Source organism: Siniperca chuatsi, linkage group LG23 (genome assembly GCF_020085105.1).
Source record: "Siniperca chuatsi isolate FFG_IHB_CAS linkage group LG23, ASM2008510v1, whole genome shotgun sequence".
Classification (NCBI taxonomy): Eukaryota; Metazoa; Chordata; class Actinopteri; order Centrarchiformes; family Sinipercidae; genus Siniperca; species Siniperca chuatsi.
Window position 1 is genome coordinate 2,842,398 of NC_058064.1, and position 60,948 is coordinate 2,903,345.

A 60,948-nucleotide genomic window follows, 5' to 3' on the forward strand; every position below is an offset into this window, starting at 1 on the left:
CACTTTGGCTTCATTTTTCAGCCCTGGAGGTTGCCACTTGCTTCATTGGCTGTTCCAGGGAAATAAAACTGCCTGCTGGTAATCTGGAAAAATTCTGACTTTGTGAGTTAATGAAGAGTTCATGAACGCACCATTAGTTTTGGTCTTTGTGAGGCTAGCCGCAGGAACGCATGATGACTGTGTAAAGGATTCAAAAGCTCCCTTAGAGCCATTTTAACCCAATCAGGCAGCTTGGTTTTAAATAAGCTGGGTTGGCTAAATTGGAATTTCTTTGCATTGGCTTGGTTTGACTCATGTTTTTACTCTCTCCACCTATACATTTCTGCTGGTGAAAGGTAAAGAACGAAGAAGAGGAGAAGAAACTAAAAAGTAGAGAAGAAAGGAAATGAGAGGAGGGAGAAAAGGAGGAGAGTTTTTCCTCCAGACAAGAGAAATCAATCAACCCAACACACCTGTCTGTCTGTCTAAAGAAAAGAAATAAGGGAAACAACTGAACTGAATTATTTAAATGTGGCTGTTGCTGAAAAGTAAGCTTGAATAACACACACACACACACACACACACACACACAGAGCAGTCTATCAGCTGTGTTTGTTGCTCTAAGCATCTGAGCATCTTTCCTCTCTTTTTTTATCCCCTCCATCCTTCCTCTCTAATCACAGCCTGGCAGACTGCTTACTGAGTGTGTGTGTGTGTGTGTGTGTGTGTGTGTGTGTGTGTGTGTGTGTGTGTGTGTGTGTGTGGAGGCGTGAAGCGTTGAGAAAAACCTGAGGAAATAAATTCAAACCAGAAAGGGAGGGAAAAAAACAAATTCAGAGAGAATGAGGAGTGCGACAGAAGAAAAGAAAGATGGAAGGATGGAAAAGAGAGAAACAGAGGAAGAGAGAGATTTCAGTGGCCTGAAGACAGAAAAACAGCTGCTGCAGATGGGAAAAACACACACATCAAAGGCTGGACGAGGACAATCCGCATGTGTGTTTATTTGAGCGCAGATGTTCCTAATTTGATCTAATTATCATTCTTCAGTTTGTTTATTCTCTAACACAGAAAGAAGACTCACTCTACCTCAGATGGCCGTATGATGGTGTGTTCAGAAATTCAGAGATGGCACTAAAGCAAACAAACACCATTTTACCATTGTGTTAATTTGTTTGAGCTCAGACCAGAATTTTATTGAAACTCCAAACTCCTTTACAAATAAAAGTCCTGCATTCAAAATCTTACACAAGTAAAAGTACAGAAGCCTTTTCAGCAAAAGGTACTTAAAGTATCAAAAGTGAAAGTACTTGTTATGCAGGAAAATGGCCCTGTGACTGATATGTTAACATTAGTTTCATTCTTAGATTGTTAAGACTCATCAATCATCAATGTGTAAGCAGCATTTTACTGTTGTAGCTGCTCGAGCTGGAGATATACAGTTAGCTAGTTTGAACTACTTTCTATACAGTTTAGTAGTTTAGTCCAGTGGGTCCAAACCTAGGGGTCGGGCCGCTCCAAAGGGTCACCAGATAAATCTGAAGGGTCGAAAGAAAAAGTCCTCCAAATTAAACAACAAAATATACTGTTTGCCCTCCAGAACGACATACATACATAAGCATTTTCTGAGTTAACACCCCTATCAACGGGGTGACATTATTTTTCTGCGCTTTCCAACATGGTTACAAGTCACTGCCTCCAGTCATTATGCTAGGCTAAGCTAACCGGCTACTGGCTGTAGCTTCAAAGGTTCACCATACAAATCTGAAGGGTTGTGATTAAGAAAGAAGAAGAAGCTTGCCTGTAGACTCTTAACACTGTCCCAAATCCATACTACATACTAATGTTATACAGCATACTATCTATATGTATATATATATATATATATATATAAATTAGTATACTGTTTTTACAGTTAGTATACAAAATATCAACATACTTTACCATTTTATACCAGAAGGGAATGATACAGTATGTTTAACGTTGAATGTCAATTAAACTGCGACTTTGAAATGTCACTGCCAATTAAACTTTACAAATAGACATGCAAATATTAATTCTAAAGTTTAATACTTATTTTTTTGTTTTCTTTGGAACAGTTTGACCTCTATCCAGCTGTGACCAGCCCCTCCATTTCCTTTGTGCACTGCATTGTGGGAGAACAGTACAGTAATGTCCATCAACAGCCTCTCAAAAATTTGACTGTATTTAGTATGCATACTGTGTGGTTTGAGTATACTTCATTTTGTCATTTTATCAGTGTGAACACATTACTTACTTGTCAGCTCCTCCCCACTGGAGTCTCTCCACCAATCATTCACTTTCTCCCCTTTCAGTAATTACACATGACATACATGTTAAATGACTAATTTCAGCTAAAAAGAGGCATCACTGATTGGCTGCTCAGGTCTTATGAAATCAAAACATGTTAATTACTATTGAATCAGACACACACACAGTCATGTGTCCAGAATCCAGTCATGTAAGGTGGAATATTAAACAAAAAGAATCACTGCAGAATTACATTTCAGGGTTGTGGTTAGATTTTTGTGTGTCTGCACTCATCATGATGGGATAATAACACAATGCCACAGCTGAACAATCATAAACACATTCTACTTTATAAATTTATAAACACACTTTAAAATGCTACACTTTGTGTTGTTAGCATGCTAACAGACACACACACTTCTTAGTAACAGACAATAATTAACATGTTTCTTTAATGGCAAAACATATTAAATGCTGCTTCTCTCTCCCGTCAAACTCCACTTGTCCACCAATTATCTTCAGCTCGTTCAGATAACTGCTGCTCCATATTCACAAGAAGACGCAAAGAACAGAGGAGGAAGAAGAAGAGACACTTTGAATGTTAAAATGCTTTAAGAGTCATTGAGCAGCCAGAGACAGAGAGAAAGAGAAACGTAAACCACACACGTATCTAACATGTTCACACCTGTATACCTTACAATACAAATGAACAACAGGCTGATGATTTAGCTATTGTTAAAGGATAATGAAACATTGCTCCTGCCTACTAAACACATTTGATAAGAGTGTGTGGGAAGTGAAAACGTCTTTACTGAGAGAAACAAGTCATTAACAATAACATAAACCAGGAAGATGTCCCTACGTAAAAATATCTAAAAAAGAGTCCATAGCAATCATTTAAACAGCCTTATTATTTAAAGAGGAATTGTGTCAAAGGAGTTTGATTTAATCAATGAGTAACAAGAACTAGGGTTTTGAGTTTGTATATTTAGATTTGTGGATATGATATATTGCCATTAATATAGTTGAATTAATTAAATACATTTTTTCCTATTTATTATTATGATTGTTAAACCACACAGTACGTTCTCCAAACATATCTTAAAGCAAGAGACTATGTTCTGAGTTATTAAACTCTTTCCATGAAGATTCTGCGTGAGAACAAAATGAGTGTAACTGCAGTCAACACACATTCATCATTCTTGATTCATCATGGATCGATCAGGGGTTCATCCTGAATGCACTCAGTAAATTTCATAACAATCTGACGCTGCTACAAAAAAGTGGTGAGTAAGTTTTAACTCAAGCAATGGAAATACAAGTAATACCACTGATCATGTCTTAAATTTACTGTCTGTTTGCTTGTTACCTTATGTCATGTTGAGTAGGCTGTTACCTGGCCACCCCTAACAAACACAAACAGAACCAGTCAATCATTCAAGCTGCATACTATAGCATAGCTCATTTAAAGAGAAATAAAAGTCAGAGTGAAGGAGGTCTGATGGAGGAGGGAGGGAGGTGAAGTCTCACCCTGACAGATCTGATCAGTGTGCGTTTCCTGACAGACTTGGACACACTCTTACACACTTGTACAAACACAGACAGTGTTGCAAACTGAGGTGACAGTAAAGATGTTGAGCTGTCACTTCTGATTAAATCTCTCTTATTTCTCCATCCGTTTTATTTATCTGCTCATTTTAGTTTTTCCTCAATCTTCACTTCTTTCTGCCATCGCCTCGTCTTAATTTCTGTCTTGTTTGTCTATTTCTCTGCCCTCCTTCTGTTCATTCATCTTTTAATTGTATCGTACAAATCACTTTTTCACTCTGCCATCTGTTGCTCTCTGTTTGTTTCCATCTCACGCTGACTGCACAGCTGATCAGAGAGTAACTGACCTGCTAATATCAGCCGCTCTCATAATAACAACAACACAATAACAATTTAATATTGCTAGTAATAAATATAATGAATAATGTAACAGAGGGAGATACTGTATATTGTACAATGTATATTTCCTCCTTATCACTCCCTCATTTATTTAAGATAAATAAAATAGATAGTTGTTAATCTACGGAATAAAAAAGACTTTTTACTGTTGCGTCAGTGTTTGTGGGTCAAAAAAACATTGACACGAGGGGAAGAGAGCGAGGTAAGTTGTATAGAAAAGTTAAATCTGCCCGATACAGTGCGATGCAGCCGTCTCACTGAAAGACATTGTTGAGTTTCCCTAGTCCCTGTGTGAGTCAGCAGGGAGCTTTAGCTTAACGAGAGGCTAACCCAGCTAAGCTAGCTGTCTGTTAGCTCAGCACTTCTGAAGGAGGGACGCTGCGACTCGATGACGAGAAGGGGGGGTCGAGCAAAGTCAGCGGCGTGTCTCGTTGATGCTGTTGGCTATATCTGCTTCTTAACTGAATAGACTTAAGTCTGGACTGTGTACTTGGACAAAATATTGGAGCTGTGTTGTTTGGAGAAAAAATTTCAAGTTAATTTAGAGAAAATAATTTGTGTTACTAAGTGTTGTTTTGTTCTTTTCTTGCCATGATGTTATTGCCTGTGAATGTTAAAGCAGAGATACAGAGTTAGGGAGGCAGTCGAGAGGCTCTGTTGCTCAATACTCAACAATAAAAATGACACCATTTGTTTTAAACACTTTAATCTGAGTTGTTTGGAGAAACATACTCAACCTCGCAGTCACAATAACACTCAGATGGCTGAATATTGGATTTACATACATCATGTGGACATGAAGACAACTCCAAATAAATGATAATGTTGCTCTGTGTCGGCTGAATGTTAGCCCCAACAACTTTAGAAAGTGATAATATGTCAAGGCTGTGTATTTTCTGTTTATTTTGGGCGCCCAAATGGCCAAAAATAACTTATTGCAGCTTTAAATGTAGTCAGCCCCGGTCTCCCCTGCTATAGTAATGTAAATCCCCAGCTGTGAGGACAGACAGTGGAGGAGTTGAGGAAATCTGATGCAACCCTGCTTACTTTCCATATCTGGGTCATCGTCCTCGGGAAATCACTCACTTGTAATAAATTAAATTCTGCCTGAAAACAGCTCTTCAGCCTCGTGGCTAAAATGAAAAGTCAATAAAATGTCTTGTAGGAGCTCTGTTCCCCTCCAGATGACTTTTATTCCTCACCTCCAAACACGATATTGAGTGCCTTCATATTCACACATTTACCATTTTGTTTATCATCTACTTGATTAAAGTCACATGATATTCCACTCAATGATCATCACTTCAGGCGTTTAATGTCAGTCCAGAGCCATTAGAAAAGCCAGAAGAACCTGGAAGGGAATAAAAATTGCATATAAATGTCAGATGTTTAAAGACTAATGAGAAGCTTTGACTTGAGGTGAATTCTGACAAATGAATGTGGACAGGAGGGAGGTGGCACACACACAATATGGAGTCACAGTGATCATATTAGTTTGTTTGGGAGTGAAGAGGAAGAAAAGAGGTGCATTGTTGTCACAGAGATAATTGCCTCTGCCAGGATGAAGGTGTAAAACAAAAACAATTATGTAACAGAGAGAAGAAGAAGAAGAATGAGGAGGGCATGGAGATGAAAGCAGGTGGTGGTGACACGACTCATTAAGTTTAACAAGAAGGAAGGAAGTAAGGGGTAAACACCCAGTATGGTCAGAGAGCAGTGTTTGCCTCAGCTAATATCTGAGAGAAAAGCAGTAAAACCAGACAACAAACACACCAATGCTATGAAAAAAACATTAACTATTGAATGAACTGAGATCTCTTCTTCCCTAAGCTCTCCTTTTCTTAGTTCTCTTCCCTAGATCCTCCTTTTCTTGTTTCCTCTTCCTCTAGTCTCCAGTCTTTGCTTCCTCATCTCATTTTCTCTTTCCTTCCCTCATATTTGCTCCTACCTCCTCCTCGCCACCTTTCCTTCCCTGCTCCCTCTAGCCTCCTTCTTCGTTTTCTTCCCTTACTCCTCCTCTGCTATTTATCATGCTTACTCCTTTCCCTCCTTCCTCTAGTCTTCCACCTTCTTCTTTTTCTTCCCTTCTGTCTCCTTCACTTGTTTCTCTTCCTTACCTCCTTCTTTCCTTGCTCCACAGTGACCTGACATCAGTTTCAGACAGAGTGACAGAATTGAGTTTATATATTTTAAAGCTACAGAAAGAAAGAAGTGAAATCAGCAGCAGAAACACACACACTTACTGCCCCTCCACTGAATACACAACTGTTATCTTCTTTCTCCGTACCTTTCTTCCTTTTTCTTGTCATTTTTCCCCTCTCTCGGAGGATTTGCTTTCATCCGCTCCGTCAGTGGCTGAGTGTGTGTGTGTGTGTGTGTGTGTGTGTGTGTGTGTGCGTGTCTGCAATAGTTTTGGGAATTACGACACAATTTACAAGTTCACCTTGACTTCAGCAAAACTGAATTATTCTGCTCTCTGCTTTCCTCTGTGACAGAGACTCCACAGCTCCATTTCATTTCGTACCATTCTCTTTATTTTCTATTCTCCTTCCTCCTCTCCTTTCTCCTCTCTTCTTCCCTCCTTTCCTCTTATTTTTTCTCCTACAGCCTTCTTTCTTTCCCTTCCCTTCCCCTCTTTATTTTTTCTCTTTCTTTCCAAATTCCTCCTCCTCTTTCCTCTCCTCTCTTCTTTCCTCTTGTCGCTTCTCCTCTTCACTTGCCTCATTTCTTCCTCTTTCCTCCCTTCTCCTCGCCTCCATTTTCTCCCATCTCTTTTTCGTTCCCTACTTCCTCTGTTTGTCTTTCCTTCCCACTTCCCCTCCTCATTCTTCCCCTCTCTTCTCCATTTCTTTCCTTCCCTCTTGACTTTTCCTTCTTCCTTTCTTCTCCTCTACTCTCCTCTCACGTGCTCTTGTCTTTTTGCCTCTTCCTCTAATCATTTTTCACTATCTCCTTCTCTCCTTCCCTTCTTCGTCCTTTTCTCTTTTTCTTTTCTACCTCATCCTCTTCCTTCCTGTCTTCTTTTTACAATTTTTTTTCTCTCCTGACATCCTCGCCTCCTTTACTCCATCTCTCATCCTTTTTTCCTACTTCCTCCTTTCTCCTCTCCTCCTAGTTTCCTTTCCTTAGCTCATCTTCTTCAGTCTCCTCTCTTTTCCCATTTTCCACTCCTCTCCTAGTTTTTTCTCCTCTTCTCCTGTCCTCTCCTCACCTGTTCTCTCCTTTCTCCTCCTCATTGTTTTTTGTCCTCTCTCCTTCTTTCCTTCCTTACATCCTCTCTCTCTCTCTCTCTCTCTCTCTCTCTCTCTCTCTCTTTCTTACCCACCTCTCTCTCTCCTCCTCCTCTCCTCTCCCCTCTCTTGTTATCTCTCATCATGTCTGTCAAATCTCTCGTTGCTTTTTTCCGCTCTTGTACGCCTCCTTTTGATGATGCATGAGGTGATGGATGCTCTGTTGCCACGGTAATTTGATGGATGGTTGACGAGCTGATACAAGGGGCAGCAACGCACGTCAACACACAGATCAACCTGATCTCAGAAACACTCTGTTGCTTTGAAAATCACAATATTGGTCAGATTCTATTTGTTCATTTGACTGCAGGGTCACAGGTTCAAATCCGGCCAGACTAAACCTTCATCGCATGTTGAATCTCTGGACTTTTGATTAAATGGTTAAGGCTAAAATAACATACATTTCATTTTAAATCAAGTTAAATCAATAAAAACACATGAAATGTAATGGATAAAATTGTGGTTTAAATAGGAAGGCCTCATCCCAACAGATAACGTCCCTCGGCATTGGTTGCCCAGACAACGGGCAACTTCTATGCTAATATTACTACACACACACTGTCACAGAAACACACACACACACACACACACACACACACACACACACACAGTGTCTGAAACTGGTGATTGTTATGAATGACCCAGATATGAATCATAATTAAGGAGTATTTCGCCAAATTAACTTTTTGTAACAAGGAGAAATGGGCGGAGTGTGTGTGTGTGTGTGTGTGTTTGTGTGTCGTCCTTGAGTTCTGGCAGAAAAGATGGATGAGCTGTAATTACGCTGATCCAGAGATAATCGCAGGAGGAAAAGAAGAAGAAGGAGAGCCAAGGTCAACCACCAGAGGAGGAGAGCAGCTTATGAAAAATTCACCTGTGAAAACTTAAAACTTCAGGGGTCAAAAAATGAGTTTTCAATCAAGGAGTTTCAACAGGGGGGCAAAATTTAACATGTTAGGATCCAAAAATGATTGGATGTAATTATAACTTCATATCTGAATATATATATTTCCTTTTCTACATTACAGCCACACATGATAAAGCTATCTCGTTTGAATCTATTATCTATTATTTTTTCCGTATTTGATTCATCTTTGTGGTTTTTTGAGATGAGGCGGAAGCACAAATATGAATGTGCTGAAGGACTTGAATTTGTACTTGTTTTTGTCTTTTTTTAATGTCTGTTTATCTGTTCTTATTGTGTACACCATCACACTGAAGGAACGCAATTTCGATCTTCTTTGTACTGTGTACTATATACTGTGTGTATATGGAGAGAATTACAATGGATTCTACCTTGAACCTTGTTAAATTTGGTTCGTAGTTCCTGAGTTTAGAGCCATGAGTTTAGTTCTGGGGTTTTGTTCCCAAGCTTAGTCAGTTCTTGAGTGCTTTGTCTTTGTGACGAGTTCCTAACTTTAGTAGCTGAACAATAGAGTATATTATGAGTTTAGCTTTTGAATTTAGTTCCCAGGTTTAGTTAGTTAAGTCCCTGTTTATTGTTTTAAGTCCCTGAGTTATTCCTAAAGTTTAGTCACTGAGTTTAGTTCTTGAGTTTACTTAGTTTAGTCTGTTAGTTTAGTTCCCAAGTTAAGTTCTCTGCTTTAGCCCCATAGTTTAGCCATGCGTTTAGTCACTGAGTTTAGTTCTTGAGTTTAGTTCTTGAATTTAGTTAGTTTAGGGCTTTAGTTTAGTTCCCAAGTTATCTGCTTTAGCCCCATAGTTTAGCCATGCGTTTAATCACTGAGTTTAGTTCCTGCATTTATTTATTTTTCTTGATTTAATCAGGCAGTCTCACTGAGATTAAGATCTTTTTCCAAGAGAGACCTGAGAACAAGAACATTCAAAAGAACAAAAAACAAAAACAGAATCAACACAACTGCACAATAAACAAGGTAATTAATTAAAACGGTTACAAGAATCATTGAAAACTTTAGATAATAAAGCTTTAAATTCTACAAGGGGAATGTAAGACTGTAGTGTGAGGGCAGTTCATTCCATTTAAAAAGTGAATAGTACCTGAAACCAGTTCTGCCAACATTAGTGCATACATGAGGGATATCTAAGATTAGGTAGTTACTGGATCGTGTACTGAAGTTATTAGATTTAGAGAGAAGAGATGTGAGGTAGTTTGGAAGCTTCAACAGTAGAGCTTTATAGACGAATAACATGAGATGGCTCTTTCTTCTTTACCGTAAGGAGGTCCATCCAACTGTGTGATACAGAGAACAGTGATGAGTACAATGACGATAAAGTGTAAAGCACTGCGATAGACAGGATTTAACTGCTGAAGTGTTGATGGGGTAGCATGACAATAAAGAATATCTCCATAGTCAAGGACAGACATGAAGATTGATTGCACAATAGTTTTATAGTTGGAAGAAGACAGACATCTTTTAATTCTATACAAGAAACCTAGTTTGATTTTTAAGTGATTTTTGACTCAAATGTTGAATGTGAATCTTGAATGATAGTCTGCTGTCAAGCCAAATTCCTAAATATTTGTAGGACTCAGCAAGAGTAATACGGGTGCCATTTAAAGTTGCAATAGCAGGATAGTCAGAGTCACTGGTGGAGGTGGAGAATACCATGAACTTGGTCTTTTCTGCATTTAAAACTAGTGGTGATTAAACAGTGATACTTGGAAGGCATCAAAGGCAGACTGAAGATGAGTGAGAGCCTTGGCTGGTTGGCTGGGTTGGCGCCTGGGGCATGTGAAAAAGTATCATTGGCAAAAAAATGGACATTGAAGTATTTATTTGGAAGTATTATGTTATGTATAACGTTACCGGAAGTGGACCAAGGATAGACCCCTGTGGCAAACCATTTCTGATTGTAAGATGGCTTGACTGAGTACCATCAGCAACACCAGTCTGTGTTCTCTCAGTAAGGTAAGAATGGAACCACTTAAGCGCGGTTTCATCTAAATCTACAGATTGTAATTTGTGGAATTTAGTTCCAGAGTTTAGTTAGTTTAATTCCTGAGTTTAGTTCCCGAGGTTATCCCTAAGTTTAGTATCCGATTTAGTTCCCAAGTTTAGTACCCAGCTCTAGTTCCAGAGTGTAGGATCTCAGTTTATTCCCAAGATTAGTAACTGAGTATAGTCTTGAGTTTCCTAAGTTTATTCCTTGAGTTTAGCCCTTATTTTAGCCCCTGGCTTTAGTTCTTAAGTTTGTTTGGTCTTGGTCAAACGGCTAATTTGAAAAATAACATATCTCCATATAAATTGACATTTTGACTTTTTCAGCGAGACTCACTCAGTCAACGGGATGGTGGCAATTGAGGTTGCTCTGACTGGCCTGTGGTGTAAGCTTAGTGTGGCTCATCAGTGATCAACCAGAGGATGTTGCATCACTGTGGGGCCTTTTCAGTGTGTTCATCACTGCCCTCAGCAGGACAGACAGACTGAGATTGTGATAAAATACAGGGAAAAAATGAATCATCCAATCTGGCTGACTCAGAGGAGGATCAAAGGGATGCTGCTGCTGTGGTTTCTATCGACTGAACTCAACAATACACCTCCTGCTGGGTAGAAGAGAAGAAGAATGGGAGGTTGGAGGGAACTGACCTGCAGGCAGCCGTGACAGAGGATAGATTATACTGCTGCACAGAGAGAGAGAGAGAGAGAGAGAGAGAGAGAGACTGCCACTGAACACCAGCACCCTATAATTTATATTAGATAGTTTTTATAATCTTGCAGGAAAGGCGAAACAGACACCCTGACCATCATCAGTCACAAAAATATATTCCACGTTACGTCTAAAATCCAGGTCTTTCACTGTCAAGACCCAGTTAAATAAATAAATAGTTCTGTTCTGTGTCTCTGCGCAAATTGTTCTCTTATCTCTTGGTATATGTCAAAATATGTTTGAGTATTTATATATATCAAAATATTTCCCTTATTTGTTAATTTTAAAATTATTTTGTACTTTGATGACATATCCTGCACATGGAAGCATATACATAGATGTATCAAATCATTATTAGCTCTTTGTAGGTTGTAGTAGCTAGCGAAGTAATACATGGGAAGAAGTCTGTGGTTGGATATCAGTTGGCAAATCTCTGTGATTCTCCATGTTCTCGAAGACATTTCCACTTTTCAATGATCAAATCAAATCCTTTTCGAAGTCATAACACAGCCGATAATCAATTTTACAGAGAAGTATGTCATTTCCCTTTAACTTTAACGTCCGTGAAAACTGGTTGTCTTAATCTGATTCGTACTATATGTCATGAGGTCCTACACAAACACACTGAACACACTATTATTTAAGTTAAAACCATGCTGATTATTTCATCTTTCATATGACAGAATTTTGTGTATTTCCACGCAAGACCCATCAGGACATAAAAAAAAAAATCTGAATAACAGATTCTGATGACAGAATGTTGTTTGCTTATGTTACCAGAAAGATGTCACTCCCATTCAAATCTTGTTTAACTACACCCACGCAGTCCTGATGAAGTAGCCTGATAATCAGACTGAATTGCCATGTTGGTTAGGTTTAAGGGATTTCATGCTAACCTGTCCCTTAACTTAACCTGTTTCAAGTGCTCTAACACACTTATATACATCTATTCAATTGTATTTTTATCAATACTGTTTTAATCATATCAGTTTCATGAGTTCCACCTCTCACAGTATCTATTCACACTGTATATACCATCAGTTATGAATGAATCTCTCTGCTGCTCCTCTGGGGATTGACTCTGGATCTGTTGCGCTATGAGTCTTTTTCTTTAATTTAATGTGTTTTTAGGCCCTCATGGTTGTAATGTTGCTGTGGGGGTTTTGAAGCAGTCCTGTGATATTTGAAATATATGAAAGGATTATTTATTTTTCTTTCTCTTTGAGGGAACAGACTCAGTCAGGCACATTAACTGATGCTGTTTTAGCAGCTCTGCAGATAATTCAACTGATTTGATTTGAATCTGCAAGAACAGACGGCTGATTAATAATCATCTTAACAAATCAATCTCTGAGATCAATGTACGAGCATCAGAGACATCAACAAGGTGGTTTCCATGTGAGAGGAAATCAAGGCTGCATGTTTTATAAGTAGCCTTCAGGGAGAATCTAAATTACATGTTTGGTGTGCAGTGGTGGAAGTAGTAATCAGATTTTTTTACTAGAAATACCACAATGTAAAAACACTCCATTACAAGTAAAAGTTCTGCACTGAAGTATTATCAGTGAAATGTACCAGTAGTAAGAATCAAATGTAAATATACTCACTATGCACAATGTTCAGACAGAGCACTTAAGTTGTGCTTGCATTAGTTAATTGGCATCAGCTGATTCATTCATGCTTACAAATCACTGACTAATTAACAGCTGTGTGGCCATCAACTGACTAGTAACATCCAATCATATTCATGCAGGTGTACAGTGCAGCTATTATGACCTGACACTTCTGCCAACCTTGTTTGCTGCTGCAGCTCCCTCCACCAGCCCAACCTCCTCCTGGTGTCCTAAGCTTAGGTGTTTATTGTTAGTTTACCTAAGATTTAATGTTCGTGTATGTGTTTATACAAGAGAGATGAGTTTTTCAGAAGAATCTTTGTTGCTGCTCAGATTCTTTAAAGAGCACAACCTTTTCTGCCCAATCTGACCATATAAACATTTGCTTTAAAATGTCAGTTCCTTGCTGTAAGTGTCTCTGACTGAACTAAAGTAGAATCCAAACACCTAAATATTTCAGTATTACAATACTTATAGTTACCTTCCACATCTGTTGATATGTGCATGTCTTTGTTTGCTGTTGTCTTCCAGTTTTAATGTCTGACAGCACTGATTCAACCTCCTCTTACTTCGGTCTGTCTTCATACAGACCGCAAGGCAAATGTGAGAGGCGGCACGATTGCATGCAAAGTCAATGGAAAGATCCGAATGACATGGAGACGTATCCACGCCAGCTGAAAATGTTTCAGCTTGAGTAGAAAATTTGCACCTATCCCGCGGCTTTATGAGTCTTCGTCTTTATAAACCTTCAGAGAGGAGAGGAAAAAGGAAAGAGACTGAAGGGAAGAAGCAGAAAGAACCAGTTTGTGGTGAGTTCTGAGTCACACAGTTGGTGCATCTGTTGCTAGCTAGCTTACAGCTAATGTCTGCACAGTTGGCATATTGGTTGTTTGGAAGTGTTGACTGCAGTACTTTTGCAGCAATTTGTCCACCTTTAAAAGTACGCAGATACTTTATGTGCAGAGAAATAAGGTGGCTTTCTGTTATGTTTTTTCTTGTTTCTAAGTTTACAGAAAATATAAACTACATGTTTTAGATGCATGTAAATGTAGGTGTCATGTTTCATAAGCAGCTTCATGTTGTTTGATGTGAAATTGTATGTTTTCTTCAGCATATGTTTTTTTTTTCATTCAGACTGAGCTGAAGAAGCAACAGTCCTCCATTCATGTTAACATATGAGGTCATCTATCTATCTATCTATCTATCTATCTATCTATCTATCTATCTATCTATAGATATATATATATATATATATATATATATATATATATATAAATAAATAAATAAATAAAAAAAACTTCATCCTTCACCCTCCGCGGGTGGTCTCATCCTTCAAGCTCGGGTCCTCTACCAGAGGCCTGGGAGCTTGAGGGTTCTGCGCAGTATCTTTGCTGTTCCCAGTACTGCACTCTTCTGGACCGATATATATATCTATATCTATATAGATATAGATATATATATATATACTGTATAGTATAATTATATATGTTAAAGTTTATCAGACTACTGTTCACAACCTAGTGGTAAAAACAGTAAAGTAGTTTTAGTAAGTAAACAGTGTTTTAAATGTACCCACATTAGTATTATATGAATTCAGTGTAGTTGTGTTATTGTAATTATCATTAATCATTATTATTGACTGTGCGGGTGGTCACTGTGTTATTTAGGCATCTGGATGATTGACAGCTGGCTGAGACAGACATGGTCACAGTGAAGAGTTTTAGCTTAGCTATGAACGTGTGTGTCTCAGCTGAAATGCTGAATCTACACCTGGATGATTAATACACCTGGAGAAAGAAACACACACACACACACAAAGAAACAGGTGTGTGTGTGTGTGTGTGTGTGTGTGTGTGTGTGTGTGTGTGTGTGTTGAACTCTCTCACGTAGAACCTAATGTGAATTGACACATAAAAATACCACAATCCCCTAGGACAGGTCTCTGAGCTCTGTGCTGAGCCGATTACTTGCTGCACACACACACACACACACACACACACACACACAGACACACACACACCTTGTACCTTACCTCCTCCTTTGCTAAGAAAAGGAAGTAGAGACATAAAAACGGTTTCCGGTTGGTGTGTCTGTCTATCTGTTGGAATCTAAAATTACTTTCTGATCAATTAAGGCTGAATTTCTGATTATAGATTTTTCAGTAATCCTAATACTGATGTGCATTTACATAATAGCTCTTATTTATGTAAGAGATAATACAAGTATAATCAGTAGTTTTTCAGGTAAATTCATAGTGCATCAATAAAACAGTGAGACATGTATGAGTCGGTTTGTTCAGGCTTCATAACAGGTTTTCAACCTCACTGAGAAAATACTATAAAGGGGTTTGTGTGAAAATTGGTATGACTACTGCATGTCTATAAAGAGCATCGGTGACATTTATTTCATCAAAGGTTCTTCATATTTACCAAAAGTTATTTGGTTTCCAGAGATCAAATACAACTCTCAAGTTGTATTGAGTTTTGTGATTATGGCATTTAAGGATACTTGTGGGTACAAAGGAGTACTTCTGAAGTTGCATGGAGGTACACAAAAAGATTGTTGAGTAGCTCAACTAATTTGAAAAATAGAAATTACGATTTAAAAAGAACAACATAAAAAAAATCTGAAAAACCAAACTTGGAATATTCCAGGATCACTATGTTTCATACAAAAACAAGACTAAATTGTTTAGAGTCATGCTAGCAGCTCTGTGAGGCTGTACTAAGGCACAGTGGTGGCTTGAGCTGAATGCTAATTACAGCATACTAACATGCTCGTAATGACAAAGTTAACATGTTGATGTTTAGAGGTTATAATGTTTACCATGCTCACCATCTTAGTTTAGTGTGTTAGCATGCTAACATTTGCTAACACTAAACACTAAGTACAGCTGAGGCTGATGGGAATGTCATTAGTTTTGCAGGTATTTGGTCATAAAGTATTAGACAAATTAAAATTTTGACCTGAAAATCAGCATGCATCCTGATGGGGACATGCATGTGCTGTGTTGATGGATATTAGTTTTGGACAGAAAGACATTGCCATTCATAGAGCCATGCTGCTAGCATGGCTACAAAATCAGCATGCACTGACGTACAGTGTGCTGTTGATGGATATTATTTTTCCACAATGCATTGCACAAAAGAAGTGGAAGAGCTAGTCACAGATGGAAAATATTAAAACAATTTACATCAATTTACATTTTCTGGATCTCAGAAAACACAAAATAGTATTAATTCTCTTTGTGAAGTTTAAGTGGCAATCCAAAGTCAGTTTGATGCCTGTTAGTACAAAAACAGTATACTGTGACAAATAATAGCACATACTTTATATCAATTAGTATGTAGTATGGAACACAGCAGACTTCTAGCAGTATACAAACCTGATTCACCTGAAATGGAAAAGTTAGATACTGAATATCACTAGATTTTCTGGCTGTGACATCACACTGAAGAGTTCAGAGTAACTTCTTTGAATAATCCAATTTCATCATGTCAAAAAGTTGCTGAAGCAGTGAGGAGTGCAAGCTTCATGCTTCAACAGCACTTAAATGACATCTGCCACTGCAAAATTCACCCAAGTCAAGACAATTCCTGTTTTCCATAATGTTCCTTTAAAGTATCTACCACAAAGAAAACCTGCAACAGAGATTCAGAGTACTTTACTGAGTCTGTATCTCCTCCTGCTCATTGTGTTTTACAGAGACTGATGAATGGATGATGGGTTATTGATAGAGGGACAGAGGGATCGATAGAAGGAGGAGAGAGGATGAAACTAGGCCACCCATCTGTTCAGACCCATCCATTTATCTGCTGGAAGTCCGAGTTTTAATCTGGACAGAAAGAGTGGAGCAAGGGAGGAGGAGGAGTGTCTGAGAAACGACAGAGCAAAAAATCTGTTCCTGGGTCATAAAGAAGAGGATGAGGCAGGGAAGGAAAGAAATTAGGGAATGAGGTAAGGCAGGAAAGGGGAAAAGGAGGAGGTAAGGCAGAAGGAAAGGAGGACATACTAAAGGAAAGAGGAAGTGGGGAAGCAAAGGAGGAAAAGGGGAGGCATGAGAGATTATGAGGATTGGTGGAGGTAGAAAGGGAAATAATGAAGTAGAAAAGGAAACAAAGTGGTAGGTAAGGAAAGGAGGAAAAGATGAGGTAAGGAAGAAAATTAAAGTAGGGAAGGAAATTAGGAAGCAAGGATGTTAGTGAGGAAAGGAGGAGGTAAGAAAAATGAGGAAAGCAGGACATAGGGAAGGAAAGGAGGAAAAGAGGAGGTAAGAGAATTTGCAGATAGGAGGAGATACAGAAGGAAACAAGGACTCAAGGAAGTAAGTAGATATGCAAGAATGGAAGTAGATAAGGAAAGGAGGAGGAAGAAAAATATGAGAAAGCAGCAAGTGAGAAACGAAAGGAGGATGTAGGGAAGGAGACAAGGAGGTAAGCCAGGAGGAAGGAAATACTTCTGTCTGAGCTGACAAATAACAATCTGGACAGAAAGCTGTTTGTGTTGATGGAGAGACATACAGCGCCCCCCAGTGGCTGCTGGGAAAGCTACATACATGTTCCTCAGACTGACTCCGCCCTCGCTGTCTTCACAGATGGACGACGCACACACACAGCCATTTCATCATAAACTTTACATAAAATCTCCACATCATTACACTGATGGAGTTAATACGCAATATCCTGTTTCTCTCTCACTCTCTTGATGAGAATAAATGAGTCACTCGCCTCAAACAAGAAGGTAATGGAATATTGAATAAATGATGTTTCCTCTCCACAGGCTCAGCCTCTAACCTGTGTGTGTATGAGTTTAAAGTTAAAGTTTAAAGGATTCCTCTGCACATTCGAAGTTTGTTTTATTCTTCTTTTTGGAATCCTTTCACACCAGGCAGGTGTATTTGTTTGGATAATTTATACGTCTTTAAAGAAATTAATTTCATGATGCATAATGAAAATGTCTACACCAGTGTGGGACATGTGTGGCAGACAAAAATAGAGAAAGAAGGGTTTAACAAATAAAAAACCCTTCAGATACTAGATGTATCAACAATCTTGGCGAAAAGCATCTTGGAGAAAGCACAGTGGAGAATTGTTAAAACATTTGACTGTATTGAAAGTCTGTCTTCTCTTATAACATCAATGGATCAGCTGTCAACCTGACAGTGTTTTTTTACTTTTTTGTACTTTGTATAAAATGGAATGACAGTCTATAAGCCATTTCTTGCCTTTTATTGACATGTTGAAAGTGAAGATTCAGACAGGAAGCATGGGGGAGGGGGTTGACATGCAACAAAAGGTCTCCGGCTGGAACTGAACTAGGGACGTTGCGGTTATATGATATATGCCTAAACCATTAGGTTATATGATGCCCTAGGAGTAGGAAACTATAGACTAGAATTAGGGACTATTTTTAGCGGCAGACTAATCCACATTTGGTGCTCTAGTGAGTATTTGGGGCAGCAGGACGGTGTATGTGGGACTGAGTCAAAATTAACTACTGTGTGTGTTGATGGTAATGAAGGAACATGTGTGGCTCATTGATGTGTTTTTAATGGTTTTGGACAACAATGGAGCTCTATGGCACAGAGGAAGAAGATATATCAGGCTTTGGATACACACACAAAACTTGTCAGTAGGATGGTATCCTTTAAAATTTGATCTGATGTGGGTTCTTTTGGTCACAATTTGATTCAAAACAGCATTTCAGCACGAGACTGCTGTGAAATGGCTCTTAATAACTTTAACATTTTATCTGCCATGTTTCTTTTGGCTGTATCTGTGCTAAAAGCATAATCATGTAAAATAAATTAAGTAAAGTCTGACAGAAAGCAGGATTGTGACCCTTTGGATCAGAAGCTAAATGTTGTTGTAAAATGTAAAATGTTGTTAATGGCTTAACAACATTTTACAGTGTAGACTCTAGTTTTGACATATAACCGCTGATGTCACAGCCAAGAGGAACAAAAGGGTTTACACAGAGGATTAATACTAAAATGGAAAAAAATGATAAGCAGAATTTTTTGCAGTTAGTTTAGTGTTTGAACAAACTTGAAATTTTAGCAGACCTCAGTTTGCTGACCATGCATGTTTCTGTGTGTGTGTGTGTGTGTGTGTTGTCCTGGTAGTTTTAAATGTGATATATGAACTGAAGCTGCAGTGGAAATATGAAAGAAAAGCAACCAATCACATCCATGAAATGACACACACCCTCTCACACACACCCAGCTATGTACATTACATTGATATATCTACTCTGTGATTGGTGGCAACATTCTAATGTGAGGAGAGACCAAGTCAGTCAGAGGATCTGATTGGCTGAGAGACAAACATTTAAACCCTGATGGATGGATTAGAAGAGGAATCTGTTTTTCTCTCTTATGTTATTCACAGCTCCTTGTCACAGTCTGACCTCCCTAATTAGATTGATGTTACCACCATTAACGACTTCTTGCTGGAACAATCACATGACCCAGATAACAAGATGGGCAGGGCTAACTGATATTTAAATACTTGACAAACAGGGCGACAAGCTAATGACGCAGAAAACGTTATCCTCTGGCTCAAATGTGCTTTTTTAGACTTTAATTAGGAGGAGTCTATCTGTCTGTCTCTGTGTCACCTGTCTCTCTTTGTAAGGAGCCTCGTAGTAGAAAATAAAACATGCTGATTGGTGGAAACCTCCAGCGGCCATGTGATTCGTCTGTGTCTGTTGCTGCGCAAAGATTTCTGCAAAGTTGTGAATTTTGCAGAAAGACAACTAAGTATTTTTACATCCCTGTTCAGTCCCTCCTTCCAGCCACATTCCGACTTCCTTAAACACATTCATTGCCATTCTCGTCCTATCCACCGGATGTCCTCTGAGTTTTTCTCCTGTCCCAATCTTGTCGCTTCCACATCCAGCCACTCCCTCCTGCCCTGCAACAACCTCTTTCCCTCCAGTCCCAGTCATCTGACTTTCCCCGCCCACCTGCTCACCTGTTTCCACTTTCCCATATCTGCCCTGCAATCACCTCATCCCCCTCATCTGAGCTTCCCCGCCCACCTCCACACCTGCACTTCATTCCCTCATTAGCCACTCATGTATATACCAGCCCAGGTCATTTGTTCCTCTGTCAGTTCATCCCAGTTACATATTGGTTTTTTGCTTTTGCATTCAAGTTTTTGTTACTTGGACCGGTATCTATCTGCCTGCCTGCCTGCCTGCCTGCCTGCCTGCCTGCCTGCCTGCCTGCCTGCCTGCCTGCCCGCCCGCCCGTCCGTCCGTCCGTCCGTCCGTCCGTCCGCCTGCCTGTCTGTCTGTCTGCCTACTTCTACTTGCCAGTAAGCAATCTATAAATCATTGTACTGCACCAGTCTGCCTGTACTATTTGCATTTGGGTCCTTTGCCTGTTTCCTGCTTGCCACTTTGTGACAACTTTAATATTTCACGAAATCTGTGCAAAAGATGTGCTTTTGGAGTATCATCATGTGCACTTTTTACAAGTTAGGAGATGTAGAGGCAATCAGCTCAGTCAGTCACAATCAAGTTTCAGAGTTTCAGCATGGCTGGTGAAAAGATGAGTTAGCTGTTGGTAGCACATTCCCATTGAAGTATATTGCTGGTTAGGTTTGAAACCCGCCACAGGGTGTCCGGTAAGAGACAGGCAAAGATGGTTGAAATATGGGAGTAACCTGTTTATTTGTCACCACAACAACTCAGTTATTAGTAGAAAGTTGAAAAGTTTACTTAGTTGGGTGTTTTCAGTATGTGTGTGTGGTGTTTCTATAAAACAGAAAATACAGAGTAAAAATAAATATACATAATATTAACATTGACTGTTAAACAAAAATACACAATGTATATTTAGCAAAATACAAAATTAAAAGGATTAATAGTTGCAAGAAAACAAATTGGGTATGTCATGCACATTAAGTTAAACAACAAAACAGCTTAATCTGTTCTATATAGCGGTGCTTGGTCTGGACATGTTCTGCGCACGTGCGCATTAAGTTGTTTACAACATAGAATCTCTCGAAAACTAGCACTTAGACAAGTAAACTGCACTGAAATACAAACAAAATATACAAACACAACATCAGTATAAGCAAGTATGAATAAAGGTAACATATATACAGCGTAACATCGTGCTAAAGACAATAATCTCTTATCATTAGCCATAGTGATGCACTTTATAAAAGCAAATAGAATACCATAACACACAAGCGATCCTACAAAGATCACATATAATGCATTTACTTTCAATAGACGCACAACACCCGAACGATGAATAAAACTATATAAGATATAAAACAGAAAAGTTCAGCATCTGTGTCAGTGCTCTGCTGGACTCGCTTTCAACTTTGCACTAAGCACTATGGGAGTGATGATCGCCTGCACGTCAATCCGTGAACGTTGATCGGCTGCTGTGCTGGATGCTGTGTGTCAATCATTCAATCTCGGCAAACAGAGAGAGAGATTTATATCAGAAGGCATATTATTCTGATGAATATAATGGCCTTTTTAACAGCTGGTATTTTCACCTTGTGAGTCTGTGTGTGTGTGTGTGTGTGTAATAATGGCAAAATGTGGTCCTGGAGACACCTACTGTAGCAGGAACTACCACAGAAGTGGTTTTGAGTACTTTGCCAGGTGTCTGTCTATCTCTGTACAGATTTTGTCAACGCGACAGCATCACAACCGTGCAAGATGCAGTCACGAAACTTTACAGGTGTGTAGCTGAGATCAAAATGAAGGTCGAGCTTCAAGGTGGGTGTGGTCCGAGCAAGGGCGCCAGAAGTAGGGGGGTAGGGAAGGAGCCATTGCCCCTCTCCACACACACAGACTTTATGTCTGTGACCTCTTGCCAATAATGACATATTGAACATTCACAACTAACCATGTGTAATGTTGTACATTTCTTGTATCAAACCAGGGGATATTTCAGCAGAGCACATATGTCATAACTAACACAGGTTAAAAGTTGACCCTGTGAGGGCGGTTAGGCATATTGAGTAAATCTACCTCAATCTAAATCTGTAAGTAATATTACAATAGCTTTAATTATTTTATTTTATTTTTTAACATACCTGGTTTATCAGAAATACTTCATTGATCCCAGAGGGGAAACTCTTTACATGGTTGAACTAAACTCTTGGATGGGCTGTCACGGATTTACAAAGGTCGGAATTACACTGACATCTCTTAAGCATTATCAAAAGCTTGAAATTGGAAAAATAAAAATGGGTCGGATTTGGAAATAGTCTTTAAGGATGTACAAGAGAAATGTTTTAATTCAATTATTTGTATTTTATAGGGCTTATATGATATCTATGTACATAGCCAAGTCTTCATTTGATAAAAACTTACGTGTACTTAAGTACAAGCATGAATGAGGCACATTTATTTTAGAAAATCAGTACAAAGGACAAGTCCAGTGATGGCAAAAAATATCTGGCTTGATATATTAAGATTTAATCAAGCATGTTATGGCAACTCTATGGCAAGCGCTGTGAACTGTCCATCACATCTGCCGAAAATGCCAACAATCATCACTTTGTATATCCAGTGCATGAGAATTGATGACGCTGGATGGTGTTGAATGCGGAACTGAAGTCGATGACGAACATTCTGACAAAGCTTGTAGGCAAACTGCTGCTGGCCCAGCTGTAGATTGACAGCTGGTATCATGGTGTTCAGCACCAGCTTTTTCAGGCACTTCATGATTATTGAGGTAAATACAACTGGCCGATAGCGCTTAATGGAGGTTGCTGATGTCGACGTTCTTTGTCCTTTCTTGATTTGATCCGCGCCCCTTGGCTTAATCGGCAAAGGTCCATTTCGCCTGGAAAAGCAGGGGGCGTGCAGCGGAGGTAGTTGTGGCCGAGTGGTCAAGGCGATGGACTTGAAATCTATTGGGGTTACCCCGCGCATGTTTGAATCCTGCCAATTACGCAAGTTTCAACTCTTAATTGTCGGGTCGGTGGATGTATGTTGTTGAGTCATGTTCAAGCATGAATGAGACGTTTGTTTTAGAAAATGTGTAACAATCTGGCTTGATGTATTCACATTTAGTCAAGCATGTTATGGCAACTTTACGACAAGTGCTGTGAACTGTCCATCACGTGTGCTGAGAATGTCATGTCCTCAATGCATTGGTGCTATAATGAAGAGCATGGCTGCTTCCCAAGCAGTTGATTCGATTCCCGGCCAATGCATGATCTGTAAAAAAAATCTTCTGTTGAGTCAGGTACTGAATCGTGCTGTGGGAGAATGGCAGAGAAACACTCTTGGGAGGTCACAAGCACATCACAGTTCTAAAGCCAAATTCCCTGACAGTGATTTGCACCCAAGGCACTAGACCATCAGCGAACCATGGCAATGGGGGGGGGGGGAGGAGAATTACACAAATGTAAATCAAACAATCATCCCCCTGTTCCAAAAATGGCATTTGTATGGAAACAGCCAGCTCGTGCCATGACACCTCAGGATTCCCTGACCGGGAATCGAAACCGGGCATTGGGCGGTGAGAGCGCGAATCCTAGCCACTAGACCATCAGGGATCCACAGGTAAACAAAAAGTATTGTCATGGTCTTTCTGTCAAACTATCAACGACACTGGACTTGATAATTCCCTGATTTTATACAACTTGGCAAACCCACGATGTGTCTTGACTTCCTGCAGTTTGACTTGATCCGCACTCATCGGCTTAATCGGCAAAGGTCCATTTCTCCTCGAAAAGCAGGCACTCCCCAGGAGAGGTAGTTGTGGCCGAGTGGTCAAGGCGATGGACTAGAAATCCATTGGGGTTTCCCCGCGCATGTTCGAATCCTGCCAACTACGCAAGTCTAAACTCTTAATTCATGTGCTGGGTGGGTGTATGTTGTTGAAGTGAGGAGTTTCGTACAAGCTTGAATAAGGCACGTTTGTTTCAGAAAGTCGGTGAAAAGGACAAGTCCAGTCATGGCAAAAAACTATCTGGCTTGATGGGCTCAGGTTTAATCAAGCATGTTATGGACCATGGCAAGCGCTGTGAATTGTCCATCACGTGTGAATGCCAACAATCATCCCCTGTCCCAAGAGAATGCCAACAATCATCGCTTTTTCTGACCGGGAATCGAGCCAGTAAAGCTGCAGGACACGAAAGTATAAAAAGTATTGTCATGTTGTACACCAGTGTTGGTGGTGATGGCTGGAGATGTTGCTGTGCCAACCCTTACGGTCTGTGGTCTGTCACTGAGGAAGCTGTACATCCAGTTCATGAGAATTGATGACGCTGGATGGTGTTGAATGCGGAACTGAAGTCGATGACGAACATTCTGACAAAGTAAGACGGTGTAGTCCCTCATTTGTCCAGGAGTGTTCTATCGTAGAAAAGGTTTCAGTCGTAGTCATCTGGACACTGTTTTCAGAATCAAGACGTTTCGGCTCCCATCCGGAAGTCATTCTCAGTTGTGAAAAAAATGGGACGGGAACTAGAAATTTAAGCTACTCTGTGTTACATAAGCCCTGCCCTCAGGAAGGAATCTACCTGAGTATCCGTTAATTAGCTAGTTTCACCTGAAACTGACCTAATTGTTTCCACGATGGCCCAGTAATCAGTTATCAGGCCTATTGTTTTCTGGCTGCACCTACCTCATCACTGTTAAGTACCTGATTAGCATGTGATTGGCGTGACCAAGGTGCTAATACACTGTGATAGACTTTGGGCAGATTGAATCTCAGACCATCATATCTGTTCAAAAGAGGGTTTTCTTTTTCACAAAAATGGCTTCCTTGACACCCGTTCAAACCAACTCTTCTCTCTACTTAGAATCTTCACCTGGCTGTCTTCGAATGTGTCGTTTGTAGCTTTTAGATGCAAATGCACGGCGCTCTGTAATCCTGAGTTAGCGTGTCGTCTGTGCTGATAAAGTCTTTTGTGAAGTGGCTGTTTGGTCTCACCTATGTACCGTTCTTTGCAGTTTTCCTCACTGCATTGAATGGAGTAAACTACATTGCTCTGTTTTTGTGTGGGCATCTTGTCCTTAGGGTGAACGAGTTTCTGTCTTAAAGTGTTGCCTGGTTAAAAGAAAACAGGAACATCGTGCTGTCTAAAGACCCTTTGTAGTTTTTCCGACAGTCCAGATACATAAGGAATGGAGACACCGTTCCTTCTTGGTTCTGTTCCACTTTTGTCCTGTTTTTTGGCTCTTTTGACTTTGTTGATAGCCCAAGTAGGATAACCACAGGCTGAGAGTGCATTCTGGACATGCCTTTCCTCTTTCTTCTTACCCTCTGAGCCGGTGGGCACTTCTTGGGCTCTATGTTGTAATGTCCGGATTACACTCAGCTTGTGCTGTAATGGATGGTGTGAGTCAAAGAGCAAGTATTGATCCGTATGTGTTGGTTTCCTGGACACTTCTATCTGACAAAGCTTGTAGGCAAACTGCTGCTGGCCCAGCTGTAGATTGACAGCTGGTATCATGGTGTTCAGCACCAGCTTTTTCAGGCACTTCATGATTATTGAGGTAAATACAACTGGCCGATAGCGCTTAATGGAGGTTGCTGATGTCGACGTTCTTTGTCCTTTCTTGATTTGATCCGCGCGCCTTGGCTTAATCGGCAAAGGTCCGTTTCGCCTGGAAAAGCATGGGGCGTGCAGCGGATGTAGTTGTGGCCGAGTGGTCAAGGCGATGGACTTGAAATCCATTGGGGTTACCCCGCGCAGGTTCGAATCCTGCCAACTACGCAAGTTTCAACTCTTAATTCATGTGTCGGTTGGGTGGATGTATGTTGTTGAGTCATGTTCAAGCATGAATGAGGCATGTTTGTTTTAGAAAATGTGTAAAAAGGAAAAGTCCAGTGATGGCAAAACACAATCTGGCTTGATGTATTCACATTTAGTCAAGCATGTTATGGCAACTTTACGACAAGTGCTGTGAACTGTCCATCACGTGTGCTGAGAATGTCATGTCCTCAATGCATTGGTGCTATAATGAAGAGCATGGCTGCTTCCCAAGCAGTTGATTCGATTCCCGGCCAATGCATGATCTGTAAAAAAATCTTCTGTTGAGTCAGGTACTGAATCGTGCTGTGGGAGAATGGCAGAGAAACACTCTTGGGAGGTCACAAGCACATCACAGTTCTAAAGCCAAATTCCCTGACAGTGATTTGCACCCAAGGCACTAGACCATCAGCGAACCATGGCAATGGGGGGGGAGGAGAATTACACAAATGTAAATCAAACAATCATCCCCCTGTTCCAAAATTGGCATTTGTATGGAAACAGCCAGCTCGTGCCATGACACCTCAGGATTCCCTGACCGGGAATCGAACCCAGGCCGCGGCGGTGAGAGCGCCGAATCCTAGCCACTAGACCATCAGGGACCCACAGGTAAACAAAAAGTATTGTCATGGTCTTTCTGTCAAACTATCAACGACACTGGACTTGATAATTCCCTGATTTTATACAACTTGGCAAACCCACGATGTGTCTTGACTTCCTGCAGTTTGACTTGATCCGCACTCATCGGCTTAATCGGCAAAGGTCCATTTCTCCTCGAAAAGCAGGCACTCCCCAGGAGAGGTAGTTGTGGCCGAGTGGTCAAGGCGATGGACTAGAAATCCATTGGGGTTTCCCCGCGCAGGTTCGAATCCTGCCAACTACGCAAGTCTAAACTCTTAATTCATGTGCTGGGTGGGTGTATGTTGTTGAAGTGAGGAGTTTCGTACAAGCTTGAATAAGGCACACGTTTGTTTCAGAAAGTCGGTGAAAAGGACAAGTCCAGTCATGGCAAAAAACTATCTGGCTTGATGGGCTCAGGTTTAATCAAGCATGTTATGGACCATGGCAAGCGCTGTGAATTGTCCATCACGTGTGCAGAGAATGCCAACAATCATCCCCCTGTCCCAAAATTGGCATCTGTACGTAAACAGCCAGCTCATGCCATGATACCTCTGCTTTTTCTGACCGGGAATCGAGCCACTGGTGAAGAGCTGCAGGACACGAAAGTGAATAAAAAGTATTGTCATGTTGTACACCAGTGTTGGTGGTGATGGCTGGAGATGTTGCTGTGCCAACCCTTACGGTCTGTGGTCTGTCACTGAGGAAGCTGTACATCCAGTTCATGAGAATTGATGACGCTGGATGGTGTTGAATGCGGAACTGAAGTCGATGACGAACATTCTGACAAAGTAAGACGGTGTAGTCCCTCATTCGTCCAGGAGTGTTCTATCGTAGAAAAGGTTTCAGTCGTAGTCATCTGGACACTGTTTTCAGAATCAAGACGTTTGGCTCCCATCCGGAAGTCATTCTCAGTTGTGAAAAAAATGGGACGGGAACTAGAAATTTAAGCTACTCTGTGTTACATAAGCCCTGCCCTCAGGAAGGAATCTACCTGAGTATCCGTTAATTAGCTAGTTTCACCTGAAACTGACCTAATTGTTTCCACGATGGCCCAGTAATCAGTTATCAGGCCTATTGTTTTCTGGCTGCACCTACCTCATCACTGTTAAGTACCTGATTAGCATGTGATTGGCGTGACCAAGGTGCTAATACACTGTGATAGACTTTGGGCAGATTGAATCTCAGACCATCATATCTGTTCAAAGAGGGGTTTTCTTTTTCACAAAAATGGCTTCCTTGACACCCGTTCAAACCAACTCTTCTCTCTACTTAGAATCTTCACCTGGCTGTCTTCGAATGTGTCGTTTGTAGCTTTTAGATGCAAATGCACGGCGCTCTGTAATCCTGAGTTAGCGTGTCGTCTGTGCTGATAAAGTCTTTTGTGAAGTGGCTGTTTGGTCTCACCTATGTACCGTTCTTTGCAGTTTTCCTCACTGCATTGAATGGAGTAAACTACATTGCTCTGTTTTTGTGTGGGCATCTTGTCCTTAGGGTGAACGAGTTTCTGTCTTAAAGTGTTGCCTGGTTAAAAGAAAACAGGAACATCGTGCTGTCTAAAGACCCTTTGTAGTTTTTCCGACAGTCCAGATACATAAGGAATGGAGACACCGTTCCTTCTTGGTTCTGTTCCACTTTTGTCCTGTTTTTTGGCTCTTTTGACTTTGTTGATAGCCCAAGTAGGATAACCACAGGCTGAGAGTGCATTCTGGACATGCCTTTCCTCTTTCTTCTTACCCTCTGAGCCGGTGGGCACTTCTTGGGCTCTATGTTGTAATGTCCGGATTACACTCAGCTTGTGCTGTAATGGATGGTGTGAGTCAAAGAGCAAGTATTGATCCGTATGTGTTGGTTTCCTGGACACTTCTATCTGACAAAGCTTGTAGGCAAACTGCTGCTGGCCCAGCTGTAGATTGACAGCTGGTATCATGGTGTTCAGCACCAGCTTTTTCAGGCACTTCATGATTATTGAGGTAAATACAACTGGCCGATAGCGCTTAATGGAGGTTGCTGATGTCGACGTTCTTTGTCCTTTCTTGATTTGATCCGCGCGCGCCTTGGCTTAATCGGCAAAGGTCCGTTTCGCCTGGAAAAGCAGGGGCGTGCAGCGGATGTAGTTGTGGCCGAGTGGTCAAGGCGATGGACTTGAAATCCATTGGGGTTACCCCGCGCGCAGGTTCGAATCCTGCCAACTACACGCAAGTTTCAACTCTTAATTCATGTGTTGGGTTGGGTGGATGTATGTTGTTGAGTCATGTTCAAGCATGAATGAGGCACGTTTGTTTTAGAAAATGTGTAAAAAGGAAAAGTCCAGTGATGGCAAAACACAATCTGGCTTGATGTATTCACATTTAGTCAAGCATGTTATGGCAACTTTACGACAAGTGCTGTGAACTGTCCATCACGTGTGCTGAGAATGTCATGTCCTCAATGCATTGGTGCTATAATGAAGAGCATGGCTGCTTCCCAAGCAGTTGATTCGATTCCCGGCCAATGCATGATCTGTAAAAAAATCTTCTGTTGAGTCAGGTACTGAATCGTGCTGTGGGAGAATGGCAGAGAAACACTCTTGGGAGGTCACAAGCACATCACAGTTCTAAAGCCAAATTCCCTGACAGTGATTTGCACCCAAGGCACTAGACCATCAAAGAGCCATGGCAATGGGGGGGGGGAGGAGAATTACACAAATGTAAATCATACAATCATCCCCCTGTTCCAAAATTGGCATTTGTATGGAAACAGCCAGCTCGTGCCATGACACCTCAGGATTCCCTGACCGGGAATCGAACCCGGGCCGCGGCGGTGAGCGCGCGAATCCTAGCCACTAGACCATCAGGGACCCACAGGTAAACAAAAAGTATTGTCATGGTCTTTCTGTCAAACTATCAACGACACTGGACTTGATAATTCCCTGATTTTATACAACTTGGCAAACCCACGATGTGTCTTGACTTCCTGCAGTTTGACTTGATCCGCACTCATCGGCTTAATCGGCAAAGGTCCATTTCTCCTCGAAAAGCAGGCACTCCCCAGGAGAGGTAGTTGTGGCCGAGTGGTCAAGGCGATGGACTAGAAATCCATTGGGGTTTCCCGCGCAGGTTCGAATCCTGCCAACTACGCAAGTCTAAACTCTTAATTCATGTGCTGGGTGGGTGTATATGTGTTGAAGTGAGGAGTTTCGTACAAGCTTGAATAAGGCACGTTTGTTTCAGAAAGTCGGTGAAAAGGACAAGTCCAGTCATGGCAAAAAACTATCTGGCTTGATGGGCTCAGGTTTAATCAAGCATGTTATGGACCATGGCAAGCGCTGTGAATTGTCCATCACGTGTGCAGAGAATGCCAACAATCATCCCCCTGTCCCAAAATTGGCATCTGTACGTAAACAGCCAGCTCATGCCATGATACCTCTGCTTTTTCTGACCGGGAATCGAGCCACTGGTGAAGAGCTGCAGGACACGAAAGTGAATAAAAAGTATTGTCATTTTGTACACCAGTGTTGGTGGTGATGGCTGGAGATGTTGCTGTGCCAACCCTTACGGTCTGTCACTGAGGAAGCTGTACATCCAGTTCATGAGAATTGATGACGCTGGATGGTGTTGAATGCGGAACTGAAGTCGATGACGAACATTCTGACAAAGTAAGACGGTGTAGTCCCTCATTCGTCCAGGAGTGTTCTATCGTAGAAAAGGTTTCAGTCGTAGTCATCTGGACACTGTTTTCAGAATCAAGACGTTTCGGCTCCCATCCGGAAGTCATTCTCAGTTGTGAAAAAAATGGGACGGGAACTAGAAATTTAAGCTACTCTGTGTTACATAAGCCCTGCCCTCAGGAAGGAATCTACCTGAGTATCCGTTAATTAGCTAGTTTCACCTGAAACTGACCTAATTGTTTCCACGATGGCCCAGTAATCAGTTATCAGGCCTATTGTTTTCTGGCTGCACCTACCTCATCACTGTTAAGTACCTGATTAGCATGTGATTGGCGTGACCAAGGTGCTAATACACTGTGATAGACTTTGGGCAGATTGAATCTCAGACCATCATATCTGTTCAAAGAGGGGTTTTCTTTTTTTCACAAAAATGGCTTCCTTGACACCCCGTTCAAACCAACTCTTCTCTCTACTTAGAATCTTCACCTGGCTGTCTTCGAATGTGTCGTTTGTAGCTTTTAGATGCAAATGCACGGCGCTCTGTAATCCTGAGTTAGCGTGTCGTCTGTGCTGATAAAGTCTTTTGTGAAGTGGCTGTTTGGTCTCACCTATGTACCGTTCTTTGCAGTTTTCCTCACTGCATTGAATGGAGTAAACTACATTGCTCTGTTTTTGTGTGGGCATCTTGTCCTTAGGGTGAACGAGTTTCTGTCTTAAAGTGTTGCCTGGTTAAAAGAAAACAGGAACATCGTGCTGTCTAAAGACCCTTTGTAGTTTTTCCGACAGTCCAGATACATAAGGAATGGAGACACCGTTCCTTCTTGGTTCTGTTCCACTTTTGTCCTGTTTTTTGGCTCTTTTGACTTTGTTGATAGCCCAAGTAGGATAACCACAGGCTGAGAGTGCATTCTGGACATGCCTTTCCTCTTTCTTCTTACCCTCTGAGCCGGTGGGCACTTCTTGGGCTCTATGTTGTAATGTCCGGATTACACTCAGCTTGTGCTGTAATGGATGGTGTGAGTCAAAGAGCAAGTATTGATCCGTATGTGTTGGTTTCCTGGACACTTCTATCTGACAAAGCTTGTAGGCAAACTGCTGCTGGCCCAGCTGTAGATTGACAGCTGGTATCATGGTGTTCAGCACCAGCTTTTTCAGGCACTTCATGATTATTGAGGTAAATACAACTGGCCGATAGCGCTTAATGGAGGTTGCTGATGTCGACGTTCTTTGTCCTTTCTTGATTTGATCCGCGCGCCTTGGCTTAATCGGCAAAGGTCCGTTTCGCCTGGAAAAGCAGGGGGCGTGCAGCGGATGTAGTTGTGGCCGAGTGGTCAAGGCGATGGACTTGAAATCCATTGGGGTTACCCCGCGCAGGTTCGAATCCTGCCAACTACGCAAGTTTCAACTCTTAATTCATGTGTTGGGTGGGTGGATGTATGTTGTTGAGTCATGTTCAAGCATAAATGAGGCACGTTTGTTTTAGAAAAAGGAAAAGTCCAGTAATGGCAAAACACAATCTGGCTTGATGTATTCACATTTAGTCAAGCATGTTATGGCAACTTTACGGCAAGTGCTGTGAACTGTCCATCACGTGTGCTGAGAATGTCATGTCCTCAATGCATTGGTGCTATAATGAAGAGCATGGCTGCTTCCCAAGCAGTTGATTCGATTCCCGGCCAATGCATGATCTGTAAAAAAATCTTCTGTTGAGTCAGGTACTGAATCGTGCTGTGGGAGAATGGCAGAGAAACACTCTTGGGAGGTCACAAGCACATCACAGTTCTAAAGCCAAATTCCTGACAGTGATTTGCACCCAAGGCACTAGACCATCAGAACCATGGCAATGGGGGGAGGAGAATTACACAAATGTAAATCAAACAATCATCCCCCTGTTCCAAAATTGGCATTTGTATGGAAACAGCCAGCTCGTGCCATGACACCTCAGGATTCCCTGACCGGGAATCGAACCCGGCCATGGCGGTGAGAGCGCCGAATCCTAGCCACTAGACCATCAGGGACCCACAGGTAAACAAAAAGTATTGTCATGGTCTTTCTGTCAAACTATCAACGACACTGGACTTGATAATTCCCTGATTTTATACAACTTGGCAAACCCACGATGTGTCTTGACTTCCTGCAGTTTGACTTGATCCGCACTCATCGGCTTAATCGGCAAAGGTCCATTTCTCCTCGAAAAGCAGGCACTCCCCAGGAGAGGTAGTTGTGGCCGAGTGGTCAAGGCGATGGACTAGAAATCCATTGGGGTTTCCCCGCGCAGGTTCGAATCCTGCCAACTACGCAAGTCTAAACTCTTAATTCATGTGCTGGGTGGGTGTATGTTGTTGAAGTGAGGAGTTTCGTACAAGCTTGAATAAGGCACGTTTGTTTCAGAAAGTCGGTGAAAAGGACAAGTCCAGTCATGGCAAAAAACTATCTGGCTTGATGGGCTCAGGTTTAATCAAGCATGTTATGGACCATGGCAAGCGCTGTGAATTGTCCATCACGTGTGCAGAGAATGCCAACAATCATCCCCCTGTCCCAAAATTGGCATCTGTACGTAAACAGCCAGCTCATGCCATGATACCTCTGCTTTTTCTGACCGGGAATCGAGCCACTGGTGAAGAGCTGCAGGACACGAAAGTGAATAAAAAGTATTGTCATGTTGTACACCAGTGTTGGTGGTGATGGCTGGAGATGTTGCTGTGCCAACCCTTACGGTCTGTGGTCTGTCACTGAGGAAGCTGTACATCCAGTTCATGAGAATTGATGACGCTGGATGGTGTTGAATGCGGAACTGAAGTCGATGACGAACATTCTGACAAAGTAAGGCGGTGTAGTCCCTCATTCGTCCAGGAGTGTTCTATCGTAGAAAAGGTTTCAGTCGTAGTCATCTGGACACTGTTTTCAGAATCAAGACGTTTGGCTCCCATCCGGAAGTCATTCTCAGTTGTGAAAAAAATGGGACGGGAACTAGAAATTTAAGCTACTCTGTGTTACATAAGCCCTGCCCTCAGGAAGGAATCTACCTGAGTATCCGTTAATTAGCTAGTTTCACCTGAAACTGACCTAATTGTTTCCACGATGGCCCAGTAATCAGTTATCAGGCCTATTGTTTTCTGGCTGCACCTACCTCATCACTGTTAAGTACCTGATTAGCATGTGATTGGCGTGACCAAGGTGCTAATACACTGTGATAGACTTTGGGCAGATTGAATCTCAGACCATCATATCTGTTCAAAGAGGGGTTTTCTTTTTCACAAAAATGGCTTCCTTGACACCCCGTTCAAACCAACTCTTCTCTCTACTTAGAATCTTCACCTGGCTGTCTTCGAATGTGTCGTTTGTAGCTTTTAGATGCAAATGCACGGCGCTCTGTAATCCTGAGTTAGCGTGTCGTCTGTGCTGATAAAGTCTTTTGTGAAGTGGCTGTTTGGTCTCACCTATGTACCGTTCTTTGCAGTTTTCCTCACTGCATTGAATGGAGTAAACTACATTGCTCTGTTTTTGTGTGGGCATCTTGTCCTTAGGGTGAACGAGTTTCTGTCTTAAAGTGTTGCCTGGTTAAAAGAAAACAGGAACATCGTGCTGTCTAAAGACCCTTTGTAGTTTTTCCGACAGTCCAGATACATAAGGAATGGAGACACCGTTCCTTCTTGGTTCTGTTCCACTTTTGTCCTGTTTTTTGGCTCTTTTGACTTTGTTGATAGCCCAAGTAGGATAACCACAGGCTGAGAGTGCATTCTGGACATGCCTTTCCTCTTTCTTCTTACCCTCTGAGCCGGTGGGCACTTCTTGGGCTCTATGTTGTAATGTCCGGATTACACTCAGCTTGTGCTGTAATGGATGGTGTGAGTCAAAGAGCAAGTATTGATCCGTATGTGTTGGTTTCCTGGACACTTCTATCTGACAAAGCTTGTAGGCAAACTGCTGCTGGCCCAGCTGTAGATTGACAGCTGGTATCATGGTGTTCAGCACCAGCTTTTTCAGGCACTTCATGATTATTGAGGTAAATACAACTGGCCGATAGCGCTTAATGGAGGTTGCTGATGTCGACGTTCTTTGTCCTTTCTTGATTTGATCCGCGCGCCTTGGCTTAATCGGCAAAGGTCCGTTTCGCCTGGAAAAGCAGGGGGCGTGCAGCGGATGTAGTTGTGGCCGAGTGGTCAAGGCGATGGACTTGAAATCCATTGGGGTTACCCCGCGCAGGTTCGAATCCTGCCAACTACGCAAGTTTCAACTCTTAATTCATGTGTCGGTTGGGTGGATGTATGTTGTTGAGTCATGTTCAAGCATGAATGAGGCACGTTTGTTTTAGAAAATGTGTAAAAAGGAAAAGTCCAGTGATGGCAAAACACAATCTGGCTTGATGTATTCACATTTAGTCAAGCATGTTATGGCAACTTTACGGCAAGTGCTGTGAACTGTCCATCACGTGTGCTGAGAATGTCATGTCCTCAATGCATTGGTGCTATAATGAAGAGCATGGCTGCTTCCCAAGCAGTTGATTCGATTCCCGGCCAATGCATGATCTGTAAAAAAATCTTCTGTTGAGTCAGGTACTGAATCGTGCTGTGGGAGAATGGCAGAGAAACACTCTTGGGAGGTCACAAGCACATCACAGTTCTAAAGCCAAATTCCCTGACAGTGATTTGCACCCAAGGCACTAGACCATCATTTACACAAATGTAAATCAAACAATCATCCCCCTGTTCCAAAATTGGCATTTGTATGGAAACAGCCAGCTCGTGCCATGACACCTCAGGATTCCCTGACCGGGAATCGAACCCGGGCCGCGGCGGTGAGAGCGCCGAATCCTAGCCACTAGACCATCAGGGACCCACAGGTAAACAAAAAGTATTGTCATGGTCTTTCTGTCAAACTATCAACGACACTGGACTTGATAATTCCCTGATTTTATACAACTTGGCAAACCCACGATGTGTCTTGACTTCCTGCAGTTTGACTTGATCCGCACTCATCGGCTTAATCGGCAAAGGTCCATTTCTCCTCGAAAAGCAGGCACTCCCCAGGAGAGGTAGTTGTGGCCGAGTGGTCAAGGCGATGGACTAGAAATCCATTGGGGTTTCCCCGCGCAGGTTCGAATCCTGCCAACTACGCAAGTCTAAACTCTTAATTCATGTGCTGGGTGGGTGTATGTTGTTGAAGTGAGGAGTTTCGTACAAGCTTGAATAAGGCACGTTTGTTTCAGAAAGTCGGTGAAAAGGACAAGTCCAGTCATGGCAAAAAACTATCTGGCTTGATGGGCTCAGGTTTAATCAAGCATGTTATGGACCATGGCAAGCGCTGTGAATTGTCCATCACGTGTGCAGAGAATGCCAACAATCATCCCCCTGTCCCAAAATTGGCATCTGTACGTAAACAGCCAGCTCATGCCATGATACCTCTGCTTTTTCTGACCGGGAATCGAGCCACTGGTGAAGAGCTGCAGGACACGAAAGTGAATAAAAAGTATTGTCATGTTGTACACCAGTGTTGGTGGTGATGGCTGGAGATGTTGCTGTGCCAACCCTTACGGTCTGTGGTCTGTCACTGAGGAAGCTGTACATCCAGTTCATGAGAATTGATGACGCTGGATGGTGTTGAATGCGGAACTGAAGTCGATGACGAACATTCTGACAAAGTAAGACGGTGTAGTCCCTCATTCGTCCAGGAGTGTTCTATCGTAGAAAAGGTTTCAGTCGTAGTCATCTGGACACTGTTTTCAGAATCAAGACGTTTCGGCTCCCATCCGGAAGTCATTCTCAGTTGTGAAAAAAATGGGACGGGAACTAGAAATTTAAGCTACTCTGTGTTACATAAGCCCTGCCCTCAGGAAGGAATCTACCTGAGTATCCGTTAATTAGCTAGTTTCACCTGAAACTGACCTAATTGTTTCCACGATGGCCCAGTAATCAGTTATCAGGCCTATTGTTTTCTGGCTGCACCTACCTCATCACTGTTAAGTACCTGATTAGCATGTGATTGGCGTGACCAAGGTGCTAATACACTGTGATAGACTTTGGGCAGATTGAATCTCAGACCATCATATCTGTTCAAAGAGGGGTTTTCTTTTTCACAAAAATGGCTTCCTTGACACCCCGTTCAAACCAACTCTTCTCTCTACTTAGAATCTTCACCTGGCTGTCTTGAATGTGTCGTTTGTAGCTTTTAGATGCAAATGCACGGCGCTCTGTAATCCTGAGTTAGCGTGTCGTCTGTGCTGATAAAGTCTTTTGTGAAGTGGCTGTTTGGTCTCACCTATGTACCGTTCTTTGCAGTTTTCCTCACTGCATTGAATGGAGTAAACTACATTGCTCTGTTTTTGTGTGGGCATCTTGTCCTTAGGGTGAACGAGTTTCTGTCTTAAAGTGTTGCCTGGTTAAAAGAAAACAGGAACATCGTGCTGTCTAAAGACCCTTTGTAGTTTTTCCGACAGTCCAGATACATAAGGAATGGAGACACCGTTCCTTCTTGGTTCTGTTCCACTTTTGTCCTGTTTTTTGGCTCTTTTGACTTTGTTGATAGCCCAAGTAGGATAACCACAGGCTGAGAGTGCATTCTGGACATGCCTTTCCTCTTTCTTCTTACCCTCTGAGCCGGTGGGCACTTCTTGGGCTCTATGTTGTAATGTCCGGATTACACTCAGCTTGTGCTGTAATGGATGGTGTGAGTCAAAGAGCAAGTATTGATCCGTATGTGTTGGTTTCCTGGACACTTCTATCTGACAAAGCTTGTAGGCAAACTGCTGCTGGCCCAGCTGTAGATTGACAGCTGGTATCATGGTGTTCAGCACCAGCTTTTTCAGGCACTTCATGATTATTGAGGTAAATACAACTGGCGATAGCGCTTAATGGAGGTTGCTGATGTCGGCGTTCTTTGTCCTTTCTTGATTTGATCCACCAAAGGCCATGCTGAAAATTCACAAATGGATAAAAATTCTTTTCCAAAATTGGTTTTGGAAACCCAGTCCTACCACCCAGGTTACCAACGCCCGGGGGGCGTAGGGAAGGAGATTTCGGGACCCGGTAAACAAAAGTATTTCATGGTTTTGAAAACAATCGCTGAACTTTTATCAACTTTAAAACCCATGTTGTTCTGCGTTTGATTTCCCACTTGAAAGGCAAGTCATTCTTCAAAAGGGCCCAGTAAGAGGTGCCAGGTTAGGCGATGACGAAGACCATTGGGGGCGGTGAACCCACAAGTTAAATTTAATTCACCGGTGGGTATGTTGTAATGTTGTCAACCTTGTAAGGCCTTGTTTAGAAGCAAAAGCATGTCAGGCAAAAAACTGGCTTAGGTCAGGTTATAACTTTGAAGAAGCGGTTGAATTTCCCAGTGCAGAGAAGCCAAATCCCTCCTTAAATGGACTGTTTAAAACCAGCTTGCCTGATACCTGGCTTTTTCTAGGGAAAAGGGTAAGCTCAGGACCAAGGTAAAAAAGCGAAATTTAACCTGGTGGTTATGGCTGGTTCCCAACGACCTGGTTCCAAGGCTGTACACCACCCTAATTTGGCTGGATGTTAATGCGAATAACGATTGAAATTCTGACCAAAAGGGTTAGTCCTATTCCCAGGTTGTACAAGGTTCAGGAATGTTTTGAATAAAGGTTTCGCTCCATCCGGAAATCTTTTTTAAAAAGGACCAAAATTTAAGTTTTTTCTAGCGGAAGGGTCTATATCCGTTATTGCGTTTACGAAAGCCTTTAATTGTTTCCCGGGCCGTAATCAGTTTGCCTATTGTTTTTGGGACCTACCTTCTTTAGTTTTAGCATTGTTGGGAAACTAATCCTGTTTTTGGGGTTGTCTAGAACAATCTGTTAAAGGTTTTTTTTCCAAAAAGGTCCGAACACGTTCAAACAACCCTTTTCACTTTTCTCTGTTCATTTGTCCTTTTCTTTTAATGAAATGCAAGGGTAACCCAAGGTTAGGTGTTCGGTTGGTTTCCCTTTTTTTCCCTTTTGGCCTGGCCTTCTTTCTTGTTGAATGGGATTACATTGCTTGCTTTGGTTGGGGAGGGCCTTTGGTGTTGGTTTTAATTCTTTAAAAGGAAACAAAGGCTCGGGCTGTTAAAGACCCTTTGGTTTGGGTCCACCATAGGCACCTTCTTTTGGTTTTATTCCGTTTTGGTTTTGTTTTTGCCCAGTTCCCTTTTGAAGGTGCCTTGGAATGCCTCCCTTTCCCCAAAGCGGGGGTTTGGGCCATGTTGTTTGGCCGGTTAAGGCTGGTTAATTTGGTACCGGAGGTTCGAATTCCCCTAGGTTTCCTTAATTCATTTGGTTGGGGGTTATGTTGGGCCCAAGAGAATTGAGCGGTTTTTTAAAAGTTAAAGGAAATTCCAGTTATGGAAAAACAATCTGGCTTGATGTTTCATTTAGGAAAGTATGGAATTTACCGGTCTTAATGTTACGTGGCTTGGGTTCAATTCCAAAGCATGGTATTGAAGAAGGGCTGTTCCGCCTATTGTTCGGGAATTTAAATTTTTTATCGGGACGCCTCTGGGGAATAAGAAATTTGGGGGAAAATCAATTTAAAGGGAAACGTGTTTGAAAGGCAAAACTGATCAAAGACATCAATGGGGAAATACAAAAGTAAATACAAACCCGCCAAAATTGGCATGGGAAAGATCCCATGCAAATTCCCTCCGTCAAGGCGGGGTGAAGCCGGAACTGCCCTACCACAGGGACCCAAGGAACAAAATTTGAGCTTTTGCAACTACAACAACGGACTTGTATCCCATTTAAAACTTGGAAACCCACATCCACTTCCTGTTTCTGATTTCCCAGGCAAACCACATTGCAAAGGTCCATTTCCCTCCGGCCAAGGGATTGTACGGGTGCCAGAAACCTTGGGGTTTCCGGCGAATCGAAGGTCCTGGCCATCGAATAACCAATTCATGTCTGGTGGGTTTTGTTGAAAGGGTTTGAGTTCTTGAATAAGCAGTTTTTAAATTGGGAAAAGGCCCATTTTCAAACTTGGCAAAAAATTCGCTTTGGAATCAGGTTTGAATCCCTAGGTTTAATCCGTCCATTCCTTGGAAACAGGCCAACCCAATGATCCTTGGAAGGATGGCAAACAAAGAATAAAAAGTATTTTTGTACCCGTGTTGTTGAAGGCTGAATTCGGTGCACGGGGTGTTTAATTTGAGTTACCCAGTGTTGAGGATGATGTGAGATTCTGAAAATAGGACTAGTCCAGTAGGAAAATCTGCATTAAGGGTTTTATCCTGTTTTAACGGACTAACGTGTGAAAATTGACAAATTTTCGTGTTCAAGTTGCCAAATTCCGTCCAATGTTTCAGTAAAACTGGCCGATCAATATTACCTTTTTCTCCAACCCAGCCCTTAAGGATCAGGAGGGAAAGGAATAACTATGTTTCATGAACTGACCTCAATTTTGGAAGGAGTTCTTTTCCATTTCTTGGGAACTACCAATTTTACTACCATGGGAGCTGATGGCTTTGTTAGGCTGACGCTTAATCCAGTACTGTGTTCAGTAGGGTGTTCTATTACAGGTTTCAGTTTGGGCAATCTGTTCAACTCTTTCATTTCTAAAGTTTCTTTAAGAAATTTTTGAAATTGTTTTAAAAATCCCTTTTAAACCCGGGTTTGATGTTGTTGTTTTTGGTCACGATTTTTTTTACCATGCGAAAATTTTGGTTGTTTTTGTTCCTTTCCCTTCTGGAGTTTCCTGCATGTTGGGTAAACATACTTGTTGTAAGATTTGGGTAAGAAGTTTATCCTATGTGGTTAAAGTTTTTTCGCTTTTGAACCTTGCCACTTTTAGAATTACCTGGGCTTCGGTTCTTTACTTTTTTTGGCCTACTTGTGGGCCTAAGGTTTAAGTGGTTTCCTTGTCCCGTTCTTGGTTTCCCAAGGGTTTTCTATGTGTTGTCGATCTTTGGCCTGGAAGGGGTGGTAAAATTTGGTTAGAGGGTCCTGCCTAGCTTTTGTTTTAGTTTGGGGGTGGTTAAGGGTTCTGTGTTGCCCTTTTTTTTTGTTTAGGAATCAATGGCAAACCTTGGCTGGAGGGCTTGGGTTTTGGTTTGCGCTTGCTTAACCGGGTGGGTTCGCCTGAATGTGCCGATTATAGCTGGTTTGGGGTTGATCATGGGGGCCATGTTACTGAAACTTTTTAAGTTATATTCGGGAAGTGGATGAAAATTTGGTTTTCAAGCATTAGCAAATTTTTGGAATTTGACAAAGGTTAAGCTACTGGAAAAATTCTTCCTGGCTTGTGTATTCATTTTCAGCAGTTAACTTAGGCCTGGAAAGACCCCGTTGTGAGAGATTATCTGCTTGGAGAGGTAAACATTTTCAAGTTTGAAAAGACATCGAACTTTGAAATTCCTTAACAACTTGCCCACCAGAATCAGCCTAAGCAATTGACATGGAAACAAGGTCCTTTCCCAAAAGGCATAGGAAAGTTCCAAATTAATCAAATAAAATCTCTGGTGGACAGCCGTCGTCCTGACCAATCGGGAAACAAACGGGGTTTGGAAGTGCAAAAAACAGCCTTAATACAAATTCCTGTTTAAGGATTGACAACAATGTTCTTGACTTCGCATTTGATTGGCTAGGAGATCCATTTTCCTCAAGCTTTCATTCACAACCCTGCCAAAAATTGGTCCAGGGAAAGCCAGTCCCAGAACCTGGTTTCACCGGAATCGAACCTGGGGGGTGGAAGGAATTGGTATTGTTTGAAAGGGTATGTAAGTTTGCCTGTAAAATGGCTTGAAGGTCCGTTACAAAGTATGGATTGGCCGTGTTTTCATGATGGATGCCAACTTCATCCTTAAGGTCATCCTCAAAGCCCCCACTGGAATGTTTCCGGTCAGGCCAGATAAAATTGGCCGGAATAATTTTTGGAACCGGGGTTGGGAATTAGTTTTTTAAAGTTCCTAGGTGAATTAGGCACCCTTTTGATGTCCTGAAAGGAAATTTCAAAACTGGCTGAAATTTGCTAGTAAGGTATCCATTCCGGAAGGTTAGCATTCGTCGAAATCTACAGTATAATTAGCGTTTCTCACAAATAATCTGTTAAAAATGAGGGTTTTAACTATGGTTACATAACCCCCTAAGTCTATGGCTTTACAGTTCCTGTTATACCTTGTTCCACTGAACGAACTGTTCGGTGATTTACTGGTTTTGTTCGCTTGGTCTGCGTACCATGATTAATGATTTTCCCTTTCTTGAAATTTCTGTTGAAAGGTTTTTCAAAAAGTTGCCTTTAAAAAAAATTTTCACCCTTAGAAATTTCACTGTCTTAATGGCCCTTCTTTGGAAGGCCTTTTCCTGTTCCTTGACTTGTTCCCTGATAAAGTGCTTTGTGAATGGCTTTTTCCCTTTGGTTCCTTGGACCTTCCTCTTTTATCACTTGTCATTTTGGTGTTCATGTTGTTGGGTAAAGGATTTGTCTTATGGTGGTGGAAAGTTATCTAAAACTTTGGCAAAGAGGCCCTTTTCCAAGTTTGCAGTTTTCAGACCAACTTTAATTGAATTGCCCTGCCTTTTGGTTGTTTTGCTTTTTGGTACTGAACCCAAGTAGGTTTCCTTTGGGTTTTTTTTTTCCTTTTCCCTTTCCTTTTGGGTTTTCCTCCTTTGTTAAAGGGAAAAAGGGTTTTTGTTGGGATTGTTTTGGGAAATTTTCTTTTGGTTTGGAAACCCGGAAACGGGAAAGCCCTTTTGTTTACACCGTTAAAGGTTTCATTTTTTTTGATTTGGGTTTTTTGGGTTTGGCTTTTTGGGCCCTGTTTGGGGGCTTTGGAAAGCCCCCTTTTTCCCGGGGCCGGGGGCACGGGCATGTTGTTTCCGGGGTTCCCCGGGGGTTAAAATTTGGGGACCCGCAAGTTTAACCTAATTTGGCCCTTTTTTTGGGGTTGGGTTTGTTTGGTTGGGAAAATTTTTGAAGTTTTTAAAAAATTTTAAAGGAAAATCTGATTTTAAAAAATCCGGTAAATTTTAAAATGGGTTTTCCCCTTTGTTGGGCCTTCCTTGCAAAGGTTTTAAAAAGCAGGGGGGAAAAGGGTGTTTTCCCCGCAAGTGGTTAAAATTTCCTTTACCCCAAATTTTGGGAATGGAAAAACTTTGGGGGGGGAAAATTTAGCACCCAAAATATTTAAAAAATTTAAAAAACCAAAGGAAAAAAAGGGAAATTTTTGGGGAAAAAATTTTAAAAAACTTCCCTGCCAATTTTGGGAAAAGCCCCGGGCCTAACCCGGTCCAAAACCCATTCCCCCAACAATTGAAAAAATAAAAATTTGTATTTTTTTAAAAAAACCGGGAGGGCCCCCTTTTTTAAAGGCAAACCCCCTTGTTTACCCGGGCATTTTGGCTTAAAGGGGGATTTCATGGCAAAACCATCTAAAAGGGGTTTTGGAAATTTGCCATCACCCTAAATTCCGGGGTGGGGGGAATGAAAAAAAACCCAATTTTTGGGGGGGTTTTGGGAAAATTTTAAAAACTTGGTTTTGTTTAAAACTGAAAACATTTAACCCAAAATTTCTCCGTTCGGTTTAACAACATTTTTCCCAAAAAGGGGCCTTAATTTTGGGCCAGGGCCAACCAAATCCCCTTCCCGGGGTCGAGGTAAACCGCCAAAAAAATTATTTCTTTTTTCCCGGGGGGGTTTGGGGAAGTGGGCCCAAAGTTTAAAGGAGCTGTTTAAAGGGTTTTAAAGGCGGGGTTTGGAAAACAGGGGGAAATTTACAAGTTAGGTGAGCCTTTTAATTTTGAGGAAAAACCCATCCAAAAAGGTGTTTCAAACGCCCTTTTCCCAAAAGTTTTCGTTTTTGGGGGGAAAAATAAGCCCGGGGAAAAAAAGTTTCCCTTTGGAAAAATTTGGGGGACGAATTTTTTTAACCTAAAGCCCCTTTTAAAGGCACCAGTTATTTTTTCTGGTTTTAAATCCAATTTTCCCGACCCAAATGAAAAGGGCTTTTCCTTTTCCCAATTTTAATCCGAAAATTATCGTTCAAAGGGTTTTTTAAATTTTGAAACCCCTCAAACCCCTTTTTTCGGGTTTTTTTAATGGTTTTTTCCCCTTTTAAAAACCCCTCGAATCCCCTGGTTCTTTTCTTTAGTTTTTAAAATGCCCTTTTGTTCCGACCCTTTCGTTTCCTTGTTTTTGGGCTTTTTTTTTTTTCCCTTGTTTAAAGTTTTAAATTTGGGGTTTTTGGCATCTTTCTTTAAAGATTTTTTTTTAAAGGCTTTAAAAAAACCCCTTTTTTTAAACCCCTTTTGGTTTTAATTTTTTTAAAGGGGAAACACCGGCTTTGGTTCTGGGCCCTTTTCCTTTTTTTTTCTTTTGGGGCCCTTTTGGCCCCAGGGAAGTTTTGGCGTTTCCTTTTTTAACGGGCCTTTTTGGGCTTGTTTGGTTTCCGGTTTCTTTAAAGGTTGTGGAAAAAAAGGCCGTGTTTGGGCCTGGAATTTTTCCCACTTTCAAATCTTTGGAGGAAATTCCTGGTTTTTTGGCTTTTTGGCTTTTTGTTTTTATAAACGGCGGGTTTGGAAAGGGCCTTTCCCCCCCTTGAGGGGGGTTTGGGGGCCAAGGGTTTTTAAAACCAGGGGTTGGGGTTGATTTCCCAATTTCCAAGGGGCCTTAATTCATTGGGGTTGGGGAAATTTGTCTGCCCCGGAAGGGAAAATTTTTTTGGGGTAGAAATTTTTAGGCAAAAATTTTGAGGATTTTTTAAAAAAAGGAAAGGGTTTGGGATGCCCTTGGTTGAAACCCTTTTAAGCGTTTAAAAAAGGGTGCCCCAAGTTGGGGTTGGCCCAAATGGTTAAAAATTGGGGGCGGTTCAACGGGTTTGAAATTTCAAAAGTTTTGGGGGAAGGTTTACTTTGAAATTTGGGAAAATTTGGGAAAAGGAAAAAGAAAACCATGGGGAAAACCAAAAGTATTTACCCCCGAAAACCTTTGAAGGGGGAAATTCCCAAATGAAAATCCTCCCGGGCAAAAGGGGGTGGGCCCAACCCCAATAACCCCCAACCCACGGGAAAACCCGGGGGTTCTAAACCCGAAGGAAAAATTTATTTTCAAGGCCCCCAAATTTTAAACCATTTCTTGATTTCCGTAAACCTTAAAAATTTTCCCTTTGGACCCCTTTCCCAAAGGGTTTTGGAAAGGCGGCCATCCCTAAAAGGGGCCCCCGGGGGAAGGGGGGGAGGCAACTAATCCTTGGGGGGGGGAATTTGGGTTTCCGTTAAAAAATTTTGGGTTTGGGAAAGGGATTTTACAAAAAAACCTTTGTTTTTAAATCGTTTTGGGAACCACGGAACCGGATTTCCCAAAAACACCCGGGGAAATTTGGCCGGTGTAAGCCCCGGGCGAAATCCCCTTTTTCCCCCGGGTCCCTTCTCCAAACGAAAAAAAATATTGGGTTTAGGTTTGGAAAGGTGGGAGTTGGGCAATTAAAATTTCTTTAACCAGTTTGGGAAAAAGGGGGGTTGTGGGCAATTTAAAGGTGTTTCCAGGGAAGGCGTAATCCTCAGAAAATGCCATTGAAAAGGTCGTGTAAACACCCCTTTTGGGAACCCCTTTTCGCCGGAAGGCCCTAGGTAAAAAAGGGGGAATAAAATTTTTCTTTGGGCCCCCCTTTTAGGGGAAAATGGCCCTTTGGTTTACAAACTGAAAGTTTCAGAAAATAAAGATGGGAATTTTTTCCAAAAAATTTAAAAAGGAGTTATTGGGCCAATTTTTTGGGAAACATGTTAAAAATTTTTAAAAGGTTCTTTCCAAAATCTTTAAAAGGGGTTAAAAACCTCTTTTTAAAATTTCCCTTTTAAAAATTCCTTTGAACCCTTTTAAACTTTTTCCCCCTGAACTTTACCTTTGTTTAAGGTTTTTTAGGGTTTTTGTTGACCTTCTATTTTCCTTTGATTTTGTGGGTGTTCCTTGCCTTTGGGAGTTTCTAAAAAGGGGTTAAAAAAGGGTCTTTTTTCCCTTTTGCCCGAAAAATTTCCTTTAAAAAAACCCCTGGCTGTCCCCTTTTTTGTTTTTTTGGTAAACCCGGAATAAACCCTTTTGGTCTTTAAATTTTGTTTTTTTTCTTTTTTTTTCATTTTTCCCAGGGAAGTATTACATCCTTTTTTTTTTTTGGGGGATTTTGCCTAGTTTTTCCTTTAAAAAAACGTTGTAAAGGGTTTGTTGGGCAGTTTGATCCTGGTTTGGGTTTTTTTTCAAATTTGTTTTGGTTATGGATGCCTAATTTGGGGCGTTTTGGCTTTCCTTTTTTTTTTCCCCGGCCTGGCCTTTGGGCCCTTTGGGGTTTTTTGTTTGGGCCCTTTGGGGGTTTGGCAAACCTTTGTTAAAGGGGTTTCCGGAATTTTTGCCAATAAGGGAAACTTTTCCATTGGGTTGGGGGGTTGGGTCCAACAGGGTTTTTTTAAATGGTTTGGGGGAGGGAAGGCCCAAAAGGCTTTGTTTTAAAAGGGCCCTTTTGGAACCCGGGGGTTCCTGGGGGGGCCTTTGATTGTGGAAATGGGCTGGCTTAAAATTTGTTCCCGCAGGTGATTAAACGTTTCCCATTGTTCGTTGGGGAAAGGGGAAAAATTTGGATAGGACTTTTGGGAAAAAGAAATTTAAACACAACCTAAAGCAAATGAGGGATTTCACAAAAAAACTTTAACCCTGTTCCCAAAATTTTTGAAAAGCATTGGGAAAAAGACCCTGCCGCCCCCCGCGGGACGAACCCCGCTGAAACCGGACAAAAATGGGCCCTAAAAAAATTTGGGGTCCCAAATTCCCTTTTAAACCCCCCATTTTTCCCGGAAACCCCCTGGGGAAAGGAGGCCCCCGGAATCAAAAACCATTTCCCTCAAAAAGGGCATGGAAGGTTGGGCCTTCAAGGGGGACAAAATCCAGGGGCCCGGCAGGCGAATCCCCAAACCAAGTTAAACCAAAAAGCTTGTAGGCAAACTGCTGCTGGCCCAGCTGTAGATTGACAGCTGGTATCATGGTGTTCAGCAGCAGCTTTTTCAGGCACTTCATGATTATTGAGGTAAATACAACTGGCCGATAGCGCTTAATGGAGGTTGCTGATGTCGACGTTCTTTGTCCTTTCTTGATTTGATCCGCGCGCCTTGGCTTAATCGGCAAAGGTCCGTTTCGCCTGGAAAAGCAGGGGGCGTGCAGCGGATGTAGTTGTGGCCGAGTGGTCAAGGCGATGGACTAGAAATCCAAGCTTGTAGGCAAACTGCTGCTGGCCAAGCTGTAGATTGACAGCTGGTATCATGGTGTTCAGCACCAGCTTTTTCAGGCACTTCATGGTTATTGAGGTAAATACAACTATTGCGCCGCCGATAGCGCTTAATGGAGGTTGCTAATGTTGACGTTCTTTGTCCTTTCTTGCTTTTGATCCACGCGCCTTGGCTTAATTGGCAAAGGTCCGTTTTGCCTGGAAAAGCAGTGGGGTTGCAGCGGAGGTAGTTCTGGCTGATTGGTCAAGGCGATGGACAGTAGATAGACAACAGCAGATCGTCAGTTATGTGTCAGGTATTTATTACAGAATAGTTTGTGTTATTTTTTTTGTGTTTTGTTTTTTTGTATCCCATCCCCACTCTTTTTGCAACTTTTTCAGCAACATTTGGCAGGTCAACCATGTCTCTAAAGTGCAGCTGTCAGCTTAAAGGTCTAGTACATAGGATTTAGTGGCATCTAGCTTTGAAATTGCAGTTTGCAACCATTTGAATACCGCTCTGATCTGATATTTCTCAAACTTTACTGTTTTTGTTCACTCTCACCTCTCTCATAGCAGACAGACACAGTTAGAGACTAGTGAACATAGTGGAGCATTTAGCAGCTAAAGAGCCAGATATTTCCCACAGAAGTTGGTAGAGACCAAAAACAGAGCTAAAAGAGAGAATATTGGACTCACATTCATTAGGTGACACAAACAAGACGCCAAATGAGTGATCATGTTGCTCCATAACTGCTGGATGTGGAAATAAGCAACTCTTTGCTAACAAGTTCATCATATCAACTTAAAAGATGATATGTTCACTAGTTTCTGCTGCCTCCAAGTGGCCAAAATTATTATTATTACAGGTTTAAACCTGTCTGTCGCTCTCTCTCTCTCACCATTTTGTGCCTTCTTTATCCTTTATCTTTTTTCAGATTTCTCTGCTCAGTGAACCGATTTATTTTGTTCTGTCCTCGACAGACGAGTTTCTCTGCTGCTTCAACATTTACCTGCTCTGATTCACATCCCTGTGTGTGTGTGTGTGTGTGTGTGTGTGTGTGTGTGTGTGTGTGTGTGTGTGTGTGTGTGTGTGTGTGTTGATAACAGTGTTTCTCTGATAATCAGCCACAATTACGTCCCAACAGAAAGGGAGAGAAGAAGTGGGAGGAAGCTATCAGAAGGAAACCATTGATATGTTAATATCTGTCATGCACACACACACACACACACACACACACACACACACAAATATACAGCGATACATAGGCCTACTGCAGTGTGACAGCAGGAGAATAGAGGGTTGCAAATTCTGTCTCACAAACCTTTTATTACAACACAAGACTAAAACTACTCATTAGAGAGAGGAGATAGTTTTCTAACTCAAACTCTTATTTGTTGGTCGTGTCCATCATTTGGATCACTTCTGATTAGATTTTCTTTCTTTTGGTGTTTTTTGGTATTTTTTCTCCATTTAATTTGATATTTCTTTGGTTTTATGGTATCTAGTTTGATATTTCTTTCAGTTCTAGAGTCTTTATATATGTGTTGGTTGTAAGGTCTCATGTTTGATATATCAGCTGGTTTTGGAGTCTTTTAGTTTGTTATTTGTATGGGTTATGTTTCTGTCGGTTGTAGAGTATTTAGTTAGTTATTTTGTCTGTTTTAGAGTCTTTAGTTTGATATTTATGTTGGGTTGAGAGTCTTTAGTTTGACATTTATGTCAGTTTTAGCCCTTATTTTGATGTTTCTGTCTGTTTTAGAGTCTTTATTTTGATGTTTATCAGTTTATCAGTCTTCAGTTTAATATTTGTGTGGGTTTTATATTTCTGTCAGTTTTAGACTCTTTAGATTGATATTTCTGTTGGTTGTAAGGTCTTATGTTTGATATATCTGCTGGTTTTTGAGTCTTTTAGTTTGATATTTGTGTGGGTCGGTTTTAGAGTAGTTTTAGTTAGTAATTTTGTCTTTTTTAGAGTCTTTAGTTAGATATTTATCTCGGTTTTGTGGTCTTTAGATTGATTTTTGTGTCTGTTTGAGTTGTTATTTTGATCTTTGTCTGTTAGTCTTTAGTTTGATTTATTTCTGTTAGATTTAGTGTTTAGTTTGATATTTTTGCAGTTTCAGAGCATTTCTGAAAGACTCCTTTCCTTCCTCTTCTTTCCTTTTTAAATTTGTATATTGTTTCTTACCCCTTGAGACTCTATTGCTCAAGGGCACAGAGGCACCCGGTTTCCAACCTGCGGCTGTGGTAACAGAGAGGCCTGTTACCATGGTTACCCCAGAGCGAGAGAGAGTCTGTCATTCATTCCTCTCTCTCTTGTTCATGCCAGTTTAGGTTTCTGAGCCTGACAGGATTATAACCTGACATGAAACCCTGAACACACACACACACACACACACACACACACACACACACACACACACACACACAGTCTGTGACATTGAGAGAAAATAGAATTGAAGGCTGCAGAGTCACAGTACAAATCAGACGCTATTTACCCTGGAGCACACACACACTCTAACACACTGAGACCCACTCTAAAACACACATGCAGACATAGATAATAGAGCAAACACGCACCAGTTCTCTGTAGTTTGGATTACCAGCACAGCCTGAATGTGTGTGTGAATCTGGGAATTCAGCAGCAAAGTAAATGTGCAGGAGGCTTTCACACACTTAAGAAAGCCTTTTTAAACCCGGTTAAAGGTTCACACGGCCAAATAATCAGGTTTCTACAGCTGAAATAGAGCTGTATTAACCAGGTCTCCAGCAACAGTATCATGGATGTCCCCCTCATCCCCCCGTCTAAGGCTTAACCTCCCAAAACAAGGGGCTGAGTTTCAAAATCGTTGAAGGATTCTGGCAACACTCTGGTCCAAAGCATGAATCTGTATTGAACAAGGAGCAGTGTTTCACCTGATAATGCAACACATTTAATCACAAAAGTCAAAAGTTGAGCTGTAAACATTAGTTTATTATAATTTCATTAGTTTTTTAGAATATATGAATAAAAACACAAATGTTGAATATAGGCAAAACAGTTCTGCATTTATTTTTTCAAAGACAACAAAAAATAAAGAGCCTGACAAATAGTTCCATAGCCACAATAATAATTTGTGATTTTATGTTTATGTCTCAACAACGTTTGTATGGATTGACATGAAATTTGGTCTAGATATTCATGGTCTCCAGAAGATGAATCTTAGTGACTTTTATGATCCCCTGACTTCTCATCTAGTGCCACCATGAGGTTGTTGTTTGTGTTTTTGAGTGAAATATCTCAACAACTATTTTAATGGATTGCCATGCAAAGTGGTTCAGACATTCACATTCCCCTCAGACTTTTTTATCTAACGGCATCATCAGGTTAAAATTAACTTGTTAAGTACTGGTTTGGTTTATGACCAAATACCTGTAAAACTAATGACATTTTGTTTGACTTTGTGTTTAGTGCTAATTAGCACGTTAGCATGCTAACACATTAAACTAACATTGTGAACATATTACACATTATACCTGCATAGCATCAGCCTGTTAGCATCATCATTGTGAGAATGTTAGCATGCTGACATTAGCATTTAGCTCAAAGTACAGCATTACAAGTACAGCTAGCATGGCTGTCTTGTTTTTCACTCTTGCAGGTAAAGGCTCACAATCTTAGGTTTACAAATCATCCTCAGTGAATTACTTTGAACTTTAAATTTAATTTGTCTCTCATTTTACTAACAAAAATATAAGTGTTTGGAACATACTGAGCATCAGTCTACACCGGGTGAGTATTTGATACTCAGAGAATATATTTTCAGTGGAATATTCTTTTAACAATGTTATGTAATCTCTGAAAGATATTAAATATACTGTGAGCATGTCATAAAAAGTTCAAAAAAACAATACCAACTCAATTTCCACTTTATGGAAAGCTTTATCTGGAGCCATATCACATGGTAAGACGGTGTAGACCCTCATTCGTCCAGGAGTGTTCTATCGTAGAAAAGGTTTCAGCCGTAGTCATCTGGACACTGTTTACGTCTCGATTCTGAAAACAGTGTCCAGATGACTACGACTGAAACCTTTTCTACGATACATATCACATGGTCTTCATCACTGAATGTAGTTTGCTCAGTTGTCATGGAGTTGGATTTGGTGACATGCTACATCAGTATTTCATGAATACTCTTTTAATGAATACATTGTTGACATGCAGATAGCCTACACTGTGTTACTGGACACATAAAAGGGCTTGCCCATAGAAATCAGTCCAGTACTGTTACCAGGTTTTTCATCATAACTGAAACCAGGTCTCTCTTTTACATAATGTTTCAGAAATGAGGTTACTGATTAATCAGTTGCATGAAAACTTAGTGTAAGATCTTGTTTCCAGTGCAGAGTGAACCAGAGTTTCAACAACTTTCTTCAGTCAACAGTGGGTGGAGAAGATGTTGTCTTCCACCTCACATAAGGATACTGAGGAACCGAAGCAATCAAATCCATACCCAAACCCAAATGCAGGATAAAGAGGCTCAGAGAATGTGGAGTGGAAAGTGTGGATGTGAATCAGTTTGTCAGAGGCCACTTTGTAAAAGGACAGCATGCCAGCAGGACAGTCCAGAAACACTGCCACTCTGTTAGACGCAGGAGACGACCAGGGACGAATGGGTGTAGCTCTGTCTTCATGCCGGACAGAATAACTACCATCGTCATCACAGAGCAGCATCCAGGAGTGGTCATTCGCTCCAAGACAGCCATCAGCTCCCTCTCCTTTCCGTCTGATTCCTCCATATGTCACTGCTATATAAACCTTGCCTTCCCACTCAACTTCCCAGTAACCGCGACCAGTCAGACCAGTGCTACACAGCACCTGAAGCCAGCAGTCGAATCTTTCTGGGTGATGACGATATGGCTGCTCCTCTTTTACGGTTGTCGCCTTCATGCAGTTGTCATACAGTTTGAGGTTTCTGTGTGCAGTGTTTTGATCCAGTGTGAGTTCACAGACATCTGATGGATAGAACAAGATACAAAACAGCAGCAGTTTATCATTTAACACACCTGATGTGGCTATTTAAAGCAATAGTTCAACATTTTAGGAAATGCACTATTTTCCTGCTTGCTTTGTGTTAAATGAGAAGATACCCCTGATATCACTAGCCTGGCTCTGGCCAAAGTTTTAAAAAAAGTCTGCCTACAGCACCTCTGAAGCACAATGTAAATATTATGAATGTTACAAAATTAAAGTTTAAAAACAACAATTTGAGGATTTAAGGGGGGTTTGAGATGGAATATTTTCAGCCGGACTATTTCCATGTCATGTCCTTTTGCCAGGTAACCATGAATTTGTCCAATGCTTAGGTTTATGACCAAATATGTGCAAAACGGATGACATTCCCATGGTAAATGTTATAACTGCTACACATCAGTATGTTAGTACAAATGAAAAATGTTGATTAATGTCAACTATCTCAAGGCTTTATGAATTTGCTTCATAAACGTACAGAAATGAGAAGAAAATAACAGAAAGAAACGGAGTCTCTGAGTTCTGAGTTCAGTAAGAAACCGAGCTGAACACAAACACACAGATGCGTGTCAGTGTGTCCATTCCTAGGTAGCTTACAGCTAACATAGAGAGGGTACATTGCTGTTTGGGGCGAATAAACGATCCAGCGCTCAAATTTGCGTGAGGCGAAAATTCACTTCACTTTCTGTATGAACACACCTTTAGGCTTGTAGGGTTAAGGTTAGGGTTTGTCCATAGGGCCTTTACTAGACATATATTACTTTGACTGACACTGCTGCACTTTAGGCTCAGAGGATTTGGCTAATTAGGAGCTCTGTCATCTCATTGCTTTGAGAGGTTAGCACTCGCATATCAAATTGTTCAGTGACAGACCTCTTTAATAGCTGACAGATGCTTTGTGCTTTCTGCCCTTTTCTCATAAGCATTCACAATATTTTAATTACGTACTGTGAAGTAACAAGTGAATGTGTGGTGTTCTGTTATCATACTCAGATTGACTGTAAACTTACATTTCTTCAGACCAGGTTTCAATCTTTGCTCTCCACCATGGTCGAGGCTAGAGGACGGAACAAAGTCAGAATTAACCTTCTTTACCTTTTCAGTTTGGTATTTTCCATGCACCATCACTCATACCCCTATTTAACATGATCCAACACTCAAGTGTGAAAGGAGAAATTGTTTGTCATTCAGTTCATACTTGAGAGTTTCCAGTCTCCATTGTGGATCCTTCAGTCCAGCAGACAGCTGCATCACTCCTGAGTCTCCTGGATGATTGTAGCTCAGGTCCAGCTCTCTCAGGTGGGAGGGGTTGGACTTCAGAGCTGAGGCCAGAGAAGCACAGCCTTCCTTTGTGATCATACAGCCTGACAGTCTACACACACACACACACACACACACACACACAAACACATATAGTTGACAAAGTGGACTGTATGTATCGCTTTATACAAGATTTGCATGAAGACTGCATAGTGTATTGCTCATTCTGTACTGAAATTGACATATGCTTTTTGGGCCACTCTGGACAAACACACCAAAAGTCTTCACAGTGGCAATTACTTTCTCAGTACCAACTTCATCTTATGCAAACCCAGCATCCACTTTGTTTTGGCAACTGAGACGACTGACTCCAGTCACATTTGAATTCATCACTCTGGGCTCTGTGTTCTCTGATGCAACAATTTCCTTCCTGCACCAGTCTAATTGCAGCAATGGATCCCCAAACCACCTGCCTGGGAACTCTGCTAGCTAGGGAAGAAACGTTTTCTTTTTGACTGGGATGCAAAAGGTAGTAATGATGTGGGGGTGAATCCCTCTTGAACCTTCTGTCCAATATAGTATGATCAGCAAAAGTTGTCTGCCATACTTCAGCATTGATTGTGTTTGTGGTTACTGGCTGTTACAGATGTTCCCCATAGTAGGTAGAGTTCCCCTTAGCTAGTGTAACAGACAGAATACCTAACGGCAAGTTTGTGGCCACGTGTGTCAATGGCAACAACATGGATACATGGTAGGCTTTTTTCCTTTTCCCCTCTGTTGTCTAGGCAATCGAGTGTGAGGTGGAGAGTTAGGTGACTTTATTATAGACTGACAAAGGAGGACGGGGTGGTTGGCAGGATCAACATAACATCGGACTTTAACACGGGAGACTGCTTTCCCATTTCCAACTGCAAGTTCATATTGGGGTTTTTTCATTCAGATACATTTTTGACTGATTCATTACAATGTAAGTTCAATGAAGTTGTGTTGAGCAAGGACTTTACCTTCTTGTCGCAAGTCTCAGGTTGTGTGGCTAAGTTGCAAAAGACTGGTTCCACAAATTCTTTGGAAACCGTGTAAGCAATAAAAACCCTACAGACACTGGCTATCTTAGTTGATGTTAACCATCATGTAAAGTGTTGAAAGGGTCATCAGATGAACAAATAAATGCATCCTTACCTGAGAGTTTGCAGGGCACAGTGTGGACTCTCCAGTCCAGCAGAGAGGAGCTTCACTCCTGAATCGTGCAGGTCGTTGTCACTCAGGTCCAGCTCTCTCAGTTTAGAAGATTGAGAGCTGAGAACTGAGGCCAGAGCTTTACAGCTGTTCTCTGACAGATTACAGCCACTCAGCCTGAGAAATTTTGAGACAAAATAAAAATACATTAACAGATGTACCCATATTTGATACAGTTAAGGAATGTAGTTTTCTGTGCACATACAGAGATTTGTTGGATGCCTTGACCACTGGCAGCAGCCTCAGTAGACCCTCCTCTGAAGCAGAGTATTTTTTAAGGTCAAACACCTCCAGCGCTTCTTCCGATGACAGTAAGATGAAGACCAGAGCTGACCAGAGAGCAGGAGAGAGTTGGTCTGTGGAAAGACTTCCTGAACTCAGGTACTGTTGGATCTCCTCCTCTAGAGAATCATCTTTCAGCTCATTTAGACAGTAGAACAGATTGATGCTCCTCTCTGGAGATGTATTCTCTCTGATCCTTTCCTTGATGGACTGGATTGTTTTGTGGTTGGTCTGAGAGAACCCTTTTGTCATCTTCAACAAGTACTTAAGAAGATCCTGATTGGTCTGCAGGGAAAGACCCAGGAGGAAGCGTAAGAACAAGTCCAGGTGTCCATTTGGACTCTGTAAGGCTTTGTCAATTGCAATCTCATGGACTTCTGTTATGGATTTTCTCTTGCAAAGCATCCACAGACTTTCCAGTGTTAGCTCTGGCTTAGACAGTACATTCTTGTTGTCATTAATGAGTGACATCACCACATAAAGGGCAGCCAGATACTCTTGAAGGCTCAGATGGACAAAGCTGAACATCTTGCCCTTGTCATTATCCTTCTTCCACCTGCGCACCTCTTTAAAGACCTCTGTGAAAACTCCAGAGTACAGTGAGGCTTTACGGAAATTGATGCCACTGTCTTTCAGGTCTTTCTCATAGAAGATCAGGTTGCCTTTCTCCAGCTGGTGAAAAGCTAGCTTTGCTAATGACTGGATGTACTGAATGCTCTTTTTTGTGCCATATTTCTCTTCTGTCAGGGTGATCTGAAACACCAGGAATTCTGTGTACATCTCAGTCAGGGTTTTGGGTAGCTCTGCCTGCGTTTTGGTATTCAAAACATCCTTCAGAACTGTAGCAGTGATCCAGCAGAAAACTGGGATGTGGCACATAATGAAGAGGCTTCTAGATGCCTTGATGTGGGAGATAATTCTGCTGGCTTGCTTTTCATCTGGGAATCTCTTCCTGAAGTACTCCACCTTCTGAGGATCAGTGAATCCTCTCACCACTGTCATGCTGTGTACAAAGTCTCGAGGGATCTGACTGGCCGCTGCAGGCCTTGTGGTTATCCAGACGCGAGCAGAGGGAAGCAGTTTGCCCTTGATGAGGGCTGTCAGCAGCACATCCACTGAGGTTAACTGTGTCACATCGAAGTCAGCTGGCAGCTTTTCACTGCGAGTAAAGTCCAGCTGAAGGCGGCTTTCATCCAGTCCATCCAACACAAACAGAAGTTTAAATTTACTCTTGTTAAAATCACGGTTTCCTGATGCCTGTAGTTTTGTGAAGATGTCATGAAGTTTCTTCTCCGTGATGGCTTTGGTTTCCCAGATACATGTGTGGATAAGCTCTGCCAAACGAAATCTTTCTCCCTTCAGTAAATTCAGTTCGCGGAAAGTGAAGGGGAATATAAGGTGCACATCTTGATTCTTTCTTCCCTCAGCCCAGTCCAACACAAACTTTTGCACAAGAAATGTTTTGCCAATTCCTGCAACTCCAGTCGTCAGCACTGTTCGTATGGGTTTGTGATTTCCAGTAGGGCTTTTGAATATGTTACTTGGTTCAATTGGTTTCTCTGTCACTGCTACCCTCCCCTTTGGCATCCCAATCTGCATTACCTCATGCTGTTCATTGATGTGTATTTCCCCCCCGGTTGTGATGAACAGCTCTGTGAAGATGTCAACCAGACACTGCTCATCTGTCCTCTCTGTCATGCCCTCTCGAGCACACATAAACTTGCTCTGGAGGTAAGATTGGAGTGTGCGTTGGTATAGTATGATCTGTTCTGGAGGCTCTGGCACTGCAATATTCATATCTGTGAGGAAGAAAATGTCATCGTTACTAAAGTGAAAGACATTTAGTATCCAGGTATATGAGCATAGGCCCTGTAATAGGAACTATAGCCTTGCCCTAAAAATTTGTAAGTACTAGTTTGGAAATGGAGGGTGGGTCCACTAACCCAGCGTTGCCGGGCAGCATGATGAAAACATTAGCACACCCATGGAACAAGGATTACAATGTGTATCCTTAGTTGTATTTCTAATTGCTTGTAATTGTTTTTTGTTTGGTATAAATGAGGGGAAAGTAAGTTGCTTTCACTCCCTTCTGTGACACCAGCATGACCCAGTCTGGATTCATTGTCAGTACTTGGACCCAGGGGGCTTCATGTTAAGTCTAGGAACCGTCACCACAGAAACCCTAAGAAAGGGAGTGCCACTGCAAACAAAGTTCTCCCAAAGCACCCAAAATGAGACATGGAGAACAATCCAGAAACATTTCTCAAGCAGAAGCAGTCCTCTGCTAATCATGGCAGCCACACAAAGAACAGCTTTACCTTCAGGTTGACTGCTCTTGGTGAGAGGGTGAGGAACAGGAGAGGCCTGTGGTTGAAGAGGGGAAGCTCCTGTGTCCTCTGTAGGCTCTACAACATCACTGACATTCCCTAAACATGGATGCATGGGACACAGAAAGAATTTGTACGTAAAAGTTAGACTTTTCATATTCCAAAAAAGACGCTACCTTTTAGGGCTGCCTTTCACAGTTCAGTGTTGGATTGTTTGCATAAATTGCTTGTGTGTACAACAATCAGAATTAGACATACTTTATTGATCCCCGAGGGGAAACTCTTTTGTTACAGAGTTTCCCCTCGGGGATCAATAACTCTGTAACAAAAGAGTAACATACACAACATAATGTTCTTTCTCTAAATTTTTACATTTTTTGTCTTTCCATAGCTTACCTTTTAGCTCTGAACTGCTGTTTGACAAATGCTGCACCAGATCATTTCTGCTCATCTTCCCTAAAACCTTCTTGGCCACCTCCGCAGCCTGTTGGTTGTATTTCTGCACCATCAAATTCACTGTGTCCAGCATGTCTGCCTTATCTAGCTGGAACTTTGGGATTGGGGAGAAGCCATCGTGGACCTCAGGCAGCTGCAGGTACCACTTGAAAGATTTTAGCTCCTCATGTCCCAAATTTTCCAGTGTTTCCAAAAGCAATTCTTTAACCGTCCCCATCTCTGCTCCCTGATGAGATCAGACGAAAATCTCAACTCAAAAAACATTCATGCAATTTCCCCAATGGGTTGATTAAAGATTCAGCTCTATGTATCGTTATCTTTTGTTCAAATTCATGAATTAGGTATTTTTTGCTATATATTGTACCTGACAAAGTTGAGAAAGTTCACTTGAACTTCTTTTATGGATGTCACTGCATCACTGTGTAGCACAATAGAAACATTTCTGTGTTCTATATGGCTCATACCTCCTCTAGATACAACTTTAAATCTTTACTACATTTTAAAATGCAAGATTTGTAACCTCTTTTGGCAGCAAATGTGCAGATAAGATGATGATTGGAAACCCAGGGGTGGACCACTAATTTCCTTGTGTGCTGGGCTGATGAATGCTGGATAAATAAATAACCGAGAGCTATGGCACTGATGACTAACCCAGCTGAGTGACATGCTAGTTCATTTCAGTCTGGGTGACAATTTAATACCACATGGTCATGTGTCATGATCATGTAAAACTGAATAGTTAACATTATTAACATTGTGTCTGGCAATGTTAATTCAACATGTCCCCTGTTGCATTGTGGGGTGGGGTGCGCACAGTCTAGATGTGATTTCCCTGCAGTGTAATAAACCCAACAGAGTAGTGGACCTTTGTGCAGGAGGTTAACGGTACAAGGCTCACCTAGGGGGCTGATGGTCGCTTGACTAATATTTGCTATTGTAGCAGGGAACTACATCATTAATTACTTGTAGCATTCAAACAAATTCTGTTCCATAGTTTATATTTATCAGGGAATAACCATACTGTCAATTTCACCTGATGTTTCACCAGTATTTACCTGTGTGATGTGGGCTGTATGGGTTGGGTAGTGTATCACCAGGTGGGTTTAGAAGTGCTGATCTGATTCAGATGTCCATCATTACTTTTAATCCCAGTTCATCCCAGCAGGAACTTCATCTTGCACCTTTTGGGATGCCACAAAAAAATCAACTTAAACTTTATTGTCCCTGAGGAAAGATTTTCTCTTGCATCCAAGTGAAACATGGAGTGTACACAAAACTGAACATAAATCACACAAAACTTAATAAAATACATCAAATGTTTGATTTTAAATAAGTATAAAAAATGTGCTAAAACCTACCACATGAAAATCAACATGTGTAAAATGACAGCATATCATAAAACATGGAGTACATCAAGCAATCACCATACAACCCAGTCATCAGTTGTTTGTTATATAAAAGATTCAACAGTTGATGCATGAGCATTTACCAGTTTGATGACGTGACTTAAAATGTACAGTAATCTACTGCAGCACCAATTAGAATAATCATATTGTAAAACACAATTACAGTAAAGCTATAAAGAGTTAATTACTGACTGCGAGTGATGCCACTAAGTCACAGAATCGTTGCTATGGTTACCTACAGTTTGATATGCACACATTGATTGAACTGTTGATTGGAGCTATGTTTGAGTTGTTTCCATATAATGTTTTAGTAAACACCCATTAACCAATTACTACCTTTGGACAGAGCCAGACTACAGTAGCTTTTTCCTAAAAAGTACCACTTGTTTTGCAGAAATACATCTAATTATATTATTAATAATTCAGGAAGAAATTATGTTTCCTCCCAAAAGGTATTTGGTAAAACAAATTAGTAGTAGGCCGGTATAAACATATTTTTTTGGAGACACGGTTGCATTTCTTCATGTGGTCTGGGAATGCCCAGTGGGTGTGTATTCCCGGAAGAAAAGTTTCAGAGATGCTGAGGATGTGTTTTGATGAGAATATTATGGTTTATAGGAAGGATGGACGGGTTCATTATTGATCAATTTCTTGTGTTCTGTTTGCTTCTTGACTTACTCATAGAGATATTACTCATTTGTTTTTTTTGGCTTAACAAACTTTTAACCCCATCCCAATATAATTCAGTTTAAATCTCAATAAGAAAAAGAAAATACTTAATATATACTAAATATGAATAAACAGAGTCCGAAGTCTACAGCAGAATGATCCCTTATCAGCAAAGAGTTTTATTACTGTGTATTAAATGCTGAACTGCCACCAACCACATTATCTACAGCAAACCAAATCTTTTTTCTGTTAAAACTGCCTGTTCATGATATTAGTATGAACTAATTATCACGTCACCTGGCCTGATACCATGGTCACTTACCAAACTACAAAAGAGATGTTTAAATCATCCTCTATTTTCTTTACTTAAAACTATGACCAACCAGTGAGTCAGTCATTACAAACTCATGCCGTGCAACCAAACATTGTTTATTGTATTTTGGGGAAATGTGTCTAAAATGACGCACAAGACATCGAGAACATGTCCATTTGATGGAATGGTACAGCCATAAAAGACATGAAGTCTTAGGGTTGAATATTTCACTCATTGTAAACATCATTTAGCTTCAATGTCAATGTATAAAGATGTTATAGAATATGTATAGTGCAATACTCTCAGAAAATGTCAAATAAGAAGAGTTTAACAACCTTAAAGCTGGAAAATGTATGGTAATTAAGGCGTGTTAGACAGTTAACTCAACATTGTGTAAAAGTCAGCATTGTTACCTTAATGTAATGTTATAATATTTTCCTGTTGAGGTTTTGATTTGAGATATATATATATATATATATATATATATTGTTTTCCACCAGGAAGTTCAAGTCCACACTTTATGGGGTCTTTAATGTACTTTGACTACTGATGTAGAACAGTGGTTAAACTGTTGGTTTCAGTTGCCCCAGTACATTTTTAACACCTACCAGCCAATCTGAAACCAGGACTTTCTGTAGCCATGATATGATTTAACATAAACAAACACTGAGTAATACAGAAAAGTGTTGCCAAAAGGCATAACTGCCAAAACAGTGCGGTCAACATTAGTAAAAACAGATACAAATATACAAAAGATTTAGAATTAACAGACAATGTTGAGAGATTCAAACAAAGAAGAAAGGAAAAAAATCACTTACTCAAGTTATTCCCAAGAATGTCTGTCATTCCAGCAGGTATGTCTTGACAAAAAAATCAAAAGAAATATCCAATTCAAATTTATGGGCCAACCTGTTTAAAATTAAGGTTACATTCTTGATTAATTATCCAGTAAGAGAGATGTGAGAGTTTTTTCTTCTTCTCCTTCCTCTAACTTCTTATAACTATCAGAGTTTCAGCAGTCAGCAGACTTTTACTGTGCGTCTATAAAGCTGTGACAGTAAACCACAAGTCAAAGTCCTCATTACTCTAACAATAAGGAAAGTCCTCAGTGCTGCTTTGAACCAAAACAACATGACGTCAACACCCTGGTGGGAAATAACAGAAGGTCAGAGAAACCATGGGTGTCTTTTTCTTTTTTGCAATGTAATGTTTATTGGGTAGAGTTTTCAATATACACTCCAGATATTACATCCATATTTCTACAAGACATATTCTGTAGGGTATAAAGAACATTTCTTCCACACTCTCTCTCTCTAACCCATCTTCCCCCAACTGTCCCCACTTCCTACCTTCACTCATCCTGCCATTGTTGAGTATCTGCATGACGCTCCAGTGAGATTTAGCCCTTCCCATTCACCCACCTTACCAGCTCTCCCCAAATACTCCCTCTCACCACCCCATGCTCTACTTCGCAACATTACAGTCTCAGATTCATTCATATAGTAGTAATATCCAAAAATAATATCATCTAACGCAACACAAGCCAGGTTTCTATCCAAATATAACGCAAAGCTTAACCGAATTTTCAGAAAATCTGCTAAACAAAATGCTAATTTATGCGTGTTTCCATCCTCTACTGTTATTTTAGATTAGATTCAACTTTATTGTCAGTACACATGTACAAGTACAAGGCAACAAAATGCAGTTTAGGTCTAACCAGAAGTGCAATGAGCAAGTGCAGGATATAAAGTATGTGCATAAATGCAGGATATACCAGTATTGCTGGAGGGACACTGAGCCTCGCGATGTACACACGCCGCCATCATGATGTCTTCTGTCATAATATGTTATGTGAATATTAGGAGTTGGTTCATGGAGATAAGAAGTAGGTGGTGCTAACTCTCCCGTCAGGTGACATTATACTATTGTGGAAGAAGAGGGCGTAACGGCATTTTCAGCAGTATGCCTATGTGCCGTGCAAGAAAGGAAAGCTTGAGTTCCTCATCGACACATTTTGAAGAGAGTGGGTGATATTTACAAGAGAGTTTTAGGGCCACTGTTACAAAAAGATTTT

The 60,948-nt window shown here is 41.2% G+C and overlaps 1 protein-coding gene and 13 non-coding genes across 14 annotated transcripts; 10 read left to right on the top strand and 4 right to left on the bottom strand.

The window, feature by feature from the left end:
• Positions 1-22,575: 22,575 nt before the first annotated feature.
• On the top strand, positions 22,576-22,657 carry trnas-uga. Its single transcript has one exon. It is a non-coding gene; the product is annotated as a tRNA-Ser (tRNA).
• An 807-nt stretch (positions 22,658-23,464) lies between these two features.
• On the top strand, positions 23,465-23,546 carry trnas-aga. Its single transcript has one exon. It is a non-coding gene; the product is annotated as a tRNA-Ser (tRNA).
• A 1,806-nt stretch (positions 23,547-25,352) lies between these two features.
• On the top strand, positions 25,353-25,434 carry trnas-uga. Its single transcript has one exon. It is a non-coding gene; the product is annotated as a tRNA-Ser (tRNA).
• Positions 25,435-26,000: 566 nt separating this feature from the next.
• trnae-cuc lies at positions 26,001-26,072 on the bottom strand. The gene has a single exon. It is a non-coding gene; the product is annotated as a tRNA-Glu (tRNA).
• Positions 26,073-26,271: 199 nt separating this feature from the next.
• trnas-aga lies at positions 26,272-26,353 on the top strand. The gene has a single exon. It is a non-coding gene; the product is annotated as a tRNA-Ser (tRNA).
• Positions 26,354-28,201: 1,848 nt separating this feature from the next.
• trnas-uga lies at positions 28,202-28,285 on the top strand. Its single transcript has one exon. It is a non-coding gene; the product is annotated as a tRNA-Ser (tRNA).
• An 841-nt stretch (positions 28,286-29,126) lies between these two features.
• On the top strand, positions 29,127-29,207 carry trnas-aga. Its single transcript has one exon. It is a non-coding gene; the product is annotated as a tRNA-Ser (tRNA).
• Positions 29,208-31,050: 1,843 nt separating this feature from the next.
• trnas-uga lies at positions 31,051-31,132 on the top strand. Its single transcript has one exon. It is a non-coding gene; the product is annotated as a tRNA-Ser (tRNA).
• Positions 31,133-31,684: 552 nt separating this feature from the next.
• On the bottom strand, positions 31,685-31,755 carry trnae-cuc. Its single transcript has one exon. It is a non-coding gene; the product is annotated as a tRNA-Glu (tRNA).
• A 199-nt stretch (positions 31,756-31,954) lies between these two features.
• trnas-aga lies at positions 31,955-32,036 on the top strand. The gene has a single exon. It is a non-coding gene; the product is annotated as a tRNA-Ser (tRNA).
• Positions 32,037-33,882: 1,846 nt separating this feature from the next.
• trnas-uga lies at positions 33,883-33,964 on the top strand. The gene has a single exon. It is a non-coding gene; the product is annotated as a tRNA-Ser (tRNA).
• A 537-nt stretch (positions 33,965-34,501) lies between these two features.
• On the bottom strand, positions 34,502-34,573 carry trnae-cuc. Its single transcript has one exon. It is a non-coding gene; the product is annotated as a tRNA-Glu (tRNA).
• A 199-nt stretch (positions 34,574-34,772) lies between these two features.
• On the top strand, positions 34,773-34,854 carry trnas-aga. The gene has a single exon. It is a non-coding gene; the product is annotated as a tRNA-Ser (tRNA).
• Positions 34,855-48,936: 14,082 nt separating this feature from the next.
• Positions 48,937-60,130, bottom strand: LOC122871486 (NACHT, LRR and PYD domains-containing protein 3-like). The gene is made up of 9 exons (XM_044186662.1): positions 59,693-60,130; positions 57,542-57,667; positions 56,427-56,712; positions 56,022-56,129; positions 53,627-55,502; positions 53,365-53,538; positions 52,124-52,297; positions 51,936-51,982; positions 48,937-50,909 (listed from the first exon to the last, which is right to left on the bottom strand). Exons 3-9 carry the CDS (start codon positions 56,701-56,703, stop codon positions 50,332-50,334), a joined length of 3,234 nt encoding a protein of 1,077 aa, XP_044042597.1. The 5' UTR covers positions 56,704-56,712; positions 57,542-57,667; positions 59,693-60,130; the 3' UTR covers positions 48,937-50,331.
• Between the last annotated feature and the right edge of the window lie 818 nt (positions 60,131-60,948).

Coding starts and splice junctions, on each gene's coding strand:
- LOC122871486 (XM_044186662.1), bottom strand. CDS start 56,703: ATGGGGACGGTTAAAGAATTGCTTTTGGAAACACTGGAAAATTTGGGA. Junction 56,130..56,426: donor CAGCAGTTCAGAGCTAAAAG/GTAAGCTATGGA, acceptor ATCCATGTTTAG/GGAATGTCAGTGATGTTGTA. Junction 53,539..53,626: donor AAGGCATCCAACAAATCTCT/GTATGTGCACAG, acceptor AAAATTTCTCAG/GCTGAGTGGCTGTAATCTGT.